The sequence below is a fragment of the Punica granatum genome, chromosome 2 (genome assembly GCF_007655135.1).
Source record: "Punica granatum isolate Tunisia-2019 chromosome 2, ASM765513v2, whole genome shotgun sequence".
Classification (NCBI taxonomy): Eukaryota; Viridiplantae; Streptophyta; class Magnoliopsida; order Myrtales; family Lythraceae; genus Punica; species Punica granatum.
Window position 1 is genome coordinate 23,849,237 of NC_045128.1, and position 72,089 is coordinate 23,921,325.

Genomic DNA, 72,089 nt, shown 5'->3' on the forward strand with positions numbered 1-72,089 from the left:
GGGCCCACCTTACATTTCTTACCATATATTTCACTGTATAATCACCTAATACATCATTTTCTTTGTCATCCTTCACAGGGGCACGCCGGCTACAAGCAAAGAGCGATACACGGGTTCACACCTCCACGAGAACTCCTATCGGGTCTCTCTCCCTATACTTCGATAGGAAAGAGGCTTGATGCAGAAGTACCCCACTTTTAACGAAGCCGAAGACCAAAACGATTGAGTGAGCCACATATTCTCAACCCAACCATCTCAATCGATGGCAAGCATGGCCCCCGAAGCAAAGCACGTACACCAACTTCAAGAGCACCTATCCTCCTAGGGGCACCATCCACAGAGCGACACGGTCAGGAACGGCGTCCAACGCAGACCACGAAGACCGGGGCATCCGCGTTCAACACTCATGCCGGGGCAACCTCGGTCACCTGCACCCCAGAGCAAATCTTGTTTTTCTTTTTAGGCAATAGGGGAAATCATTTGTAAAGTTTGCAAGGACAAGCAACATGAAGTTCGGCTTCCAAATATCCAGAAGCCAAATCTCCATGAAAGGCCGACCCTCACGAAATAGGGCAAGGCACACCAAAGCGACCACGCAATGCAAAGTCGAGGAGTTTCCAACAAATACACGGGGCACAAAACAAACCCCAGCTGCAAGAAAAAAAACAGAGCGAAAAGAAGCGAAAAAAAAAACCAAGGAAGAGAGAGAGAAAAGACGCAAGAAAAACCCGCCAATGAACAAAACAAGGCATCGCCGAGATATAAAACTCTAGCACCGCCAATGCGAAGAAGAAATCAACAAACCCCGACAAAAAGGGGAGCATCAGACGCAACTCCTCGACGGAGACAGAACACAACGCACTCGGAGGTCGAATCCTTCGAACCTTTCACCCTTGCAAACTCGAGAGACAAAAGAATCGAGCCTGCTAGGTCGAAAACCCCTCGGGGCGACCTAGGCAAAAGCTAGGGCAAGGAGAGGCACGACTGAAAATCCCGAGGCGGGCAGTCGTGGCAAAAGGAGAGCTAATCCCCATTAGGTTGAGTGGTACGGCCCCGAGGTGGGTAACCGTAGCAAAAGGAGAGTAAAACGAGAGATAAACAAAACAGTCACTCTAGGCTCTCGCACACTGCGCGGACCAGGGATCCCCAAGGAAAATGGCCAGGTTATCTACTCCAACATGATCCCCGATCGGCTCTCCTGCACGACTCAAGTGTCCAAGGCGGATTCTTGCTCAAGCACAGCGGGCGACCAAACACGCAATCCAAGCAGTTCAAGACAGCCAACACTAACCGAAGAACGGAAGAGAAATGGGGGTACATCTCACTGAAAGCGTGAATCCGTGTATCCTTTTAGCTTGGGACAACGTGCTCCCCATGCTTTGTCTTTTCTCTCGGCCCATAAATGACTCTAAATGGGTCATAGCCACCTTACAATCGGCTACCACAAAGTCAAAATCCTAGACACTCCTTTCCGGGAGTCAAGTCATAACACTTTGGAAATGAATAGACTGAGGTATAACCAAATTTGCACAGAAATCCCCATGCGGGTCACAAGCGCAGCCGCCCTACGGTACCCTAACGAGAAGGGTCCCAAGCCGACAGGCGCGTCGAATAATAGACAGAGCTGCTAGGGCATCATTGAGAATGTCTCGATATGCTCGTACATGGCCAACAGGAACCTTGGAGGCCTCACATTGAGGCCTTCGAAAATGGGATCTCATTTGTATCGCCAAAGCAAAAACTCTATACGGGTCGCCAGGCGACCCAAAACTGAAAAACATGCGTCGCGAATACATCCTTTTACCTGTGCTTGCAATTCGCTAGTAATCCCATGACTTGCTAATGATGTCAGGATCACATGTACAACAAACGCGGGAACTACGACGAACTCTGATTCCCCATCCCTCGGGGTACGTGGGCACTTCGTCTAGAACTCGAGTCCTTCATCGCAAGACTGGGGCATCCCCAGCAAACTACAATCGCCCCTGCAACAGAACCGGCATCCGGCAGAGCAACGAGCAACCGCCCTAGTGGCGAGGCCGGCGTTCAGCAGATCAGCACATTTGGGGTAGCATCAGCCCTGCACATTCAGCGTATACCACCGTTCACACGACTAATGAGGTGCCCATCTCTGCGGGAGAGCCACGTGCAATCCCCATTCTCCACCGAGACAAGATGCGTCTTGGTCCCGAGAGTTAGTCCAACCTACGGCACCGCTTCACTATGGCAACGTTCACAAGCAACAGCATCCCCGGTGAACACAGTGACCAGACCATCCCCGCCAAGCGCACGACACAAGTCATCCAGTATGCGCCCAATCGCGCGACAAATTGCAAGCCACACCCACCACTGCACCATCCCAACAAAGCCATGACCCAATGCCAAGCGCCCCGCTCCGGCGCCCCGTGCCATTCCCTAACACTTGTCGTTGCTTCTACATTCCATGCACTTTCGCACCATGTCAACATTTACTGCTTTTTGGACTCCGTGTCCATCTTTACTACTTTTCGGACTCTGTGTTCATCTTTACTGCTTTTCGGACTCCATGTCCATTTTTACTGCTTTTCGGACTTCATGTCCAGGACTTCGTGTCCATTTTTACTGCTTTTCGGACTCCGTGTCCATCTTTACTGCTTTTCGGACTTCGTGTCCATTTTTACTGCTTTTCGAACTTCGGGTCCACCTTTACTACTTTTCGGACTCTGTGTCCATCTTTACTGCTTTTCGGACTCTGTGTCCAGGACTTCGTGTCCATTTTTACTGCTTTTAGGACTCCGTGTCCACCTTTACTGCTTTCCGGACTTCGCGTCCAGGACTCCGTGTCCACCTTTACTGCTTTTCGGACTTCGCGTCCAGGACTCCGTGTCCACCTTTACTGCTTTCCGGACTTCGCGTTCATCTTTACTGCTTTTCGGACTTCGCGTCCACGACTTCGTGTCCATCTTTACTGCTTTCCGGACTTCGCGTCCAGGACTCCGTGTCCACCTTTACTACTTTTCGAACTTCGCGTCCAGGACTCTGTGTCCACCTTTACTGCTTTTCGGACTTCGCGTCCAGGACTTCGTGTCCAGGACTCCGTGTCCATCTTTACTGCTTTTCGGACTTCGCGTCCAGGACTTCGTGTCCATCTTTACTGCTTTCCGGACTTCGCGTCCAGGACTCCGTGTCCACCTTTACTGCTTTCCGGACTTTGCGTCCAGGACTCCGTGTCCACCTTTACTGCTTTCCGGACTTCGCATCCAAGACTTCGTGTCCATTTTTACTGCTTTTCGGACTTCGCGTCCAGGACTTCGCGTCCAGGACTTCGTGTCCATCTTTACTGCTTTCCAGACTTCGCGTCCAGGACTTCGTGTCCATCTTTACTGCTTTCCGGACTCCGCGTCCAGGACTTCGTGTCTATTTTCACTGCTTTTCGGACTCCATGTCCATCTTTACTTTTATGCTGGGCCGAGTCCCATCATCACTATTCTACAGGGCCGAGTCCCATAATTACCTTTCTGCAGTGCCGAGTCCCATCTTTACTATTCTGCAAAGCCGAGTCCCATCATCACTATTCTGCAAAGCCGAGTCCCATCATCACTATTCTGCAAAGCCGAGTCCCATCATCACTATTCTGCTGGGCCGAGTCCCATCTTTACTTTTATGCAGGGCCGAGTCCCATCATCACTATTCTGCAGGGCCGAGTCCCATCTTTATTTTTCTGCAGGGCCGAGTCCCGTCTTCACTTTTTGCGGGGCCGAGTCCCGTCTTCACTTTTTGCGGGGCCGAGTCCCGTCTTCACTTTCCTGCAGGGCCGAGTCCCTTCTTCACTTTTATGCAGGGCCGAGTCCCATCTTTACTTTTCTGCAGGGCCGATTCATCTTCACTTTTCTGGAGGGCCGAGTCCCGTCTTCACTTTTATGCGGGGCCGAGTCCCGTCTTCACTTTTTGCAGGGCCGAGTTCCGTCTTTACTTTTCTGCAGGGCCGAGTTCCGTCTTTACTTTTTTTGCAGGGTCGAGTCCCATCTTTAGTTTTATGCAGGGCCAAGTCCTACCATCACTATTCTGCAGGGCCGAGTCCCATCTTTAATACTCTGCAGGGCCGAGTCCCATCTTTATTCTTATGCAAGGCCGAGTCTCATCATTACTAGTATGCAGGGTCCATGCACTTGCACAATTCTCTCCCACACATCCGAAACAAGAGAACAAATGGCTACTAAGAGGGAATCAAGACCGTCGCCGGGACCCAACGGGGTGCTTCTCATAGTCTTTGGCTGCATCCTCTATCCGAGCATGCCACCAAAGAGGGGCAAGCTGTCAGCACCCAATTTTGGTCCACCGGCTCCAGAGGGGCAGAATCATCATTTTTGCCACCGTGAGGGAAGTATTTCTAATTAATTACTCGAGTATTCACGACTTTTTGAAAATAGCAAATTTTCCTAATTTTACACCAATTTTATGATTTTTTTTCAAAAATAATACTATTCGGGACGTTTTCGGATTTTGCATACATCGACGTCAATCTTCAAAATCCGGGACAAAATTCGAGATTGAAAATAATTTTATCGCATAATATCGACCGATGAATTTTTCTGAGCACGATGGCGGTCTCGAATTATTTTTCCGACGCCCGATCAAGAAAACGGGATTTTCAATTTGTACGCGCATCGAATTCGAAAAAAAAATAATTCAAAAGCCGGTCAGAAGTCAGACTGCTGACTTCTGACCATGGCTTTCCCTTTTTCCTCTTCATTTTTCCCCAGCCTTCGTCCTTCTTCTTCTTCTGACCACTTTCTTTTTTTCATTTTCATTTTTCCGTTGATGGCTGCTCCTCTGTAGCGCCGCTCCTCTGCCCGAGACCGACTCGTCCTGTCACTTCCCTCTCAGCTACGTTCTTCCTCTGCACACGCTAACTTCGGCTCGCACGGCAACGACCGAACCGGCTCGGCCCCTCCTCGAAAACCGGCCGCTTTCTCTCGCTCTGTCTCTCTCTCGATTCCAGAACAAAACCCGCAGCTCACAGAGTTCGGAGGGGGGCGGAAAAAAACTCTCAGAGCTCACAAACGAAAAATCCTTAGTTCACCGATTCTCTCCCTCAGCTCGTTCGGACGATCCGCCCTCGGCTCCCGGACTCGAACCCCTCAGCTCGGATCCTCTCTCTCTCTCGGCAGCTCGTTTTTTTAAAGAGAAAGAACGGTAGCTTACGGAAAAAAAAGGGAAACTCGAAGCTCGAACTTCCGGAACCCCCAGCTCATGCCCGAAACCACAGCTCGCCCACGGTCCAGTTCACTCTCACGCCCGGAAATTCCCAGCTCGTCCCTCAGCCCAGCGAACCCTTAGCTCGGCCGATTCGCCCATCTCCGGGCTCCCTCAGCTCGCCTCTCCCCCTCGGTTCCCATTCCGACATTAATCGGGTCGGTTTCTTTTTTGGATCGTACAGGGAACGCCCGTAACGACCAGGGCCGATCGCGCCGACCCAACCCAGCAGTCCGTACGGTCCAACAGTTCGACTCAGTCCAGCGACGGCCCAGCCCAATCATCCGGCCCGGCCCAGCGGTATCCATCCAGCCCGGCCCAGCAACAGCCAACTCCACTCGGCCCAGCCCAACTCCCAGCAGGCCCACTCGGCCCAATCTTCCCTCAGCAGCCCAATATCCGGCGAAATTTTTATTTTTCAATTTTTTTTATTTACAGAATCACCTCTCAACTTCCCGAACTAGGTAAATCTTCGACTTAGTGGCATGTTTAGGGCTCCATTTCTGAATTTTTATGCTTGCTTGGATGAATATGATGTGAAATGAGCGTTATTGGGTCGTGTGGGTGATCGGATTCGTCGAGAACTCGATTTTACAAACTTTTCATTTTGTCTCATTTCAGTCTAGAGGACGCATTTCTTTTTTTTTTTTCAGATCCGCCCCAAATTTTAAAATTATTTTCAGTCAAGTCTAGGCCATTTTAATATTCCCAGATCAGTCCTTGAAATCTCCAGAATTTTTCAAGCATCACAAGAAACTTTCCAAGTTGTTTCAATTTAGTCCCGGGGTCATTTTCGCCTTTTTCAGATCAGCCCTGAATTTTAAATTATTTCTGTTCAAGTCCCGGTCATTTTGATACTTCCATATCAGTCCTCGAAATTTCCAGAATTTTCTAAAATCGGTTCCGGAACTTTTCGTGTCGTTTCAATTCAGTCCTTGGGGCATTTTTATTTTTCAGATCAGCCCGGACTTTCAGATTCATTCCAAAGGAGTCCTGGGGATATTTTCAGTAATTCTTACACAGTCCCCAATTTTTCAGAATTTTCAAATCAGTCCCGAAACTTTATCTAAATTTTCAAATCAGTCCCTGTTCTTTTAAAATTATTCAAATCAGTCCCTGTACATTTTTAAGATATCCAGCCCTTTCCTACTTGGATCACCGACCGACAATGTATGTGCCCTGTTTAAATATTTTATTCCTGTAATTATATGTATACGGCATGACAACGTGTATGTTTTGCATGATTTTCCGCTTCCATGAATCGGTGTCGTTTTATCGATTTCGTTGATATTATGTTTATGCGTATGTTTGTATGTGTTTATCATGATCATGGCGGCACCGATTATGTAAATTTGTATGTATGTCGTGCTTGACGTGTTAATATGCTCTTGATCCGTGTTTAAATGCTTTATTTTCTCGTTTTAATCGAAAGCTCACATGAATCGGCTTAATCATGCAAACTCGACCTAAAATTAACTTTTAAATCCCAAGGTGGTCGGGAATTAGGATTCGCATCGACGGTCTGAAACCCGCATATTCAGAGCATTTGGCAAAAACATTAATTAATTTAATCAACAATTCCACTAATGGGTAATTAGGACGTTCACACGATTAATTAAATCACTTGGCCCTAATAATTTTGCACGAATTGGTAATAAATCGGTAACACGCGTCGATAGGTTGCAAACATGCGTTGGTGCCCTTCTCAAAACTTGCAAATTTTATAAAACTCGAGACACGTGGTTCGATGTGACATAAATGTCTAGGAAGGACTTGCGCATCTCGACTCGAGGCCTCACCTGATTTCAAGAAACTCAGGTCGGGACGTGGAAGTCTTTCTTAGATCACTTCCGGATAGATTAATCGATCTTTTGGCTCTTTTAGGGTTCTTGACAACCCTGGAAGGACCAGGAGATCGGTTAGCGCCGGTCACAGGCCGAGATGGCCCGTACCGCGTAATCTCTCTTTCCCGAAAATAATTTTTACCTTAAGGGCAAAATCGTCTATTTGCAACTTAGCGACACCCCTAAGGTTAGAATAAGAGAAACATTACGGTATCAGGGCAGGGATGGGCTACCTATCTAGGCGTAGGTTCATCTGCATAGCCCGCTCTATCCGACCGATGAGTTTTTCGTTATTCTAGTATAGTCTCGGGTAGTTAGTTCGGTGGATGGGCTCAAAATACAAATACCGTACTAATTGTGTACTTGGTTAAGACGAAAGCGGGTAATAGCGGGATAGGCACTAGGTTCTAGGATTTACGGGCGAAATCAATGCTCGGTAATAACTTGTAATAACCGTAGTGTCACAACATAGAACAATTCTAAAAGCAACCCACAAACACAAGACTTGACAACAGACGTCACGTACGTCAAATCCTCGGAAAATAATGCCAAATGCGAAATACCTTTCCGAGGCGATCTTTGATCGGTTCACACCTTGTACCCATTTTGTCTGTTTTAAGGTAGGATTTGTATGCCAAGATATCCCGATTAATAATCGGTTAATTCACATAAATTCGGTAATAACAAAACCCCATTGTTTGCTTATTTATGCCCGTTTTGTTACATTCTTGCACTTGTTTTGTTATGCGGATCGAGCTCGATCCTTTAGGATGCGATCCATAGGGGTCCAACGCCCCACCGTAGATCACGGGGTCTAACCCCCCTAACACTGAGCGCATCTTAATTTCAATTCCGGTCTTTTCAAACTACACGGTGAGTACGAGTGGAATAATAATCGAACGCGATTCGGCCGGGATTTAGTTGTTGTAATTTGTATTTTATTTATTTGAGAGGACAATGTATGGATTTATGTTGTACATTTATTTATGTAAGAATCCCGGTCGGAGAGTGGACGGTCGGAGTGTTCCTTCGAATTTACGGTGTCAAAACGTGTAAGATGAGCGGAACTTAATTAAGCGGTAATTGAATTAAAATGGCAAGCCTAGACAAGCTAGAGTACCGATAGGGCGTGCGAGATATAGACTCGCATGTAACAGAACCCCCGAATTCGGAAGCTCGGGTTTCGCAGACCACATGCCTTAGCAATTAGGTGTATCCCGTGCCCCTAGACCTGGGTAATTTGCCGGCCCTCGACCTTCGAGTAGTAAAATTGCAAGTGGCGACTCCTTCTCACGTGCGTCCATCGCGCACCCCCGGAAAGGTGGATTTTACTACTCACAAGCCGCGTTGCAAAGGCACGCGCACGCGTGCCCCGACGAGACGAAATTCGGGTGCGCACACCAGCAAGAACTTATCTCAACCTTAGTCAAGGGCGATCAAAATATCCCACCACATCACGGAAATCAAACAACACTGATTTAAGAACAAGAGCTCTTAACCAGATAAAACTCTCACTCAAAAGAACCACAACTCACTCAAGGTCAAACATATATACAAACACTAAGCACTATAATTATGACATTAATCAAATAAGTAACTCATGCATCAAATCTAAGGTTCGATATAAGCAAATTTGTTTCACCTCAAGAGTAAAGGAATATGTCATTAGATTACTAATAGTAAACACAATCAGTCCCAAGCTTATTTCTTTTAACCAAACACAAAGAAATTAATAACATCAACCTTTGAAAAATCTTACTAATATGTCAGTAAAATATTAAAAGTTTCTCATAATTAAATCAAGCAAATGAGGTCGAAACTAATCAAATAACTAACATAGCAACCAAATAAGGAAATTTCAATTAAAGCTCAACCACATCTGCTTAGGTCATTCTCCAAATTTCTTACTCCAATAAGGCTCCCAAACAATCAAAATAAACCACATAACCTGCACTTTCTATTTATGTATCTTTCAACGAACACACATAACCCATACTTATTCATTAACAAATCCAAAACATAAACGACTCAAATGTTTAACAAGCATGGAATTCAAAGGAAATCCTATCAAAATCTCCACAATTATCAAAAAAATTTCTCGAGAATCAAGCCTCAACTTAAGTTTATAGGTTCTCCTAACTTATGCTCTAATACCAAAATTGTCATGACTCGAAATTTCAACAAAGTTTCCCCTAAATTTATTGATATCAATTATCACATAACTATTCATATAACAACCTGCTTCCCATAAATTCCAAAATACATATAACCGATCAAGCAAACTCTAATATGTATATATACTTCTCAAGATATTACTTTTTCTCACCCGCATCAGTAATCCAGCTAAACAAAAGTTTCAGATCGTAACATATTCAAATGCATTCTATACAAAAATTACTTATCAAATAACTAAGATCGATAGCTAGTCCTCCGAGCTGATCCCCGATTTCCACAAAAGTTCTCTTGTGCTGCTAGTCTAGCTCATTGCTCATCTGAAAAATATATGCAGAGTATGAGCTGCATCTCAGTAAGTACTAAATTTCAAAGCAAAATGAATTATTGTTAAATAAATATTTAATTGCAAATAACCAAATATTCAAATAAATAATACAATCACATTCAATTCAACTATCAACTATCAACTCACCGCACGCATATTATATATATATATATATATATATAGATGCACCATATTAATAATTACATCCAATATAGTAATTAAATTTAAGTCCTACTAACTAATACACGCAACTCTTCAAATTTTTTTTCTAATATCCAATATCACATAATCATCAATTATTCATTCATTTAGCGTTCCATAGCAAATCACTACACAATCACTTGACAGATTGATCCATCTAAATCAATCCGAACAAATAATGCACAACATTAGTTAAACAATATAGCCACAGGGTCGCATTTCCTTACGACAAGTTAGGACGGTATTGTGACCCCGCACATCTCATTCAAGCCCCGTTTTCTATTCCGCAGGGTCCAGCGGCCATCCAGGTCCCATTTCTATTCTGTCGGATCCAGCGGCCGTTCGAGGCCTATTTTCTATTCCGCCGAATCCAGCGACCGTTCGGGCCCCATTTTCTATTACGTCGGGTCTAGCGGGCATTCGGAGCCCATAAATGAAAGGAAGAAAGAAATGGAAAAACAAAGAAGAAAAGAAAGAAAAGAGATGGAATGGATGGCGGTGGAAATGGGGGTAAACGTGGAGCCCATGCAACCACTTCATCTCTTTTTCGTTTTTTTCTTTTTTTTAATTAAAGCTCCAGCCATAATATATATATATATATATATATATAAAAGCATATGTAATTATATGTGTGAGCATGTTTAAAAAAAATGCCGGTTCTTACATATTTGCTAATTAATGATTCTGATATAGCATGATTACCATTGTAATTTCATTTTTATGGAACACTCGAATTTTATAAATCATTCTAACTAGTATTTTACCACCCTATCTTAAAATATATGTAGTACTTTTACTTCTTATTTTCAAGTTGGCATACGCTCATACATATGTAATATACGAAATACCGTTAGTAATTCTAGAAGATATTTAAACAACCCAAAGATAATATATGATCATGATAAAATTTCCATAATAAGATTAATTACTAATATCAAATATCTAAATAAATATAATCTATTCATATAATTACTCAAATAATGTTAAACTGAAGTTGTTATCCCAGCGCTTTGCGCGGGTTCTCTTTTCTTACTATGTATTATTTCCGGAAATATAAACATAAATATAAGTATAAATATAATGTCGAATTTATACAAAAATACATTCAACTATTTACATTAATTAGGAATGAATCAATAAACATTACTATAATCTATGAATTTGTAGTACCATTTCAAGGTTGATTTTCCATGCACCTATTAAACTCCAGATACATATATATATATATATATGTGCGTGTGTGTATGTATACTTTGGAAAAGATCTTCACATACCGCACGACCCGCGACATCCGACATGAAATAGACCATCCACCCTGAAAAATCAAAAGAAATTGAGAAACAGAAGCAAGTACGTGTCTTAGATGTTGTCTCTATCTCTACCGAGAATATACTCTCAATTCTCTCTACCGAGAAATATATGTTTCAACACACAAGACTTCTCCTCTGGTTCCTACCTGGTCTACCATAGGAAACCTATCCTTATAACCAACATCAACTAGGTCAAAATTTACTCAAGATTATCCTTACAAGCAACATCAACTAGGTAAAATTTTACTTAAGTATTTGTTTATTGCTTCGCTTATAAATTAAACCATAGACAAGTAATTTTCGTGGTATTATAATTAGGTATAAGACTAACAATATTTTTCAATGTTTTAAGACAAATGATACCGTACAACACAATATTTTAAACCTTTTACCACGTAACACGTATCGTAATATTTTCATCATACAGTACAAGATTTTGCAATTTTTACACCCCACAGCATCCTATCAATTTACCATAAAAAGACAAAAGAATTGATGGAAAGCTGATGCAATTTTGGTTGGACACAAACAATTAATAAGTAAAATACAAGAAAGAATTATCTTTTACCTCACGGTTCTTTGATTTTTTTCACGAGATAACACAATTTAATTTATTTCTATTACATAACATGAGATTTTTGAATTTTTCACAATATAGCACACCGTTAATTTTACATAAAAAAATTGGACAAAAAAGTTAACGTTGAACCCCAATCCTCAGAACATGTAATTTTGGTGTGACCTCACAAACAAGTTTACCAACGACCTCGCTCTTGTAATCATATTTTGTCTTATAATTTTATTATCATAGTAAATTTCAGTCACTAATCATATTGTAATTCTGTTATAATTACAAATTTTATAACCCCTAATTTTGAACTATATGACAAACTCTATCGTGTCATAATAATCTTCTTCTTATTAAAGATATATTATATACATACTTTCTTATATTTTCATATTTTAACGAATATCGGTTGAGTAAAGTGATCTATTGAAATAAAAATAATAATTTTCTAATTATTAAAATAATATTTGAACAAAGTAAAGATAGCTATTAACTTTTGTATCATGTAATATATATTAATCAATGTATATTTGTAATACTAACAATTAAGAATTCATGATTCTCATTCTGTACAATATATCGAGGTTATATATGTTATATCAAATATAGCGTGACTTACAATTACGATATTATTGATTCGACAATTTCAGACATGCAGTATTGCACTGGCTATCCAAGTTGGGAATCAAAAGTGATACCGTCTATTAGATGCTGACTCTTTACCGAAGAATTATTTTGATTTATAGATTTTTTTTTCTGTAATCAAGTACTTTAAGTTCAATAGACGTAGATTAATTCAAATTCAAATCGAGTCGGCTCAATAATGAGTAAAGGTTTCCAATCAAAAATTTTCTTTATTCACAAAGTTCAAGATCTTATTTAAGGAGAACGAATGTTGAATCACCTAAAAAAATCCGGATGATTTATGAACACACGAACTCCATCATCTTTTCTCCATCTTTGCTAATATGAAAATGATTCAACACACGAGACTTCTTACTCTGGTTCCTGGTCCACCTTTGAAGCTTATTCTTACTAGCAACATCAACTAGGTCAAAAGTTGCTTACTTTATTTTTTAGTTCCTGTATAACCATAATTTTCAATTGTTTAACCCCATAATATAAAGGATATCCAATTTATCCTTGCTCATGGTTTGTTACAAAACCGAATGTTGTCACCTACTCTCGCGCATGAGGTGGATGCGAATGTGTATATAGATGTTGCTTTAATGTCTTCGCCTAATTTCCTTTTTTTTTCTTTCTTTTTTTTGGTATTTCTTGGAGTAATAATCTGAAGATTATCAGAAACGGATTGTAAACAACGACCAATCCAAGTCAAGCACTATTATTTTTCTTTTGTTACAAAAAGGTTCAAGATCTAGTATAATGAAAATTTTTCCAAATAACTAATAAAGGTATATGGGCAGTCTTACTAGATATCGAACGTGCTACATTTATGTCAACAGAAAAGAACGCGCGCTACTACGTTGGACTCTTTTTTGATAAATCAAGTGCTTTCATCCTTTAAATAATAATATCCAGTCCAAAAGTATGCCAAACAGATGCAACATGCTATTTTTAAGTGCTAGGATATCTTGACTATTTTAAGGCAATTAGAAAACTATTATCCTTTTAAACGTGGAGCATACTATCTATGGATTGCAAATGAATTAATCACTCGTGAGCATTGCCATGTGATGTTTATAATATTGATTCTATTAGGCAAAAGATCGCTTTCATTAATGAATAGAAAAAGTAGTGATCATGTTGGAAGGTTCAATTAGAATTCAGTCTTGAGGTATGCAAATCACATTTTTCGCGTGTGTGAGAGAGAGATACCAAGTTTTTAATAAGGAAGCATCACATAATAACAAGAAACAGCATCGATGAAATGCATCATTAATTTTATTTAGAAAGACATACCACGTTTCCACCTTAGTACACGAACATTTAATTATGAGAAACATCGAACATTTCCATCTCATACAAACACATATCGAATATATTTTAACCAAGAACAGAGGAAACAAGCTCCGATGCCTTGGTTTTATTTGATGGATATAAACTGGGATTCGAGATAATCTATAGTTTTCTTGTCCACCTGGAAAGCCTTGGTCAAGACCTTCGGGTCAATCAGTGGCTTAGATCCGAACACGGCGTTAGCAATTGTTATGACACCAGGGTTCTGGCTACTCAAGCTTGAGATTGCGACTGCGGCGGTCTTCCCTATGTTGAGTTGGAAGTGAATCATCGCGAATGGGAAGACAAACACGTCTCCAGGCTTCAGGATTCGGGTGACGAGCCTGTTTCCAAGCTGGTTTGACAAGACGAACCCAACATAGAGCTCGCCCTGGACGCACATGATGACCTCAGTTGCACGAGGGTGGATGTGAGGTGGGTTCAGGCCAGAAGGGGCATAGTCGATGCGGGCTAAAGAGATCCCTAGAGTGTTAAGACCCGGGAGCTGGTCAACAGCAACCATAGTCACAATGGACCCGACACTGTTGTTGGTATCCCGGGGAATGTTGATTCCCCGGAAGAGGAAATCATCGGCGACCGTAAGGTTTGGATTCTTGCAGAATTTTCCATTTACAAATACTACATAAAAAGATGGCAATTAGAACATATATATGCAACGATATGTTTACAAAAGATGCATCCATGTGAATTGTTTCCCATGGGCAGCATCGAATAATTGGAAGGAAGCTTTGTTTAGTGTTTGCATGCCGATTAGCTGGGATGTACGTGCCGGAACGAGATATATAGATAATATATATATCACACAAATATAAACATAGATATAGCTAGTTATGTAAATACCAGCATTTTTGGGCTCATCTACAGCCACACAAATGTCCTGAAGTTGACTAGGATCAAATGCAAAGCTGCTCGAGATTGCCAACGCACTCACGAGTAAGGCTACAAAGAGCTTCATTGTATATATCAAAGTAGGACTTAGTTATATGGGAGAAAAGGTGATCGATAGTACCTTCGGCGTTTGAGGAACTGAGCACATATCACAAGCCTATTTATAGATAGGAGGCACAGACCTGATAGATTTTCGCTGCTACAGGTGCCTAAGGTGGATTTAAGGTCAATTGTTTAATTAATAACTGATAATCTGGACGAAACATTCTACAGCTACTACAAAACCAATTGATAAGCAAAAAAGATAATCCATATTATATGTAACGTGTGGATATATTTAATTTGGTCATTAGGTTGATTAAGTTCTTGATTAATCATTCCCTCCATGATCTCACCGAAGATTATACCTTTTTTTTTTGTGAACAAGGGAGGTTCATAGATCTCGTATAATTAAAATAAAGTGCTAAATAAATAGACACTGATAATACTACTAACGGAAATTGAACTTGGGAACTCTTGTTTCTTGGCGAGGGCTAGCACTGCAGTAGTATAGCTCCTTAAAAGAAAACTTATTTTATATGGCGAAATACATTTAAAAAAAATTCACGTTTTGTTATAGAAAAAATGCAAGGTGTATAGAGCCTGACTTTTCTTTTTCTAATGATCAAGTGAATTATATATATATATATACATACACTTTATATCCACCAAAAAATAAATTACATACCCTTAATTCGAAGAAGATTTAATTATATGAAACTTTTAAATAACATTCGAAGCTTCCGAGGTTGAAAACTCAACTCTTATTCCAATCTGAGAGAGAGAGAGAGAGAGAGAGAGAGAGAGAGAGAGAGAGAGAGAGAGAGAGAGAGAGAGAGATGAGTAGCTTTATCCAACTACTAAAGAAATCATAGGGAAGATATCACTCGCCCAATAGAAGAGGACAGAAACATAACACCGAGGGTTAAAAGAGTAATTAACATATTTTTCTTTATAAATAAAAAATAGTAGTTCTGATTGTTTAGTCGATTTATAAAGGACATCTTTGATTCCAAAACAAGAAAATAGAAACATGTACAGCATAACTAATTTCAATGATGAAAATCGACCTTAAAAACTTTTCATTGCCGGTGAGGACAATGGCACAAAATAAATGATATATATACCAATAGAAATCTTTACTAATGGAAGAGATAATGTTAATAAACGGAGTTATACCAAGAATTTCTTTAGTCATTAGTATGAAATTATCTATTTTCATGGGTGAGATTAAGCAATGACGAGTATTAGTTGTCCATTTGTATAGATTTCTGAACATTACCCTCAGTAAAAGTCCATTAGGTTTGTCCTACACCAATCCAACTATTGCCAACTAGTCTTGACTGAAGGTATAATGTAAATTAGCCTTTTATCAATGAATATTTCATTTTACCAACCGAAATTGTCTATTAGTAAATGTCATTTATTTTGTAGTACATGTTTTATTACACTGTGTCATTTTAATTGATTAAACAATCGATTGGCCACATGTATATATGAACAATTCAACCATGTACTCCAAATTAGATTCAATTACACTACCATTACAAGTGGCCGCAACATAATTTGCTAAATTTCACTTGATTAAGCCCAATTATATTCTAAGTCGTGAAATCAAATCTAATTAACATCTAACCAAGTCTGATCCCACTCGTCCATCCATCCATCCATCCATCATCATGAATTCACCATACATCAATTACGAAAGAAATTGGAGGAATTTATAATATTTACAAGCCACCTAGCCTATTCAAGCTTAAGCACTAATTTACTTAACCTAAGATTATCCTTAAAAGCAACATCAACCAGGTCAAAATTTACTTAATTATTTGTGTATTGCTTCGCTTAATTGTGAAACCATAGACAAGTATTGTCGTGGCAATATCATTAGGTATAAAACTAACCATATTTTTCAATGATATAACCCCATGGGAAAGGATCTAGAGATGGACATGAGAACTTTCAAGAAAAATGATACCGTACAACACAATATTTTAAATCTTTTTACCACGTAACACGTACCGTAATATTTTCATCATACAGTACAAGATTTTGCAATTTTTACACCCCACAGCATCCTATCAATTTTCCATAAAAAGAAAAAAAGAATTGATGGAAAGCTGATGCAATTTTGGTTGGACACAAACAATTAATAAAGTAAAATACAAGAAAGAAATATATTGTACATCACGGTTTTCTGATTTTTTTCACGAGATAACACAATTTAATTTATTTTTATTGCATAATACGAAAATTTTGAATTTTTTTCGACATAGCACACCGTTAACTTTCCATAAAAAAATTAGACAAAAAAAGCTAACGTTGAACCCCAATCTTAAGAACATGTAATTTTGGTGTGACCCCACAAACCTCGCTCTTGTAATCATGTTTTGTCTTATAATTTTATTATCATAGTAAATTTCAATCATTAATCATATTGTAATTCTGTTATAATTACAAATTTGATAACCCCTAATTTTGAATTATATGACAAACTCTATCGTGTCATAATGATCTTCTTCTTTTTAAAGATATATTATATACATACTTTCTTATATTTTCATATTTTACTGAATATCGGTTGAGTAAAGTGATCTATTGAAATAAAAATAATAATTTTCTAATTATTAAAAATAATATTTGAACAAAGTAAAGCTAGATATTAGCTTTTGTATCATGTAATATATAGTAATCAATGAACATTTGTAATACTAACAATTAAGAATTCATGATTCTCATTCTGTACAATATATCGAGGTGATATATGTTATATCAAATATAGCGTGACTTACAATTACGATATTATTGGTTCGAAAATTTCAGACATGCAGTATTGCACTGGCTATCAAAGTTGGGAATCAAAATTGATACCGTCTAGTAGATGCTGACTCTTTACCGAATAATTATTTTGATTTATAGATTTTTTTTTCTGTAATCAAGTACTTGAATAGATGTCGATTAATTCAAATTCAAATCGAGTTGGCTCAATAATGAGTAAGAGTTTCCAATCGTGAATTTTCTTTATTCACAAAGTTCAAGATCTTATTTAAGGAGAACAAATGTTGAATCACCTAAAAAAATCCGGATTGATTTATAAACACACGAACTCCATCATCTTTTCTCCATCTTTGCTAATATGAAAATGTTTCAACACACGAGACTTCTTACTCTGGTCCCTGGTCCACCTTTGAAGCTTATTCTTACTAGCAACATCAACTAGGTCAAAAGTTGCTTACTTTATTTTTTAGTTCGAGTATAACCATAATTTTCAATTGTTTAACCCCATAATATAAAGGATATCCAATTTATCCTTGCTCGTGGTTTGTTACAAAACCGCGCATGAGGTGGATGCGAATGTGTATATAGATGTTGCTTTATTGTCTTCACCTAATTTCCTTTTTTTTTTCTTTCTTTTTTTGGTATTTCTTGGAGTAATAATCTGAAGATTATCAGAAACGGATTGTAAACAACGGCCAATCCAAGTCAAGCACTATTATTTTTCTTTTATTATAAAGAGGTTCAAGATATAGTATAATGAAAAAATTTCTAAATAACTAATAAAGGTACATGGCAGTCTTACTAGATATCGAACGTGCTACATTTATGTCAACAAAAAAGAACGCGCACTATTACGCTGGACTCTCTTTTGATAGATCAAGTGCTTTCATCCTTTAACTAATAATATCCAGTCCGAAAGTATGCCAAACAGATGCAACATGCTATTTTTAAGTGCTAGGATATCTTGACTATTTTAAGGCAATTCCAAAACTATTATCATTTTAAACGTGGAGCATTCTATCTATGGATTGCAAATGAATTAATCACTCGTGAGCATTGCCATGTGATGTTTATAATATTGAATCTATTAGGCAAAAGATCGCTTTCATTAACGAATAGAAAGAGTAGTGATCATGTTGGAAAGTTCAATTAGAATTCAGTCTTGAGGTATCCAAATCACATTCTTCGCGTGTGTGAGAGAGAGATACTTAGTTTTTAATAAGGAAGCATCTCATAATAACAAGAAACAGCATCGATGAAATGCATCATTAATTTTATTTAGAAAGACATACAACCTTTCCACCTTAGTACACGAACATTTAATTATGAGAAACATCGAACATTTCCATCTCACACGAACACATATCGAATATATTTTAACCAAGAACAGAGGAAACAAGCTCCGATGCCTTGGTTTTATTTGAAGGATATAAACTACCCTCTTTCACTCCCTCTTTTGGTTTTAACTGTGGTTGTTGTACCAAAACTGGGATTCAAGATAATCTATAGTTTTCTTGTCCACCTGGAAAGCCTTGGTCAAAACCTTCGGGTCAATCAGTGGCTTAGATCCGAACACGGCGTTCGCAATTGTTATGACACCAGGGTTCTGGCTACTCAAGCTTGAGATTGCGACTGCGGCGGTCTTCCCTATGTTGAGTTGGAAGTGAATCATCGCGAATGGGAAGACAAACACGTCTCCAGCCTTCAGGATTTGGGTGACGAGCCTGTTTCCGAGCTGGTTTGACAAGACGAACCCAACATAGAGCTCGCCCTGGACGCACATGATGACCTCAGTTGCACGAGGGTGGATGTGAGGTGGGTTCAGGCCAGAAGGGGCATAGTCGATGCGGGCTAAAGAGATCCCTAGAGTGTTAAGACCTGGGAGCTGGTCAACAGCAACCATAGTCACAATGGACCCGACACTGTTGTTGGTATCCCGGGGAATGTTGATTCCCCGGAAGAGGAAATCATCGGCGACAGTAAGGTTTGGATTCTTGCAGAATTTTCCATTTACAAATACTGCATAAAAAGATGGCAATTAGAACATATATATGTAACGATATGTTTACAAAAGATGCATCCATGTGAATTGTTTCCCATGGGCAGCATCGAATAATTGGAAGGAAGCTTTGTTTAGTGTTTGCATGCCGATTAGCTGGGATGTACGTGCCGGAACGAAATATATAGATAATATATATATCACACAAATATAAACATAGATATAGCTAGTTATGTAAATACCAGCATTTTTGGGCTCATCTACAGCCACACAAATGTCCTGAAGTTGACTAGGATCAAATGCAAAGCTGCTCGAGATTGCCAACGCACTCACGAGTAAGGCTACAAAGAGCTTCATTGTATATATCAAAGTAGGACTTAGTTATATGGGAGAAAAGGTGATCGATAGTACCTTCGGCGTTTGAGGAACTGAGCACATATCACAAGCCTATTTATAGATAGGAGGCTTTGACCTGATAGATTTTCGCTGCTACAGGTCCCTAAGGTGGATTTAAGGTCAATTGTTTAATTAATAACTGATAATCTGGACGAAACATTCTCCAGCTACTACAAAACCAATTGATAAGCCAAAAAGATAATCCATATTATATGTAACGTGTGGATATATTTAATTTGGCCATTAGGTTGATTAAGTTCTTGATTAATCATTCCCTCCATGATCTCACCGAAGACTATACTTTTTTTTTGGTGAACAAGGGAGGTTCATAGATCTCACGTAATTAAAATAAAGTACTAAATAAATAGACACTGATAATACTACTAATGGAAATTGAACTTGGGAACTCTTGTTTCTTGGCGAGGGCTAGCACTGCAGTAGTATAGCTCCTTAAAAAAAACTTATTTTATATGGCGAAATACATTTTAAAAAAATCACGTGTTGTTATAGAAAAAATGCAAGGTGTATAGAGCCTGACTTTTCTTTTTCTATTGATCAAATGAATAATATATATATATATACATACACTTTATATCCACCAAAAAATAAATTACATACCCTTAATTCGACCAAGATTTAATTATATGAAACTTTTAAATAACATTCGAAGCTTCCGAGGTTGGAAACTCAACTCTTATTCCAATCTGAGAGAGAGAGAGAGAGAGAGAGAGAGATAAGTAGCTTTATTCAACTACTAAAGAACTCATAGGGAAGATATCACTCACCTAATAGAAGAGGACAGACACATAACACCAAGTTTTAAAAGAGTAATTAATATATTTTTCTTTATAAACATAAAATAGTAGTCATGATTATTTAGTCGGTTTATAAAGGAGATCTTGGAGTCCAAAACAAGAAAATAGAAACATGTACGACATATCTTATTTTAATAACAAAAATCGACCTTAAAAACTTTTCATTGCCGGTGAGGACAATGGCACAAAATAAAAGATACATATACCAATAGAAATCTTTACTAATGTAGAAGAGATAATGTTACTAAACGGAGTTATACCGACAATTTCTTTAGTCATTAGTATGAAATTATCTATTTTCATGGGTGAGATTAAGCTATGATTAGTATTAGTTGTCCATTTTTATAGATATCTGAACATTACCCTCAGCAAATGTCCATTAGGTTTGTCCTACACCAATCCAACTATTGCCAACTAGTCTTGACTGAAGGTATAATGTAAATTAGCCTTTTATCAATGAATATTTCATTTTACCAACCGAAATTGTCTATTAGTAAATGTCATTTATTTTGTAGTACATGTTTTATTGCACCGTGTCATTTTAATTGATTAAGCAATCGATTGGCCACATGTATATACGAACAATCCAACCTATGTACTCCAAATTAGATTCAATTAGACTACCATTACAAGTGACCACAACATAATTTGCTAATTTTCACTTGATTAAGCCCAATTATATTCTAAATCGTGAAATCAAACCTAATTAACATCTAACCAAGTCTGATCCCACTCGTCCATCCATTCATCCATCCATCATCATGAATTCACCATACATCAATTAGGAAAGAAATTGGAGGGATTTATAATATTTACAAGCCACCTAGCCTATTCAAGCTTAAGCACTAATTTACTTAACCTAAGATTATCCTTACAAGCAACATCAACCAGGTCAAAATTTACTTAATTATTTGTGTATTGCTTCGCTTAATTATGAAACCATAGAAAAGTATTGTCGTGGCATTATCATTAGGTATAAAACTAACCATATTTTTCAATGATTTAGCCCTATGGGAAAGGATCTAGAGATGGACATGAGAACTTTTAAGAAAAATGATACCATACAACATAATATTTTAAATCTTTTTTACCGGGATCACATATCGTAATATTGTCATCATAAAGTACAAGATTTTGCACTTTTTACACCCCACAGCATCCTATCAATTTTCCATAAAAAGAAGAAAGAATTGATGGAAAGCTGGTGTAATTTTGGTGGGACCCAAACAATTAATAAAGTAAAATACAAGAAAGAAATATATTGGACATCACGGTTTTTGATTTTTCCATGAGATAACACAATTTAATTCATTTTCATTACATAGCATGAAAATTTTAAAATTTTCACCACATATCACCTCGTTAGTTTTCCATAAAAAAATTGGACTAAAAAGCTAACGTTGAACACCAGCCCTAAGAACGTGTAATTTTGGTGTGACCCCACAAACGAGTTCACCGACGTCCACTTTTGTAATCATATTTTGCCTTATAATTTTCTTATCATAGTAAATTTCAGTCACTAGTCATATCGTAATTTTGTTATAATAACAAATTTTGTAACACCTAATTTTGAACTATATGACAAACTCTATCGTGCCATAATGGTGTTCTTCCTATTAAAGATATATTATATATGTACTTACTTCTATTTTCATATTTTAACGAATATCGATTAAGTAAAGTGATCAATTGAAATAAAAATAATAATTTTCTAATTATTAAAAATAATATTCGAACAAAGTAAAGATAGATATTAGCTTTTGCGTCATGTAATACATATTAATCAATGTTCATTTGTAGTACTAACAATTAAGAATTCAAGATTCTCATTCTATACAATATATCGCGGTTATACATGTTATATCAAACATAGCATGACTTATAATTGCGATATTATTGGCTCAAAAATTTCAGCCATGCAGCATCGCACTGGCTATCCAAGTTGGGAATCAAAAGCGATACCGTCTATTAGATGCTGACTCTTCACCGAAGAATTATTCTGATTTATAGATTGTTTTCTGTAATTGAGTACTTGAAGTTCAATAGAAGTCGATTAATTTAATTTCAAATCGAGTCGGCTCAATAATGAGTAAGAGTTTCCAATCGTGAATTTTCTTTATTCGTAAAGTTTAAGGTCTTATTTAAGGAGAACGAATGTTGAATTACCTAAAGACATCTGCATTGATTTATAACCACGGGAGCTCATCATCTATTCTCCACCTTTGCTAATATGAAAATGTTTCAATAGACGAGACTTCTTACTCTGGTTCCTGGTCCACCTTTGAAGCTTACTCTTACTAGCAACATCAACTAGGTCAAAAGTTGCTTACTTTATTTTTATTTCGTGTATAACCGTAATTTTCTATTGTTTAACCCCATAATATATAGGATCTCCAATTTATCCTTACTCATGGTTTGTTACAAAACCGAATGTCGTCACCTAATCTCGCGCATGATGTGGAAGCGAATGTGTATGTAGATGTTGCTTTAATGTCTTCACCTATTCTACTTTCTTTTTTTCCTTCTTTTTTTTTTGGCATTTCTTGGAGCAATAATCTGAAGATTATCAGAAACGGATTGTAAATAACGGCCAATCTAAATCAAGCACTATACCTATAAAAAAAAATCAAGCACTATTTTTTTTTTACGAAGTTGTCCAAAATATAGTACAATGAAAAAAAATCTCAAATAACTAATAAAGGGATATTGGTAGTCCTATTATATATCGAACGTGCAACATCTAGATCAACAGAAGATAATACACTCCACTATGTTGGACTCTCTTTTGATAAATCAAATGCTTTTATCCTTTAACTAATTATATCCTGTCCGAAAATATGCCAAACAGATGAAACATGCTATTGTTAAGTGCTAGGGTATCTTGACTATTTTTAAGGCAATTCGAAAACTATTATCATTTTAAACGTGAATCTATGGATTGCAAATGAATTAATCACTCGTCACCATTGCTATGTGATGTTTATAATATTGATTATATTAGGAAAAAGGTCGCTTTCATTAATGAATCGAAAGAGTAGTGATCACGTTGGAAAGTTCAACTAGAATTCAGTCTCGAGGTATGCAAATCACATTCTTCGAGTATGTGAGAGAGAGATACCTAGTTTTTAATAAGGAAACATCTCATAATAACAAGAAACAACATCGATGAAACACATCATTAATTTTATGTAGAAAGATATAGCATGTTTCCACCTTAGTACACGAACATTTAATTATAAGAAACATCGAACGTTTCCACCTCACACGAACACGTCAAATATATTTTAACCATGAAAAAAGGAAACAAGCTCCGATGCCTCGGTTTTATTTGATGGAATCTATCCTCTTGCACTCCCTCATTTGGTTTTAACTGTGGTTGTTGTACCAAAACTGGGATTGGAGATAATCTATAATTTTCTTGTCCACCTGAAAAGCCTTGGTCAAGACCTTCGAGTTAATCGGTGGCTTAGATCCAAACACGGCATTAGCAATTGTTATGACACCGGGGTTCTGGCTGCTCAAGCTCGAGATTGCGACTGCGGCAGTCTTCCCTATGTTGAGTTGGAAGTGAATCATCGCGAATGGGAAGACAAACACGTCTCCAGGCTTCAGGATTTGGGTGACGAGCCTGTTTCCGAGCTGGTTTGACAAGACGAACCCAACATAGAGCTCGCCCTGGACGCACATGATGACCTCAGTTGCACGAGGGTGGATGTGAGGTGGGTTCAGGCCAGAAGGGGCATAGTCAATGCGGGCCAAAGAAATCCCTAGAGTGTTAAGACCCGGGAGCTGGTCAACAGCAACCATAGTCACAATGGACCCGACACTGTTGTTAGTATTCCGGGGAATGTTGATTCCCCGGAAGAGGAAGTCATCGGCGACTGTAAGGTTTGGATTCTTGCAGAATTTTCCATTTACAAATACTGCATAAAAAGATGACAATTAGAACATATATATCTAATGATATACAAAAGATGCATCCATGTGAATTGTTTCCCATGGGCAGCATCGAATAATTGGAAGGAAGCTTTGTTTAGTGTTTGCATGCATATTAGCTAGGATGTACGTGACGGACTGAAATATATAGATAATACATATGACACAAATATAAATATAAACATAGATATATCTAGATATGTAAATACCAGCATTTTTGGGCTCATCTACGGCCACACAAATGTCCTGAAGTTGACTAGGATCAAATGCAAAGCTGCTCGAGATTGCCAACGCACTCACGAGTAAGGCTACAAAGAGCTTCATTGTATATATCAAAGTAGGACTTAGTTATATGGGAGAAAAGGTGATCGATAGTACCTTCGCAGCTATCACAAGCCTATTTATAGATAAGAGGCACTGACAAGGTACACACATTTCCGCAGCTGCGGGTGCCTCAGGTGGATTTAAGGTCAATTGTTTAATTGATAACTGATAATCAGGACGAAACATTCTACAACTACTACAAAAACAAATGATAAGCCAAAAAGATAATCCATATTATATGTAACGTGTGGATATATTTAATTTGCTCATTAGTTTGATTAAGTTCTTGATTAATTATTCCCTCCACGATCTCACCGAAGAATATACTCTCTTTTTTTAGGTGAACAGGGGAGGTCCATGGATCTCGTATAATTAAAATAAGGGATTTTTATCTAAAATGACATATAGTTTACCTGTTTTGTCAAATCTATCATATGCTTTTTTTTGTTAAATCTATCCCATGGTTTACTTTTTGCATCAAATTTATCACAGCGTTATCTTTTTCATCGACATCTAACGGTCGTGCTGACGTGGCACGTGGAGAGATAGTGGGCCACACTTGCCACGTGGGCGTCACGTTAGCATGGCCGTTAAATGTGGACAAAAAAGATAACGCCAGAATAGATTTGATGCAAAAAGTAAACCATATGATAGATTTGACAAAAAAAAACATATGATAGATTTGACAAAACGGGTAAACCATTGGTCATTTTAGGTAAATTCTCCTTAAAATAAAGAGCTAAATAAATAGACACTGATAATACTACTGACGAAACTTGAATTTAAGACCTCTTGATTCCTAATAAGGGTGAGCACCGCCACCCTACAATTCCTTAAAAGAAAAAACTTATTTTATATGGAGAAGTACATAAAAAAAAATTCACGTACAGTTATAGAAAAAATGCAAGGTGTATAGAGCCTAACTTTTCTTTTTCTTTTTCTAATGATCAAATGAACTATATATATATATATACATACACTTTATATCCACTAAAAAATAAATTACATATCCCTAATTCGACCAAGATTTAATAATATGAAAGTTTTAAATTACATTCGAAGCTTCCGAGGTTGAAAACTCAACTCTTATTCCAATCTACGAGAGAGAGAGAGAGAGAGAGAGAGAGAGAGAGAGAGAGAGAGAGATTAGTAGCTTTATTCAACTACTAAAGAAATCATAGGGAAGATATCATTCACCTAATGGAAGAGGACAGACACATAACACCAATGGATAAAAGAGTGATTAATATATATTTTTTTTTATAAAAAAAAGTAGTTATGATTGTTTTGTCGGTTTATAAAGGAGATCTATGAGTCCAAAAAAAGAAAATAGAAACATGTACGGCGTAACTAATTTCATTGATGAAAATCGACCTTAGAAACTTTTCATTTCTGGCGAGGACACTGCTACAAAATAAGTGATATATATATCAATAGATATCTTTACTAATGGAAGAGAAAATGTTAATAAACGGAGTTATAACAAGAAGTTCTTTAGTCATTAGTATGAAATTATCTATTTTCATGGGTGAGATTTAGCTATGATGAGTATTAGTTGTCCATTTGTATAGATTTCTGAATATTACCCTCAGCAAAAGTCCATTAGGTTTGTCCTACTCCAATCCAACTATTGCCAACTAGTCTTGACTGAAGGTATAATCTAAATTAGCCTTTTATCAATGAATATTTCATTTTACCACCGGAAATTGTCTATTAGTTAATGTCATTTATTTTGTAGTACATGCGTTATTGCACTGTGTTTTCTTTTCTCTCTTAGTTTTTAATTTACATTTTTCTTTCCACATCAGTTAACAATGTTTGCATTTAATAAATTCCAACTTTTTCTCTAAACCTATGCCCTAACGGCAGATTATTAAAAAAAAAAAGGGAACTGAATTTTCTAAAATTTAATTTTATCAGTACGTGCATGCATTTATTTTATTTTGAAATTGATACAATATTCATGGTAAGTTATGTAATTTATTCTATGCATTAAGAGCATAGGCTAGAAAAGTTATCTATATATATATATGTGTGTGTGTGTGTGTGTGTTACATAATTTAAAAGTAAAATTATCTTTTTGAGCATTCAAACGGTCGCACCCACCCATATAGATAATCGATAATACGTACATAAATAACGTATATCTTTTGACAAATTCTACGACATGTGTGTGCACATGGAACGGAGTAATCTACATGCATATGCAGGGATGGTGCGAGGGATCGAGGAATAGCAGTCAACTCCATGTTATAAAAAAATTATATATTGTTATTCAAATTTAATGAGATAATTTATGTTTGTTCCCGTAATTCGGAATACTTACAATCTTATTCCCCTCCCTATAATAGAATTATGCTTCTGTCCTGGGCATATGTATAGTATTATTTCCTAAAATATAAATATAAATATTTATATTGCTAAATTTTTACTGAATTTATAAGTAATTGGATTCATATCAATCCCATAAATTTGAGATACAACTTGGGCGAGAGGAGAAGGATTAATTCACTATGAGGTGAGCCTTTATTCCTCACTTGAACTTTGCTAACAACCACAATGCGGACTTCCCCTTCCGCTCTCAAAGTAAAGACCACGAGCTTCACATTTAAGCCAAACACAAGACACACTTTAATTACTCTCAATAATAGACCGCATCACTGGCAAAAACAAATAAATAAATAAACCATAATCAGTTTTTGATACCCTATTAAATTTTTATTGATTTTCTGAACGATTAGACACACAATCATTTTAAAAGCCGTAAAAGGATAATGAGTTCAATCATTTCTTAATTTTTTAAGTTGAGACTCTAACTCTATTATATTTTCATTGATACGAAAATAGATGCAAGTATTTGCACATGGAACGGAGTAATACACATTACTATAATCTATGATTTTGCATCAAAGTTAATTTTTCATGCACCTATTAAACTATATATATATATGTATATATACATATGTGTAGGCGGATGTAGGACCCTCAAACTAGTGGGTTTAAGGTACAATCTAGTTTTATTTAATAAAATATTTTATAATTTCATTATAATATTAATATTGCAAAGAAGAACATAAATAAAAATTCAATCACCTCAATCTATGAATATATTAAAACATCTCACAGTCGTACTAACTTTGTTTTTTTATCCATTTGTTTTAAATAGAGAACAATAATATTTGTAATTGCAATTATCCATAAATTATATAGTAGATTAAAAAATTAATCGGAAAAGAAATTGAACTTATCGAAGCACGAGAGGGATCGAAAAACGTACCGATTAACTTCAAGGAGAGAGAGAAAATTGTGTTTCAGGTGGTACTAGTTTTTTTTTGGGTAAATTGCACCAGTGGTCCAAAATGTTTTACAAATGTTTCATGATGGTCCAAAAAGATTTTTTTGCTACATGATGGTACAAAATGTTTCAAAGTTGTTTCATGATGGTACAAACCGTCAACTCGAGCTGACGCCGTTAACATTTTGCTGACGTGGCATGTCCTATGTGTCACTTTTGTTTCGTGGAACCAATCATAGTGCGCCACGTCATTTAAGACAAAATAAAATTTTAAAAAGTCCAAAAAAATACAAAAAATAATTTAAAAAATATAAAAAAAGAGTAAAAATTTGAAAAAAAAATATATATTTTTTAAAATTTTGAAATTTTAAAATTATTTTAAAAAATTTAAAATTTTTTAAATTTTTAAAAAAAATATAAAAAAATACAAAAAAAGAGTAAAAATTTAGAAAAAAAAATAAAAAAAAATTATTTTGAAATTTTGAAATTTTGAAAGTTTTAAAATTCTTTTTAAAAATTTAATTTTTTCCCTTTTTTTTTATTTTTCCCCTCCTTTTTAAATTTTCTCCCCCTTTCCCCTTTCCTCTTCCCCTTCTTTTCCCTTTCCTCTTCCCCTTCTTTTCCCTTTCCTCTTCCCCTTCTTTTCCCTTTTCCTTTTCCTTTTCCCTTTTCCCTTTTCCCTTCCCCGTTTCCCCTTCTTTTTCCCCGTTTTTCCCTTTTCCCCTTCTTTTTTTTTTTCCCCTTTTTTGCCTTCTTTCCCCTTTTTCGGCCACGTCAGCAAGGAGGTGACACGTAATAGTCACGTCAGCGTCGGCTTGACGGCGTCAAGCTCGAGTTGACGGTTTGTACCATCATAAAACAACTTTGAAACATTTTGTATCATCATGTAGCAAAAAAAACTTTTTGGACCATCATGAAACATTTGTAAAATATTTTGGACCACCGGTACAATTTACCCTTTTTTTTTCCGGTAGGGGTACTAGTTTTGATTTTCCGTCTAGTCAATCATGATAGCCATTTCCCTTTTCGCTGAAAAGGCTCTTTCTTTCTTTTTCTTTTTTTTTCTCAATCATAATGAATGCATATAAGTCTAGTATAAATATAAAAAATAAAAAAATAAATGATACATAAATTTCACTAGTAAAGATCGAAATCCTTCAACGGACCTCTTTCTTTATTCTGTGTCCTTCTGTAAAATATAGTATATATACTATTAGACAGAGAATTGGGAAGATGCTAAAATTGTAGTAGATGATGTAGAATAGAGAAATTTTTTATATTCTTTTAGGTGACCCATACTTTTACCTGTTTTCTTTTTTTCTTTTAGCTGTGAAAGAGAATTAAATAATAAAATGGGTTCATTTTTCACTTAACATCACAATTTCTTTGATAATTTTTCAATACTAACGGGACAAAAATAAAAAAAATTCTGTAATAATAAGTTCTTTAATGAGATTTGTCAAAGTTTAGTAGATCAGTTGAACCACTATCCAAAGGGTGGATCCACACACACATATATATATATATACACATATATATTTGTATGCTTTGAAAAAGATCATCACATACCTTACGACCTGCTACATATGACATAAAATAGACCATCGAACCCCCGAGAAAATCAAAAGAAAATGGGAAACGAAAGCAATATATGTCTTAGATGTTGTCTCTATCTATACCGAAGAAATATTCAGTTAATAAATTACCACCAAGCCTCTCAATTTTCCCCACTTGTGCTGAGACATATAAATATATGTTTAAAGAGTACTCTTCCCCCTGGTTCCTGCCCGGTGCACCTTAGAAACTTATGCTTACAAGCAACATATTCAACCGTAGAAACTTATGCTTACAAGCAACATATTCAACTAGCTTGGCCAAAATTTTAATTATGTATTTACTACTTTGTGTATATTTAATCTATAAAAAGGTAATCGTCGTGGCGTCATTAGGTATAAATCATATTCTTCAATTACTTAACCGCACAGAAAAGGATGTCTAGGTATAAATCATATTCTTTAATTATTTAACCCATAGAAAGGATCTCAAGATGGGCGTGAGAGGATCATATATAAATTTTTGTGACAAAGCCAAACGTACGTAATCACCTTCTTGCATATGAATATGATGTCAATACGCATATGTGCACATAGACGTCGCATTGGACCATGCTCTTGATCTTTCCGATCAATTCTTGGGTTGGGCCATAATTCAAGCCCTATCCTCTTCTATGTATAATTCACGTCGAGATGGACGTGAGGACCATGCATAAGTTTTGTTACAAAGCCGAGCATACTTATTCACCTTCTTGCATATGAATACGATGTGTGCGCACCCAAATTTTATCTCGTCGGGGCACGCATGCGCACGCCTATGCAACGCAGCTTGGGAGTGTCCACCTTCCCGGGGACGCGCGACGAACGCACGTGAGAAGGAGTCGCCACTTGCCATTTTACGACTCGAAGGTCGAGGGCCAACAAGTTATCCAAGTCTAGGGGTACGGGGTACACCTAATTGCTAAGGCATATGGTATGCGAAACTCGAGATTTCGAATTCGGGGGTTCTGTTACATGCGAGTCTATATCTCGCACGCCCTATTAGTACTCTACCTTGTCTAGACTTGCCATTTTAATTTAATTACCGCTTAATTAAGTTCCGCTCATCTTACGCGTTTTGACACCGTAAATTCGAAGAAAACACTCCGACCGTCCGCTCTCCGACCGAGATTCCTGCATGAATAAATGTACAACATAAACCCTTACATTGTTCTCTCAAATAAATAAAATACAAATTACAACAACTAAATCTCGATCGGTTTGCGTCCGGTTATTATTCCACTCGTACTCATCGTGTGGTTTAAAAAGATTGGAATTGAAATTAAGATATGCGCTCAGTGTTAGGGGATTGGACCCCGTGATCTACGATTGGGGCGTTGGACCCCGTATGGATCGTATCCTAAAGGATCGGGCTCGATCCGCTTAACAAACAAGTGCAAGAATGTAACAAGCGGGCACAAATAAACAAACAATAGGGTTTTGTTATTATCGAATTTACGTAAATTAACCGATTATTAACCGGGGTATCTTGGCATGCAAATCCTACCCTAAAGCAGACAAAGTGGGTACAGGGTGTGAATCGATCAAGGATCGCCTCGAAAAGGTATTCCGCATTTGGCACTATTTTCCGAGGACCTGACATACGTAATGTCTGTAGTCAAGTATTGTGTTTGTGAGTTGCTTTTAGGATTGTTCTATATTGTAACACTACGGTTGTTACAAGTTATTACCGAACATGGATTCCGCCCACAAGTCCTAGAACCTAGTGTCTATCCCGCTATTGCCCGTTTTTGTCTTAACCAAGTACACAATTAGTCCGGTATTTGTAATTTGAACCAATCCACCCGAACTAACTACCCGAGACTATGCTAGAATAACAAAAACTCATCGGTCGGATAGAGCGGGCTATGCAGATGAACCTGCGCCTAGACAGGTAGCCCATCCCTATCCTGATACCGTAATGTTTCTCTTATTCTAACCCTAGGGATGTCGCTAAGTTGCAAATAGACGATTTTGCCCTCGAGGTGAAAATTATTTTTGGAAAAGAGATATTACGCGGTGCGGGCCACCTCGGCCTGTGACCGGCGCTAACCGATCCCCTGGACCTTCCAGGGTTGTCAAGAACCCTAAAAAGCCAAAGGATCGGTTAATCTATCCGGAAGTGATTTAAAAAGAACTTCCACGCCCCGACCTGAGTTTCCTGAAATCAGGTGAGGCCTCGAGTTAAGACGCGCAAGTCCTCCCTAAACGTCCATATCACATCGAGCCACGTGTCTCGGATTTTATAAAATTTGCCATTTTTGAGAAGGGCACCAACGCATGTTTGCAACCTATCGATGCGTATTACCGGTTTATTACCAATTAGTGCAAAATTATTAGGGCTAAGTGAGTTAATTAATCGCATGAACGTCAATTACCTCATTAGTGAAATTATTGATTAAATTAATTAATGTTTTGCCAGATGCTCTAAATATGCGGTGCGAATCCTAATTCCCGACCGTCTTGAGATTTAAAAATTAACTTTAGGTCGAGTTTGCATGATTAAACCAATTCATGTGGGGTTTTCAATTAAAAAGAACGCGTCTAAACACGGAGCAATAATACATGATCATATCAAACACGATAAACATACATATTTTATATAGTCGGTGCCGTCATGATCACGAGAAAGCGCATACAAGCATACACGGATATAATATTAACGGAATCGATAAAACGATACCGACTCATGGAAGCGGGAAAACATAAAAAGAGCACGTATTATCATATTATATACACATAAAGAACGAGACAAAAGCATAATAAATGAGGACATGCACATCGTCGGCCGGAGATCCAAGTAGAAGGGATTGGACATTTTAGAAAATGTCCAAGGACTGAATTGAACAATTTCAAAAGAACCGGGCTGATTTGGAAATTCGGTCAAAGTTTCAGGGACTAAACTGAAACAAAACGAAAAGTTCTTTGGGATGATCGAAAAATTCCAAAAAATTCAGGGACTGCTTGGAAAAGGCTAAAATGGCCCAGGACTTGTTAAAAACGAATTTGGAAGTTGGGGGCTGATCTGAAAAGTGGAAAATGTTTCAGGGACTAAACTGAAACAGATTGAAAAGTTTCCTGGAATAATTGAAAAATTCTAGAAAATTCAGGGATTGATCGGAAAACGCTAAAAATGCCCCTGGACTTGTTTGAGACGAATTTGAAAATTGGGGGCTGATCTGAAAAGTGAAAAAAAGGTCGCAAGGACTGAACTGAGACAAACTGAAAAGTTTATAAAAATGAGTTTTAAAAATTATTCAGCTCATCGACACGATCCACGAATGTTCATTCCGCATTATCATCATCCAAGCAAGCATTAATGTTCGAAAATGGAGCCCTAAACATGCCACTAAGTCGAGTTTTCATACCTTTCCCGAGTTAATATCGGGGGGAACCGCGTAAACTTCGCAAACCCTTCAAAACTTCTACAAAACAGCACAAAAGAACCTTCAAAAGATAGAAATGGATAGCCATAGCAACAGGTAATGACGATCGAGAGTAAAAATGAACAAGAGTAAAAGAGAGGGGGAGACTTAGCTTCGGAGGCAAGCGTCAACTCGACGGCAATGAGCACCGGCATGAGAGCATGAATTTGGGCAGCAACGTGAAGCATCTCCAGGGGAGAGATTCGTGAGCTGAGGGAGCCGTTCATATGTGAGCTAAGGGTCGGTTTTTGTGAGCCGAAGGGAGTTTTTCGAGCTGAGCAGCAAAGAGAGAACTGAGGGCGTGGGATGTGAAAGGGAGTTGAGAGTGCTGTGATGGAATTGAGCTGAGGACTCCGGAGGTGAGCTGAGGGCGGCGTGAAGTGATGACCATGAGTCGAGAGCTGAAGATTGCAAGCGAGTTGAGGGTGAAGGGAGCCGAAGGGTGTGAGCTGAGGGAAAAGCCAGGACATCTGTTCTCTCTCTCTCTCTCTCTCACACACACACACACATATATATTTTACGGGCGTTCATTTTGGACAAAATTCAATTTCTCGACATATATTGACATTGTCGGAGCGAGTACTTCGAAAATGAGAAATTCGATGAATAATCGACTCAATGAAAGTTCCAATTTGAGTCGACGAAGGTTGAATCTCGATAAAAATTGATATCGGACCTTCGCAACATGTCGGTCGTGATTAATCGATTATTTTTTAATTTCTCATATTTTTAATCAGATATCCAAAAAATGTTTCAGGACCACTATTGTGTTCAGAAAAATTCAAGGATCGACATTATGCAGAAAAATATTTTTCAATCCAACGCATTGCCCCGAATTTTGAAAGATTGAAGTTGACGCAAGTAAGGCCTGAAATCCTCGTGTTTTCAATCGGATATCCAAAAAATAATTCAGGACCACCATTGTGTTCAGAAAAATTCATGGATCGATATTATGCATAACAAAATTATTTTGGTCTCGAGTTTTGTTTCGGATTTTGAAATTCGAATTTGACGGGCGTAAGGCTTGAGAACGTCCCGTGGAAAATTTTTTTAAAAAAATGCAAAAATTGGTGTTAAATTAAGAAAATGCTCTCATTTCCATAAGTCATGAATGCTGGAGCAATTAACCAAAAATACTTCCCTCACACGGGAGACAAAATGACGATTTTGCCCCTCTATAGCTGGTGGACCAAAATAGGGTGCTGACAAGATGTCAATGCGCATATGTGTATTTAGACATTGCATTGGACCATGCTCTTGGTCTTTCCGATCTCGGCTCCGTTAATTCTACAGTTGGGCCATAATTCAGGCCCCATCCTCTTCTATATACAGGGCCATCCTATATGTCCAAGCCTGCCCCGTTCAAGTCATACGTAGAAGGTAGGGGTGACCTATTAAACACTTATGCGATTGAATGATCCTATCTCGTACCTAATAACAGGTTCCCATCTTTCCAAAACGTCAAGAGATATAAGGATATTCAAGGGTTTCTATAAATATTTTGACCATTCCCAAACCTTAATGGATTGTTAAAGGTTTTGCCAGTTGGGTTGCGAAAATAGTTTTCGTTAAAACCCTGGAGGGTTTGGGAAGGGTACGGTATTTCGCATCAAACCCGTCCCAAACCCATAAGGTTAAAATTACAAAAATACCCCCATTTGATTGATTAATTTTACAAAATAACCTTTAATAAAATAAAAATTGCTAAAACACCCCATTAATTTGTACTGGAATTTGTGGTGTTTTTCTGCGTCAGAAGAAGATGTCGATTAAGATGTGGAACTTGTGGATGATTAAGAAGTCTTGTATCTTTGAATCAATTTAGTTCTTTAGATTGAGTGAATTATTCTAACTTGTTATGGATTGTGCTGGAGAAACTCGAAGTGATGAAATTCTTTCGAGAGTGATAATTCAATCGTTATTTTTATTTATGAAACTCGTGTGATTATTTGTTTGTTTTATTGTCGCTAGTTTCTTTATAATGGTTAAGAATGTATTATTGGGTAAAAGATGGTTTCCCGGTGAAAACCGATTAATTTAGTAGGAAGAAGGGTATGAGAATTTTCTCTAGATTCTTAGCGGATTTGGGAAGGATCTAGAGGCGGATCTGTCTAACAAATTTGGATTTGGGAAGGATCCAGTCGTCCCAAATCCTACCCATGAACATTCCTATCTCGAACTTGTTTTATTTATATATGGAGTCTACATGGGATCTATATGTTTATAGCATTCGAGCTACTAGATAGGGAATCCTTTCCCAATTGCATCACATACAACTCTTGGTTAGTTTGGTGAATAACTCCTTATTCCGATCTATCTTGTAGATCGATGCCCAACTTCTTGCCTCTAAACTCCTAATTCTATTAGCCTTGCACAGTTAAGTTCGACCCAAACGGTAAACACCATGCCTTACCATGATAGATGAGGGTATCCTACGAGGGCAAGGTCTACACACTCATCGATCTTTGTTTTGACGAGCGTTACATAGTGGAAGACTATGAACTTAATATTTTCTTTGAGGAATTTTATCAAAATTTAATCGATCTCACCATGCACTATTATGTAACAATTACATAATAGTCCATACGTATAACTATACACAATTAAGACCTAGTCCATTTCTAACAATCATACACCGCAAATGCCAAGCATAATCACACAAGCACCGAGCATAAAATTCTATTTCATGCGTCTATCTACTCAAATTCTAACTAACTAAGCTTTGTTACCAATTGCTAGTTTCACGGGGTCTACATAAAGATAGAAGGAGAAATTCAAAATTTCCTATCCGTGAAACTAACCTCAAGACCTACTAAAAGAATAGGAATAGATAAAGTGTACCTAAAACTTTATGAGTTGTCAATTAGCGGTGCCAGAGGCCGACCTCAAAGGAAACACCGATGCCTCACTCGACTAATAGACTAATGGACCTATTCGAATTGGAATTTCCGATCAGAATATTCATACGCATAAACACATGTGTACATATACGCATACACACACAAAGGCTCACATATATTTATCACTTGCATCATATGCATGGTTGTTAGAATTGCGATTCGAATCGTAGAATTTTACGATTTTACGATTCAAGGGGTAGCTAGCGATTCCGATTCTATGGCATGAATCGGGAAGGTAGAATCGTGGCTGATTCGCGATTCGAATCGCAGAATCGTAGAATCGGACCGATCCTACGATTCTGATTTCAACCCAAAGTCGTATGCCCCCCTCTCACTCCCTCCTCATCTCTCTCATTGTGCAACAGTATTGTTTATCGGTTCTCTTATTTTATGAAAAGTTTGAAACTTGCCTCTTGGCTGTAAGTGATAGGGACCTAGAAAGTTTTTGGAACTGATTTAAATTGGGTTCCGATAGCTTCTTGATTGCCATCTAGTTTGAAATGATTTAAGTTGGAATTTTTTTCAACTTTTTTTAGGTGCAAAGAAAGATGATTCCAAGAAGTGATAGACCAAAAAGAAGTTAGGGAGGAAAAACAGTTTTGCAGAACAAGTATCACGAGGAAGAGTCAGTCAATTCACTAGTTCCTTTGAAGAGAAATTCTCTCTCAAGGAATACTGCAGTTCAAGCGATAAACACTTTGCTCTCGATGAGATTATAAAAGTAGTATCCTCTAGCCTCTTTAAGATACCCTACAAACTTACTTTTATTTGATCTAAGGCTAAGCTTATCGGAAGACTGACTCTTCACATAAGCCTCACATCCCCAAATCCTCATAAAAGACACATGGGGACATATCCCAAACCTTATCTCATATGGCATCTTCTGAACTGATTTTGATAGAGCATGGTTCAATGTGAGAGCAGCTGTCTGAACAGGATATTCCCAAAAAGAATCAGGTAAGTTCGCACGACTCATCAAAGATCGAACCCTATGCAATAAAGTTCAATTTCTCATCTCAGCAACACCATTCCACGGTGGTGTCAGGGTGAAGTAAGTTAGGATAGAATCCCACGCTATTTAAGATAGTCAGTGAACTCATAACTCAAGTATTTACCTCCTCGATTCGATCAAAAAACTTTAATGCTCTTACCTAACTAGTTCTTCACTTCATTCTTAAATTATTTGAACTTTTTAAAGTATTCGGATTTGCATTTCATCAAATACACATATCCAAATCTATTGAAATCATCAGTAAATGTAATGAAGTAGAGATATCCACATCTAACAAGCTTGTTCATAGGTCCACGTACATCGATATGTATGAGAGCCAGAAGATCACTAGCTCGCTCACCCTTTCCAGTGAGCGAGGCCTTAGTCATCATCTCCATTAAGCAATGTTCGCATATCTCGATTGATTCTAAATCAAACGAGTTGAATAATCCATCCTTATAGAGTATGGAGATGCGACTCTCGCTAACATGACCTAAACGATAATGCCAGTGATAAGTTGGGGTCAAATTATTAGACTTGAGCCGTTTTGTTTCCCCATTATAAACGGGCGTATTTAATAGGATGTTTGCTAATCCGATAGGGATTTGCTAATCTGGGCTCCCCCCTCAGACTAGGAATTCTAATTTGCCTAAAATGCAGTTTTGGCCGAATTACCCCTCTCCTTATCACGCCTTTCTCGATCAGACAAATCCCTCTTCTCTCTCAGCAAATTGTTCTTCAAGAGGAACCCCAGCATTGCCTATTCGGTCTCTTAGAAAAAATTGCTCTACAAGATGAACCCTAGCATTTCATCTTGGATCTCTCAACATATCAGTCTTGATGATGAACCCTAGCATTCCCTCTTCGATAACTCAAACAAATCGTTGTACAAGATGAACCCTAGCATTCTCAAATGAAGCCAATCAATGTGGCAGAGCTGAATTCATCCCGACGGCCGTGTAAAAAGACAATTTACCCACCTCTTTCTCGTCAATTTTCAAACATAAATCGACGCTCCTTTGTTTTTTGTCTCTTCTTTTGTTCAGGTGAGCATCTGAATATCTGCTCCTATGCAATGTTTCTCTTGCAGGTTTGTTTTGCTCAGTGTAGGGCAGTTGCTGAGCATGTTGTGGTTTGTAGATTTCTTAACTTTTCATTTTTTGACATTGTTGATATATTTTATCTAAGAATTCGAATCACTATTCCCGTTCAGCTGCTTCTCTACGTGTTTTTCTTGTGGGTTTGCTCTGTTTTGTTGTGTTGGGAAGCTACTTAGCATGTTGTGGCTTACGGATTTCATATCTTCTCTTTTTTTTGACATTTTCTTGTTTTGATCATAACATTGATTCACGGAGGAAAGAGATTAATGAAGTTCTGATGCAATTATCCTTATATATATAGTTTAATGATGTGCCTTCAGTTCAATGTAAAACATGAATGGGTAGTGCTCCATTGCTATAGACATATAGACAAATATATAAGAATGCTTGAGTTAAAAGGCCAAGAGATTTGGATTGTTCATTAACTTTTAATTGTAAGTTCTTATTGCATTTGGGTTTCGATATTCGGCTTTTTTTCCTCTTTCATTTGTTGTAAATGCTACTTTAGAAGGAAAATCATTGTACTTTTCATTACTATCAAGAATTTGGTCAAGTTTATATACGAGTACTTCTTTTTGCAGTCATGGCTCGGCTGAATATAAGGAATAAGAGGAGTATGAAGAAAATGGTTATCTTGACATGGTGGATTCAAATTTGTGATTTTTTTACAGATTTGATCAACCTTCTCCTAAAAATAGCTATTCTTTATGATCCAAAGCCAACCATTAGATCTTATAAGTTGAACCTATTTGAGAATAGAGATTATATTAGAAGGCTTGTGCATGTTGATGATATTACCTGCACTGAACAACTGAGAATATATAGGAGAGCATTTTTCAGACTATGTCAAATGTTAAAGGATACAGTCAGAAACCAACAAGGAATGTTAATGTTGATGAGCATGTTATCATATTCTTGTATATTTTTGCTCATCATTGGAAAAATCGTGTTGTTAAACATAATTACATGAGGCCCGGTGAAACTGTTAGCAGATGTTTCCACAAAGTTCTAATTGCAACATTGCGTTTGCAAGCCCATTTGTGTAGGAAACCCCTACCCATTGCTGATGATTGCACAGATGATTGTTGGAAGTGGTTTCAGGTATTAATAATAATGATATCTTTTACTTGTTTGTTTAGGTTTTAGTAAATTATGAGATACTTACCTACTAATATATGATTTGCATGTAGAATTGTCTTGATGCTCTTGATGGGACTTATATCAAAATCAAAGTACCTTGGATTGATAAACCTAGGTACAAAACTTGTAAGGGTGAAATAGTAAGAAACGTGTTAGGAGTTTGTAAACCTGACATTCAATTTTCATATGTCCTTCCTGATTGGAAAGGATCGGCTGCTGACAGAAGGTACTTCGTGATGCTCTTTCTTGGGAACATAGACTTGGGGTGCCTAATGGTAAGACATAGTATTATCATATAAATTTTTTTGTTTATGTAATCCAAGTAAAAATAAGAAGTATATCGAATGACGTGATTTTTTTATTAAATATAAGTTGCTATTATCTAGTAGATGCTGGTTACACTAACTGCAAGGGATTTCTAGCGCCATTTAGAGGACAACGATATAATTTGAACAAGTGGCCTCAAGGTCATCAACCAAGAAATGAGGAAGAGCTTTTCAATCTAAAACATGCATTTGCACACAATGTCATCAAGAGATGTTTCGATTTGCTTAAAACACGATGGGCCATCCTTAGAAGTCCATCATTTTATCCTCTTAGAGTACATAATAGCATTATAATTGCTTGTTGTTTGCTCCACAATTGCATAGAAGGGAGACGGCTGTTGATCCTATGGAAGCCGAATTGGATGAAAACGGTTTTGTTACTACCTCTAATGATAGAGAAAATATCACTCAGGTTCAGACATCAAATGCATGGACTAATTGGAGGAAAGACTTAACAAATTAGATGTTTGATCATTGGAGGGCATCGTTTAATAGATAGTTGTACTTGTCGATGTTTCATATAACTTCCATGTTGTTTGTTGCTTTGTTGAGACAATGTTTATTGTATATTTTATGTATGGATCTTAGCAAATGATATTCAGCTTTCTTTTGAGATATTTTTCTTGAATATTATTCGGTGCATCAATATTATACATTTTGAACTTGATATATATTTTATCATCTTAGAATTATTTTTGTTTAGAAATGGCTGCAACCTCATTCTAAGTGAATATGCAAACCAGTAGACAATCTAAAAGGAAGTGGACCATGGCTGAGGATGTTGCTCTTATGTCATGTCATATTGATTTAAGAAATTTCAGTGCTCATAATGCTCATACTGGGTTTAAGTCTGGGTATTTAATTGAGCTAGAGAAAATGTTACAAAAGAAATTACCTAATAGTCGCATTAAGGTAAGGCCTCATATAGTATCTCGAATACAAACTCTAAAGAAGGATTGGAGTATTGTCATGACATGACAATGAATACTTCAGGGTGTGCTTGGGTCTCAACTCGGAAGATAGTCACAGTAGAGGATGATGCATGGGAAGCGTATGTGGCAATAAGTAACCGATGTTCTAACTTATTCTTCTAGTTGCAATCGTACTTTTCACTGAAGTTAAATTATATAATAAATAATAGGGAAAATTGAACCATATATCTCAACATTTACGTATTATCTTAATTTTATTCCAATATCGATTTTTGTTCCTAAGATATCATAACGTTAATGTTAGGTGTTAAATTTATCTTGCCGTAAATATTTGGTCAATTTTTAATGAAAATGCTGATGTGACATGTTAATTACTTGACGGTGGATGTGGAGAGTGTATGGGTCTCAATACATAGAAAAAATAATATTATGTATCCCAACCTTTTAATGTTTTCTCAATTTTTCCCAACTTTGTTGTTTTTTATCCCAACTTTTTTGTTTTTTCTCACTTTTATTCCAATCTTTTCATAATTTTTCAAATTTATCCCAATCCATTGGGATAATATTGAGAAAACAATAAAAGATTGAGACAGAACTAAGAAACTATCGAAATATTGGGATAAAATTGAGAAATCATCAAAAGGTTAGGATAAAATTGAGAAATAACAAAAATATTGGGATATATGGTGTAATTTTTCTCTTATATCGAGACCCACACGCTCTCCACGTTAGTTTCGTCAAGCAATCAATGGCCACGTCAGCATTTTTGTCAAAAATAGACGGAACTTTTACAGCGTGATAGATTTGCAATCAAATCATTAATGTTATGATACCTCATGAAAAAAATCAACGTAATTAAAATAACATGTAAAAGTTGGAATACATGACGTTATTTTTGATAATTAATAAATGTTCTCATCTTCTTTTTCGGAGTCATAAAGATGCTACTCCAATCAAACTTAAGAGCTTTCCACATTATGAAGAATCAAGTTTGATATTCGCAGAGGACTGAGCCATCGGCAAGGATGCACAAGAAGTAGAAGACATCCTCCAAGAGCTAGACTTGAATGAAAGAGGAAATGAAGTGCAACCAAACGAGAATAATCAAAGTGAGAGTGGCTTTAGTAACATGAGATGGGCCTACTCCCATGTCAGGAAAGCACTTCATCAGGTAAAAAAAGAAAAAAGATGGAACAATGATTTGGCTGAAGCTATGAACAATATCGCCATTACAATGAGGCAGCAAATGAGAGATGTTAGTGACCAGCTTTCTAGAAGCATGCAATCCGACATAGTTTAGGAGAACTTGCATGAACGTTCGGTCGCACTTCGTGCCATAGATGGTCTCATTGCACAAGATAGACGTCTTGCTATCTGAAAGTTTGCAAAGCACCCTAAAGTTTTTTTGTTTTTCAGCAGCAAACCAGAGGAACGCTTGGAATGAGTGAATGATTTCCTAGGATATAAGTGACGAAGTTTATCTGACATCTTGGAACAAGGGGTGGGCATGGGGCGGTTCAGCGCGGTTTTAGCATAAATTGTAACTGTCCCGAATTTTAGGTTCAGGAGTTTCAATAACCGTAACCGTATTAGAATGAAAGAAGCGTCCCGAAAAAATACCGCTTTTCCGGTTCGGTTAACAGTACCTTACCGATACTGAGAAAACTTTTTAAAAAATTATGTTATCAAGAAACACACTTCAACTTATTCATCAACGATTCAGTACATCATAAAAACTAAAAACAGAAGTGTTATATCCAACATTCATCCGCATAATTAAAGTTGTACAAATTACATCATTTGAAAATAAGCTACTAAAGTTTTAGATTCCATCTTCTGCTCCAACCTTGAAGAAACTGCACTCTGGTCTTTTCACCTTAATATTCTTCAAACTTCCAAAATCAAATTGAGAACCAAGACCATTAAATTATTAAGAAATTATATTAGAATGTTGGAGTACCTTGAGGCAAAAAAACACAACTTTTAATCATCTAAGCTAATGACAGTTGAAGCCTCCTTTTGAACTGCCATCTCTACAAAATGGAACATAAAGCTAAGAGAGCATGATTCTTCAACTGTCAATTCACATTTTCAAGACGATGATAATAATGAGGTTATAGAAAATAAATTACCTCTCTCAAATTTCTCAAGTTCCTCAAAGTCTTCATCAGTTAGCATCATGAAAGGGGTGGACTTTATCCAATCCTGGGTACAAATCAGTGCTCGACCATGGGCGGGGTCAAGGAACTATGATAGGGATTAATTACACGTCCACCGGTGCTAAAAGCACTCTCCGAAGCAACTGTGGGGACCGGCATGGAAAGCACATCCTGAGCTATACATCCGAGAATCGGAAGCCTCGAGGAGTTCACATTCCACTAATTTAATGTCTAGCTCAATGAGCGATTACTTCTCCAACTCTGATTTTTTTGTTCATATCTGACCAGTTGCTTCCAAATATGCTCCCATACCGTAAGGATCATCATCAATAACAGTAGATGACTCTGTTGTTGATTGTTTGGATGAAAGAGGTGTAGATCTTGTGCACTTATCCCCCTCACTAGGCATGTATTGCTCATATAAGGAATTTAGACAATCAAGCAACTTTTGGATCAATCTCAAAAAAGTGGTTAATGAACCAATCAATAGCAAGATATTAATAGAACTTATATTCCCGAAATACTTCTGATACTTCCTTTTCATCTTCCTAGCCATCTCCTTAATGCTTGGATCTTCAAGCTCAGAGTCAGAATACTCATTGATTTTTTTACCAATAGAGATTACTAGTGACATATAAAGATCCTGAGATACGAATTGTGGCATTGTAGACAATCTTCAAGAAAGGCAAAACTCACCTTGCATAGTCCTAATCTTCTTCTTGAGGCACTCCTTTCATTTTATCTTCAGAAAGCTCCTCAACAAACTTACTATCCTGCACCTCCAATAATTCAAATGCTTTTTAATATTTCAATGCTGACTCCAACATTAAACATGTCAAATTCCACCTAAATGTAATTTTTTCCTGCTCTACACAACTCTTGAATGTCTGAAGTCCAGCTGGAGAAGATCTAGCACATTTCACTGCAACACGAATTCTCACAATTGAATCATCCACCTCCTTTAGACCCTCGCTGACAATCAAACTCAGAATATGTGCCAAACAATGCATGTGGATGCATTCACTCCTTCAATAGTACACTATTCCAAGATAATAATCACTTTCCGAGGTATTAAATTCCATCATTGGAACTAGCATTATCAACAGTCACACTGAAAACCTTAGTCATATCCCAGCCAAGTAAAACATTTTTCAATACCCTTAGCAATTATCTCACCTAAATGACTCGAAATCTGACAGAAGTTCAAGATTCTTTTATGCAACTTCCAGTCATTATCAATAAAATGCACGGTGATGGACATATAACTCATAGTTTGACAAGACGTCCAAGTATCAGCAGTAAGACAAATTCTCTGACAATTTTTAACCATAAACTTCTTTAGCTTCTGTCTCTCAATATCAAACATTTCAAAGATATCCCGTGCAAGTGTACTGCGTGAAGGGACACTAACCATGGGTTGTAGAACACTAATGAATCTACGAAATGCCTCATTTTCAACAAATCTAAAAGGCAATTCAGCCGCAAGAAACATCCTAATAAGCCCATCTCGACAAGTCCCTCGATCAAATTTCCACGAATCAGGAAATAGTCGAACCACCACTTCCATCCTTACTTTCAGCTGTAAAAGGAATAATTTTTTGCCTCTTATCCGCCATTCTATCAGGATGATGCTGTTGTTGGCCCAGTAGGAGTGGGGGTACTAGACTCAGCCTGAGCTCCACTTGTCTCACCCAAGGATGACATCTATGATCAATAAGGGGTAAAATGATTTCAGTAGAGCTTCCAGCTTGAAAACCTTAAAAAAACCTAACCTTCGCCAAATCCTGTAGAACCACGAAATTGAAAACAATGAGTGGAAACTGACCTTGAGGAGAGAGCTTTATAAGATCTTTTGTCCTCGTCGGTCGTCACGACCCTTGCAGGAGGAAAATGCAACTGAGGGTCTGAGATGTAAAGGGGCTCGGTGAAGACTACGAGAGAGATCGGAGATGTCAGTTAAAGTTCAGGAAGAGGAGATAGAAGAGAGCGAAGAGGAAGAGTGGAAGACCGCCGCCTGCCGTAGGATAATCGATGGTCGGACCGAACAATCGTTGATGATGGGAGCAAAGAAGAGAGGAAGACGAAGCTTTTTAGTGCAAGAGTCGGAGACGAGACTCCGTCTCCATGTGAAAATGAAACTAGGGATTAGCTAATTAGGGGATTTAGATTATTATATTTGACTTTAATTGATTAATTAGTTATAATATTATTTTTATGTATGTAAAGATATGAAAATTTAGATACCAGGGAAATGGGAATCGTCGAATTGGATTGATGGCCTCAAAGTCATAGGCAAACATTATACTAACTTTTATATTATATTTAACATTAACAGTAAATAATAATAATAATAATAATATAAATTAATATATATATATATATATATATTTGAAACGGGATGGATAACCGTGGTTTCTAATTTTGAAACCGTAACCGTCCCGTAACTGGTTTTCCCTTTAAATTCTCGAATCATATTATTCCTGTAACCAATTAATCCGGTTTTTTTTATTTGGTTCGGGACTTTTTGCAAGACGGTTCGATTTTTAGGATTTTTTGCATGGCCCCTACTTGTAACCTTTTTGGATTTATGATGGCCATGTATATTGTTGGTGTAGCTACTGCTATGTTTTTTTTTTTAATAGCGGGATGAAAATGTAAGCTAGAATTATTAAAAACTTATAACATTTTTTGTTAGCCAAAGATGGTCATGGATGGTGTTTTAATGCTAAGTAGAGAGCTGTTATGGGTGATGATCATTTGAAATCTTGAAGCTGGTAATGGATGGTACCTAGCAAATATGGGTGATGGATCATCTTTTTGGATAATTATCAAAACCATAGTAGTAGATTTATCGTTGTCCCAATCCTCTGTTTATTAAATCATTGGTGGTAAATTACTCCTCTCTAGGCTTCCCTTATTCATCATTTTTTGTTCAGTTTTCTTTAAAGTATCATGTCCATTGAATTTTTTTTAATTACTATCTGAATGTGCTTCTTTTCCATAATTTCGCTTTTTTGTTATGTAAAATGAGAAGAAGCACAAGAAAGAACAGGTTAGGAGTTCAGATTCTCTTAGTTTGAATTTGTATATAAATCTAACTCACGTTAAAGTGCGAGCCTATATAAAAAAAAAACATGATGCTCTTGTTAAATAAATACAAAGATTTCATTTAAAGGAACATCACCATGTGATATAATCTCCCTTGACGACATAATGCAAGTGAAATATTTATACCTTATTATTCCGAGGGGATTATCACCATGTGATATAATCTCCCTTGACAACATAATGCAAATGAAATATTTGTACCCTATTATCAAAAGTGTCCTATTAATGTATACGTGGTCTAGATCAGTTTCATCATAATATTATGCATATTTCATTTCTCTCCATCAGTACATCGAGAAAAATGAAATAAATATGAAGTGAATGAGTGGGGACTACAACATAATATTTTGACTACCAATTAGAAAACTATGGAAACTCTCAGATTCAACAAGTTGTAAATCAAATGGCATAAAAACAGGTAAAGCAAAGCTTTGCTTGAAGCTTAAGAATGGAGGCAAGTTTGTCATTGGAATATATTATAATTCGATGAAAGACAACTTCAAGATATGAAACAATGGCCTTCAAAAGTGTCCTATTGATATATACGTGATCCATATCAACTTCATCATAATATTATGATATTATGGATATATACGTGGTTCAGATCAGCTTCATTATGATGACATCATAGGTCCAACCTTCATATTTGCTACGCTCAAGGACTCCATGATCCAACAAACTCGATATTTCTAACCAATTCAAACTCAAATATGGTAGAAATCTAATCTACATAGGTACTTTCTCATGTATTCAATATGAAACCAAACAAGCAACAGAACAGGAACTATGATTTACAAAGGATGCAGAAGTTGCAATTACTCATGCATCTGTTAGAAAGATTGAAAGAGTGTAACATCATATGACCACCAATTCGGATTTCACAAACTATCAAAACAATTACACCTTATTCTCGTGGAAGGAAGATCCTTTTCTTCTCGTGTAACAATGAAGAATAACGATACAAATCCTATGAATGTTGAAATCCTCTTAAAACCTGAAATTGCAAAAAATTTTCATTGAGTACAGTGAAAATTGGGCCAAATTCAGAAAATCACTCTGTTAAGTGAACACAAAGATTCTATCCTCTCTTCCCAAATCGAATATGATGAAATTCATTGTCATATCATCATCATCCTAAAAATGAAATATTCAAGAAATCTAAGAAAAAGCAGAGAATTTTTACCTGCAGTTCATGGCTAGAAAGAGCAGTAATCTTGTTCTTTGCAACAATGAGCTCCTAGGAGAGCTTCCTATTCTTGTACTTGAGTTATGAGTTCAAGCTCCGAGCCTTCTTCAGCTCCGCTCTCAATCCCGATTCACATTCCAAGTTCGTGATCAGGTTCTCACTCATCCCCTCTTTCTCCTTCAAGTTCCTCTTCCCCTACTCCTCTACCCTAATCAACCCTCCCCCGCCTCAACTGAGCGAACTCCTCCACTGTTGCGGTCGCCTCAGTCAAGCTCCTGAATGAACTCTCATGGGCTTAAGAGGTGGCAGCACGACCACCCTCTTGTTTCGAGAAATTTGTAGAGAGGTTGCCTTGTGCTCGCTTGGACAACTGTAGGCCTCCTCGACGATGCTGCTGCTAGCCCTAACATAGAGGGGCTAGCTTGACGTTTCTTAGTTTTTTTTTTATAATTTTAATACAATATAAGTAAGGGTATTTTGGTCCTATTGTTATTTCTCTTTATCATGTTCCCTTCTAATTCCAAGATCCAACCAAACAAAAAAAATGAACTATAATAATAATTCTACCCCATTTTAATTCTTATTCCCCTTTACTTCTTAAACCACCAACTAAACCTACCGTAAACTAGACAATACACTCACACTTTGCGCGGAATTATTATTTGTGACAGATTATGATATACTCTTCATTTAATTTGATTTTAAATTTTTAATTAATTTATGATTTATAGAAGGGTTAATTGCATCAAAAATCACAAGCGTTCACACGTGTCCAAATTTAGCATTAACTTTATTTTTTCCCGTAAAATTATTGTCAGTGTCAAGACTTGAAATTTCAGCAAAGTGTTCCTTATATTTCCCTCTTAGCTCATTTGAAAAATATATGCATTGTGTGAACTGCATCTCAATGAGTACTATATTCCAAAGCAAAATGAATTTAATATTAAATAAATATTTAATTGCAAACAACCAAATATTCAAATAAACAGTACAATCACATCCAATCCAACTATCAAATCACCTACACACATATACGATATATATACATACTATAATAATAATTATATCCAATATAGTAACTAAATTTAAGTCCTACTAACAAATACACACAACTCTTCCAACCATTTCTCTAATATCCAATATCGTATAAATATCAAATATCCATTCATTTAGCGTTTCATAATAAATCACTACATAATCACTTGACAGCTCAAACTTTAGCAACAATATGACTTTCACAGAACAACCTCAAATAATTTCAACAATCATCACATCTCTAGCAATCATACCAGATAAACAATATACAACACAACCAATCAATATAGCCATAGGGTCGCATTTTCTTGCGACAAGTTAAGACAGTACCATGTCCCCATACATCTCACTCATATCATCCTCAACTCCCAATATCCATATCTCATAAGCGGGGGCTGCCTATTAACCTCTGGCGGAAAGAGTTTACCTTAATTTATATTCCGCTGGACTTAGCGGCCACTCAGGCCCCTTTTACTATTCTGTCGGGTCCAACGGCCGTACGGGGCCCCTTTTTTATTCCGTCGAGTCCAGTGGTCCCATGGCCATTGTCAAACAATATTAGTATACACAAGCACAATCACAATCCCATTACAATGGTATCACGTTATCATCACGATACACAATCACACGGCATATCTCCAATTAAAATAAAACATAAAAGGGTAATATCTCTAAAGTCCTTTCACACAACATAGTAAGATTGATTCCTTAATTTAACTATCACAATATTCTTCTTAAATAATTTATATAACTATAATACATCATTTTACATGGGACTAGAGTACTCATCCATAACTCCTAAAAATAAATCGCCAAGTTCAAGTCTTCGAGATACATGACTTTGGTATACTTCATCCCTGATAGATATTAAATTTAATAAGAACCAATTTATAAGCATATATCACACCACCAAGTAAATAATCATATCATTTGATACTACGTTTATTCTCCTAAAAGTTATAGATTATATTGCAAGCTACTTCTCCATTTCAATATGACTTAGTGAAAAAGCAATCCAATACTAGTCTCCAGTATGCTTATCTAACAATAAAATAATGAAAGTAGCACCCCATTATCTCTTTATAATTTTATTTTAGATAAATCTACAAAATAATGTTTCATGGAATGATGCAAATTAATACCCAACCTTTCCTGTTACCCAATTCACCCTTTGATGTCCTCACAATTAATTCAAAAATATAAAAATATTCCCAATCAAAACCACTTAATCCCAATAACATTTTAAATAGTAAAATGAGCAAATTTATAACTAAAATATCAATAATCATTTTCACCGCTCACTTAATCTCCATTCAAAAATCCATTATCAAGTTCCTAGCACAGAAAAGTAAGTTTCCAGCATATTAACCGAGTCATTTCCCAATTTGGTACTTCAAGTAGTTCATTATCCTCGAATTCACAACAACGATTACCCAATCAAACACATTCTCATGAAAATTTGTTCTTACGCCGAGCAGCAAAGTTCAAGACTCAAATGGATATTTTGGTCAACCATTGCCAGAATGAAGCATGTGGATAATAATGTCATTTCTTCTAAGTTGTATCTAGAAAAAAAAAAACTCATGGCATTCTACAAAGGCAAACCAAGAAACCGAGTTTGGAACCTTGACCAAGAGCACTCGACTATCAATAAATTAATTCATACATATGTCAATCACAACTAACCATACAAATTCAATCGTCCATTGACCCAATAAAGCTCAAACATTCACCCCTAAACTGATTTCTTCTAGTAACTTGTCACGACTAAGCTCAACCTGTTTATCTCCAATATCAAGAACAATATTTAAGTATAAACATCCAAATCATTAACCAATCTTGCTAGTTTTCCCCAATCTATTAGAACATACTTCATTTAGTCATAAGAAAACCAATTCCGATCTGAGCAAGCCAGCAAATTACCAAATTTCATGGTATCCACTTGCATAAAACACATTTCTATCATCCAACCTCAACCTCAGCTGCAATGAACTCGAACCAACAATCCCCCACACGAAAACTTAGTAAATACCATTGTTCGAGCTATGGGAAACAACTTACAACAAAGCCCACACCATCAGTCAAAACGCTAACTAAACTAAAATGAAAAAAAACAAGGCCTAATCCGTGTCTAATCCTAGTCAATAAGAATGTCTTTGGTATGAGGATCACTTACTAATCAAAGCCCCAAACTCAGTCTTCTTCTTCCCCTTTGAATTTAATTCGGCTCAATCGTCTCCCTCGCTCTCCCTACTTACTGTGCTGCCTAGTTCAGCTCAAAAGGAAGAAGAACGAACAAAGCTGAAGCTACTCCCCGAAGCTTAGTACTCTTCTTCTTTGATATTGCTCTGCTCTGTCTCTCTCTCTGTTTCTTCTTCCCTCAAACCCACCAGAACAGAAAAGAAAGAAAAAGAAAACAATGAAAACTGATAAATGAGAGAGAGACGGTGGAAAACGAATGGGAAGGTTGATAGAGTGTATGCAAGTCTATAGTAACAAGTTACACATCCTCTCTCTCTTTTTTTTTTTTTTCAGCAACATAAAAGTCCAATATAATATAATATATATATATATATATATAAGTATATGTGTACGTATGTATGTTTGAAAAATATGCCAGGTCTCACAGTCAACACCTCATTTTGGTCCAATGACTCTAGGATAAGACATCGACAGTGATCCTAACTACGACCCTGGGATTATAGCAGAAGAATACCCGACAAACCTCGGGGTTACTATTCACGGTCGAGTCAATAGGGCCCACCAAGCGACCCTGGAGCATGACAGTGTAGAAGGCCCCAAGGTTCCCACATGGATCACAGAAAGGAATCGAAGAGACTAGACAACGGTTGATCCCTAGTGAGCAGAAGTCGGTTCACTACAACACTATTCATCGCTGGGTCTTCGGGCCATTAGAATGTATCCAATATAGGACTATAAAAATCCCTCATTATTCCAAATTGATGAATATCGCCTCCGAGCACATTTCGCAAATCATCTACTTGAGCTAGGGCTTTCCTAAGTAATCGCAAATGGCCCTTCTAACAGGGCTCTCGAGACACCGACTGAACAAGCTAATCGAGGACACCCGAGGATAGGTCTAGCATTTTTAAGGTTCTCAGGACCATGGAATAAGCTTCAAACTGTTCTCCGAAAGTCATTCAAGTCTCCTAAGTGACCCCGAATATAAGAAAGGGCCTCTTTCAGTAGGAATCTTGAACCGGAGTCTTGTTCAGTGAAACGTCAATACTAGAAATCAGGCTCGGCCAATCCCAAGGTCCTCAAGGACCAGCGAGTTCGTGTCAGATCCCAAGTGTCTCTTAGGCGAAAAAAAGGACTCATTTCAGGTGAATTCTTGAACTGGTGGTCTGTCAAGCGAAATGTTAATGCACAGGGTCAACACCATCCATTTCTAGCAACTTCAAGGGCTAAGGAGATCATTTTAGTTCGGACTGCACAAATCATCCAAGTTTCCATAGTGAATCTAGAATGGTCTCAAACGTCGCCAGACGAACCTTCGGGATCTATTTTCAATAAATGGAGAATACAACGAACTCCAAGCACATCGAGACACTCAAGAAACAATCAGAGAACTTTGAATGTAAATTCTCGGGACTTCTCTGGTTCCCCGATTTGTATCGGAGGCAGTGGTGTCAACCGTTCCGCCTGAACGACAAAGCATATCAAAATGACCGGTGCAAAATGAAAACACGTGAATGGTCGATAGAAACGATTAACTTTACTCCAATCACCCGAATTGAGCAAAATCGACTCCCGAGCCTCCGGGCACACAAGTCATTCCACTAAGCAACATATGTTAATATTGAGCTTGCTAGAATCCTCTCTTCGCACACATCGATAATGCATCATTCAATCGAGTCACAAAACTCGAAAGTGCAATCAATCGATACCCAAGCTTCCCTGACTCCCTAAGTTCATCATGGGACCCGCGACTCCCCTAGCCATGGCCGACCAAGACTTGGCCTTCTTTCCCTTTCTATTTATTCAATTTGGTACAAGTTTCCCCATATTCAAATATACAAGTACACAATCACATCCATCTTCTCTTCAACTTCCCTTGAAACATAGATCTTGCTTCCCCATTCCCATTAAACAATTTGGTCAGCCCCTTGCTAATCAAGACTGGCCACCCTTAATCATTCCATTAATCTTGCTTTGCATGCTTCTCGACACACATACATAAGCCTAAACTTGCAAGACAACTTCACTCTCTGGAACTCTCTCTCTCTAAGCCTCAAGCTCACTCGAATCCTCTCAAACTCTCTTTATTCTCTCTGGAATTTCTAGAATTCGTCCAGCCCAAGCCAAGGCCAAAACCGCCTCATTTTACCAAAAAACACTCGATTTTTCGACGACCACTTTCTGACTTGACCCGAACTTCGAACAAACTACATACCCCACACGTGAGGAAGAGTTTTGGTGATGTTGCAAGGATAATGCCTTCTAGAGGGCTCTCGGTTCTCCTTTGTGTGTGGACGACTATGGGGCTTTAACGGGTGAATGGTCACCCTGAATGGGTAGAAGAGGTAAAGAGGATGGCTGTGGTGACATTCATGGATAGAGAAGGTTGTCGAAGGTGGCCAAGAAGGGTCAAGCTTGGCCGTGGTGCAAGTAGAAAAGGGAAGGAGGGGTTGCCGGTTTCTCAATAGGGAAAGAAGGAAATGAAAACATCCATTTTGAAGTGTGGGCAAGAATTTCTAGAGCTCTGATGCAATGAGGCAGCTTTGGGGCTGAATGGGAGAAGTTTCCACTTAAATAACATGATCCAATGGTGATTAGAAGGGCAAAACACTTTGATCCAAGGTCTAGCAATGTTTCCTGATTAGGGCTAGAGGTTTTAGCGAATTTAAGGAAATGTCTAAGTTGCTCTCGCCCAAGATAGTCTTTTTATCTAAAAGTGTCATGTGTTAGACAAATACCATTCAAATTTCAGCTCATTTTCAACATCGGGAAGCGTGTCAAAAAATTCTTCCCTCGATATGGGTCATTTTCTAGACTAGTTCAGATTAATTGACGGTTTTGGGCAAAATTTTCTTCATAATACCCCAATTTATTTTCATAGCACGTAGTTCCAAGAGTTAGGAGTCTGTAGAAGGCAGCCTTGCCAGTAAATACAACTCCATCCATTTTAGAAGAAGTATTTCCCCTGACGTCCTGAGTCTATCTACTTTTCATCGCTATGCACATAATTAACTTTTAATTTTGTTCTCCTGGCCTCGAGAATTGTCCCATTTGGATCCAAATTGAGCCCAAAATGTGCTTTTATATATTAAAATGGATTGTCTCAAATCCACGTCCCTGACATCTCGACTTCTAAAAATTTTATCTCCCAACTCCAATAATCTTTTGGGGTGATTTTTGTACCCAAACATCACCGACTAGTTGAATTTCGAGGAAAAAATAGTTTTAGCACGAATTGCTTCCATTAAGCTAGCTAATTTCATAAATTCCCGAAATACAGAGAAGTAACATTTTTGGTCATTCCTTCCTTAATCGAGAATTTCGATAAGTCATATGTCGGGATCCGGGATGAGTTACGGATGCTGCGAAATTCCTGATTGAATCTCTCAACATGCTTTATCTGCGAGAAATTTTCAAGTCAATCTAAATCCTGATGAGTGATTTGCCTGATTAGCCTTGAAGTTGGACGGGGAGTGTTCTTTGTCCTGATTGTGGTCGTTCGAGGTTCAAGTTGCCTTCTTGTCAGTTATTTCCTGCAATAAGGAGAGGAAAAGCAATGAAGGAGCAAGAACTGTTCGTAATTTGAATGCAAGGACATAGAGGATCAAACTAGCCTGGTAGGTGTCGTTGTGCGAGTACCCCGATGGACATCCGCAAGGTGCGTTAAGGGTGCGTGCATGTGTAAGGTGGATGCATGCTCGCACGACGCGAAATGGCGCGCTCAGTTGGACGTGTTTGGTTGCACATAAAGGCGTGTGCTCAGTCAGGCGATGACGCGCTCAGTTGTGTTGGCTGAGTGGGGAGTTAGCTTCACTTGAGAAGGTGGATCGATCCTCGGGTCATGGCTCGCCTTGTAGTAGAGGAAGGGTGAAAACCGCAGGAGGTCTACCTTTGAAAGTGGACACAACTCACTTGTCATGCAGAAGTATTAGCTTTTGCGCATAAGAGTAAATGGATAAGATGCATGCGATGTGTGTATTTTCAAAAGCTAATATCGCCATTCACATTGACTTGAAAGATTTAAAGTACAATGCAAGTTTTGCAAAATAAAATCCTAAGCTGATCTTCCATCACACTCGGAATTTGAGTGAGCACAGCTTCAAAAAGTACCAGTTCTGGCGAGGGCCTTGTAGAGACATCTATCCTAGAATGCATATGTGGCCTCTACGAGCCCTCTTCCTAGACCTCTCCAAGGCGGCGTTCGCTCAAGCGAGCTCTTGATCGCGTCTCTGTAGTTTGGTGTTGGTCTAATCGAGCTCCCTCTGATGTTATGGTTGGCCGGCGAATTCTTCATCTCTTAGCAACCTCTCGGAGATCAATGCTAGCGTTTGAGGTCGACCATGGTAGCTGTGCTCGAAGAGAAGGGTGTCTTGGAAGATGTGCGGCCTGCATCCTATGGCGAGTCCGGGAAGTTCTCGTGGGTTGGTGGACTCTATTGAGGCGTGAGCAAAAGGCCGAGTAAGGCGTCTCTTACCAAGACGAAAGGAAAACTGACTTAGGACTCGTCCCTATAAATAACACCCTAATTTTGTAAAATAGATAATGTATGTGTGCGAAGGAAGTAAATGCCCATGGCTTAATGCAATTATAAGGTACATTGCTCTTGAAATAGAAAAGACTCAAATTGGCATGCAGGCCGACTTGATGGACTGTTGTTGGAGTTGGGTTGGAGGATGGCATGGAGGCCCAACACGATGCATGGTTTCGGTAATATAATGACCGTGCTATCTAGGGATGGGGGGCCCCAACTTAACAGTGTCAATTCCTTGAAATCGAGCGGGATTCTTTTAAAAGCCTAAGCGACATTCGAATTGCGTGCCGTACCCCTACTTCGAACCCCTATCTAACCTATGCTCCTATTACTAGTCGTAGGACGCGACTTATAAGTACCTAGAGCTATAGTGATATACAAGGTGAGTGCATAAATAAAAGTGCGTAAAGTAGCTAAGCGGGAAATTACGGAAAGCAATAAATAAACAAGCAAACAAAGCAAGCGAGACCGAGCGTGAACCCTCTAAGTATCCCCAATGGAGTCGCCAAACTGTGCGCACCCGAATTTTGTCTCGTCGGGGCATGCATGCGCGCGCCTATGCAACGCGGTTTGAGAGTGTCCACCTTCCCGGGGACGCACGATGGAACCACATGAGAAGGAGTCGCCACTACTTGTTTACGACCCGAAGGTTGAGGGTCGGTGAGTTGCCCGGGTCTAGGGGTACGGGGTACGCCTAAAATGCTAAGGTAATAGTCTGTATGGAACCGGAAATTCCTAGTTCGGGGGTTCTATTACGTGTAGGCCGATATCCTTCACATCATTTCGGTACTCTAACTTGCTAGGCTTGCCATTTTTATTTATTTACCACATGATTTATGGTTGCACTCGACTCGCCCGTTTTGACGCCATAAATTTGAATAAGCACTCAAATCGTCCACTCTCCGATCAAGAGTTTTACATAAATGTACAACATAAGCCCTTACATTGTTCCCTCAAATAAATAAAAATACAAATTACAATGACTGAATCCTGATCGGTTCGCGTTCAGTCATTATTCCATTCGTGCTCACCGTGTGGTTTGAAAAAGACTGAAAATTAAATTAAGATGCGCACTCGATGTTTGGGGGCATTGGACCCCATGATCGATGGTTAGGGGCGTCGAACCCGTGTAAATCGTATCCTAAGGATCGGGCTCGATCCGCATAACAAACAAGTGCAAGAATGTAACAAGTAAGCACAAATAAACAAACAATGTGGTTCTGTTATTGCCGAATTTACGTGAATTAACTGATTATTAACCGGGATATCTTGGCATTCAAATCCTATCCTAAAACAAACAAGCGGGGTGATAGAGAGGACATGTAGCATTCAGCGTCATTTTTAGTGGATCCGACAAACACAATGTCTGTAATCAAGTCTCGAATGTGTAGGTTGTTTTTAAATTATTATGTATCGTGACAATGTGACTTTTACAAATTAATCTAATTAGTATTTCAGCCTTAGGAATCGGAATCTAATTGAGTCTAATTGAATGTCTCTAGGCTTGATTAGTGTAAATAATCAATTTTGTGTATATGGTTGAATGTATATGTGAGTAATTAGTCAAAATCTGTCGAACCATGAAATTGGTATATTAATCTGTAATCATTATGTAAACTTGACCTAACCACGTGGGGTTGAGGGTAATTAGATACTAATTAGTGTGTCATAAACCCTTAGGAAGGTCTTTGTGACCTTGAGGGTGTGTCATTAACTCTCATAAAACTTTTCTCATCCTTATTCATTTCTCCTTTCTTCTTATATATTTTTTCTCTTAACTAATTAATTGCTTAATTTTTGAGCGCTTAATGTATTCAACACCACCTTAATTTTGAGATTAATTGAAAAAAAAATCCAAATTGGTGTGTAAAATGATTAAAAATGGTTGATCATGTATATTAACATGAATCGTGGAGATTAAGGATAATAAACCTACTAATCGAGTCTTAGGATCCAAATTGAAGGTCAAATTGGCATTGAGGGTATTAGGATCAATCATTAAAATTAATGAAAATTTTAAAATTTTACTAAGAATGTATAATATTAGGAAATGAAATCTATGAAAAAAGACTATATTAGACACTTGCAATATTAATAGAAGGGGAAATTATGCCTTATAACCCGTGATTATATTTTGTCAAATCTATCATATATATTTTTTTATCAGATATATCTCATGGTTTACATTTTGCTCGAAATTTATCATAGCGTTATCTTGTTTGTTAATAAAATGTTAGTAGGCTCCAAATCCATCTCATGGTTTTAATTTTTTTCTCAAATCTATCATATGGTTTTAATGATTTCCTCAAAAGTATCCCATGATTTTAATTTTTTTTTCAATTCTATCCTGGATAAAATGGGTCATAGTAGCAAAACCATTAAATATTGACGGAGATATAACGGTGGGATAAATTTGAAGTAAAATGTAAACCATGTGATATATCTGACAAAAGAAAAGTATATGATAGATTTGACAAAACGCGTAAATTATGGACTATATAGCGTAAAAATTCCTTAATAGAATAATATTTGCATTTTGTATACAAAATCAATGATCATGTTAGAATGTTGAAATTGATAATATATATATCTTATTACATTTAACATCATAAATGCTTAAATACTATACGAAATACATATATAATTAATTAAAATAAGCATGTGTAATGCACATGATTATTAATTGTAAATTATTGAGGAATCATAAAACTTACACTAATTGTACTTAAAATTACACTAACTTTTACACAAAAAGTTGGGTTGCGTTTGATTAGCCAAATTAAGCGTTAAAATTAAACTTTCATCACTTAATTGGGCTAAAATCAATCCTGTTAGTGAATGGAGGTGGTGGCCGGAATCGGCGTTGTCTACTTGGTTGAAACTTATTGTTTCAAATTTGCATTTGATAGAAAAGATATTATTATTCTAAATAAGAAAATTGATTTTCACTGAAAAAAAGAAAGAAAATTGTTCATTCTATATGTGATGGATCTTTCGGGTCTAGTCAGACCATTACATTAAATTGACAACTTCAAAAAGCTGTTCATACTACACAAGAGCATAGTATAATACGAGGGTAGTTGGACAGGTATGTCCTCCATCATCTAGTGATTCAAGACATCTCTTTCAAGGAGGCAATGGGGATTTAACTTTCCGTCGAAATAATTAAATTAACATAATAATTCATATATAAAAATTAACTCGTGCATCCACTAATCCTGTCAAAATCCAATATCCTCCATCAATCCAGACTCAAGTTGAGTCTCCCACTAGATACCATTGAATTTTCTCCGAGACTCGAATATAATATATGGTACCTTTGCTCTAGGTAGGTTCGAGATATTTTTTTCCCTTAGATCTCTCTTTGGGATTTGTCCATTTCGGACACGTGTCAGGCCGTGAGAGCGTCAGCCTCCCGAGATATTCATTTCGTTTCATCAACTCTAAAAAAAGCTCCAAGAATCATCAGTGACTGAAGCAAAGCTCCATTCTCTCTCTTCTTCTTCTTCTTCTTCTTCTTCTTCTTCTTGTCTCCGTACTATCTGACAGATGAGTTCTCTACGGGGCTTGAATTGCTCTGCCGATTTCACGCAGAACCTCAGGGAACGGAGGCTCGACTTCCTCTCTTCAACCTCTGCCAAAGTTCCGCTGCTCGAGCCGAGGATTTGTTTTCCCGCGCGCGATCCTTTGCGTCTCAATCGTCAGAATAGCAGCTTAAGGAAGCCGCGCACTGTAGTTGAAGCTGTTTCCTCCACTGACATTAGGTAGCTGCTGCTGTTCTGTGATGAATTTCAATCTTAATGCGTGTTCTGCGTTGATGCTTGCGAGGTTTCAATCTCTCAGGCCCCCCACTCCCCTCCCCTCCCCTCCATTTCTCATTTGAACTATGCGTGGCCGATATGTATAGCTTGAATGCCGACTAGAAACGATTTCCGTGTTGCAGTTAGTTGATATGGCGGGGTCTAGTTCTGAGTTGATTTGCCGAATTAGACATTCAATCGCTTCGGTTGTTTGTGTCATTATAGTCGAAAGATCTAATATTGGGTATGGTACATTGGACACCCTGCGGAATGACATTACTTTAATTGAGAATAATGAAGGCCAGCCAGCAGGAGTCATTTTCGGTCAAAGGGTTGTCTTATGGTTGATCAATTGTTTTGAGGGTTACGGAAATATCTTTCATTGCCATTCGTTGGCTGAGCAAATGAAATAGCACCTGTTCGTTACCCTCTCTGGAAGTTGAAGGTTGCCCGATTTTGACTCCTCCAATGGGGTCAATGCACTTTCACAACTTATCCGGGGAATTTATGTTAACGGTGTGAAAAATTATAAGCTGATTTTCTTCTTTCTTTTCAGAGAAAAAGATAAGAGAGAGAAGAAAATGAAGTCAAAGTCTGGACATGACAAGGTGCAACTCAGCATTAGGTTGGATCATCAAGTTGAATTCGGGGAAAATGTGGCTATCTTGGGGTCCACAAAGGAATTGGGATCATGGAAGAAGAACGTGCGGATGAACTGGACGGAGAATGGATGGGTTTGTGACTTGGAACTAAAAGGGGGTGAAACTGCAGAGTATAAGTTTATAATTATAAGGAAGGACAAGAGCCTTGCATGGGAATTGGGTGACAATCGGGTTGTGAAGCTGCCCAAAAGAGGACATTATGCCATGGTCTGTAACTGGGATCAGACTAGAGAAGCTGTGGAGCTGATACCTTTGGACCTCAAAGAGGATGAGGATCTGGTACTAGATGAAGGGGAGAATGGTGCTTCTGCCCCTGAAAATGGTGCTGGTCTTGCAGAGGTGGAGACCAGTCCTTTTGTTGAACAGTGGCAAGGAAAGGCTGCCTCCTTTATGCGCTCTAATGAGCATGGTAATAAGGGATCGCATATCAAATGGGACACCTCAGGTCTTGAAGGATTGGCTTTGAAGTTGGTTGAAGGTGATCGCAGTGGAAGAAACTGGTGGCGTAAGGTAAAGATATGCAGTGAAATTGTTAGTGGTTTTTAGTTTGAGATGGTTTCGCATAACCCCAGATATTTCACATACTGTCAATCAAATTATTTCGATTGTGTTGTTAAATCTTCAGTAGTCCAGGCCAACAAATTTAGCAGCAAACTGCTAAGTTTACGCAATTTGACAATAATTAAAACATTAAAATTCAGGGAGATTTTTACTGAAGTTATTGAGATGGTTGCGGGGAATAGACTAATGGAGGATGTTGCAAACTCGAGAAGAATGACTAATCTTTATAAGAAAGTTTTGGAGCACGAGCTTAACCGATGTCTTTTTCATCCTTGCTTGTGTCTGTCTTATTTGTTTAATTGATAGTCCTTCACGCGTGCAACATGGTCTATCAGAGAGTTCCTACTCTGTTCTTGTGGTCCATCTCCTCTAAGCATATCATATTGCCTAGTTTAGTCTTGTGGTCCTTTGGTTCACAATTCTGTAACTGAACCACAATTAGATATGAGTAGGACACTATAGTATTCAATTTTTGACTTATATACTCAGAATTTGTTTGGTCTTGTCAAAGCTTGAAATTGTTCGTGAGCTAATTGTTGAAAGTCCTGAAAGTGGAGATCGTTTGGAGGCTCTCGTCTATTCATCCATCTATCTAAAGGTTAACTATCCAACTATTTCCAAATTGGTCCATGAAGTAGTTTCGATATTATTTTCTTAGACCTTCTTCTTATGCAGTGGATAAACACAGGACAAATACCTTGTTTTGAAGATGGTGGTCACAGGCGACCTAACAGGCATGCAGAGATTTCCAGGCTTATCTTTCGTGAGCTGGAGAGAATCGCCTGTAGAAAAGATGCTTCACCTAAGGTACTGCATGATTTTATGGCTTTTCTATATCATCACGTGGAACTTTACTATTTAACTTCACGTTAAGCTTTCAATAAGATAGTTCCATGTGGACAAGATCTTTTTTCAATTTCCATGGATCTAATGTTGATGAAAGTATGTTCTGTACTGTATCTTATGAGCTATACCCAACATAAACTTTACTCTCAAAAAGTACCTGACAAGGTACTGGATAGGAATGTGGCAGAAGTCAAAGTGAATATACAGTTAGAAAATTTGTTGTCTTTCCTCCTCGTTGTAGCTATTGGAGCTAGACTGGCTAGCTGTTTGCCTCAATCTTCGTATTGTCAAAGTTTTTAACCCTTCTATCACTGCTTCCGATTCAGTTGTTGGAAGATGTCTTATTTTAACGATGTAAAGTTCATTTGATCTTGGCAAGCTCTTGTTAGTCATCTTTTCGTTGGTCCTCAGATGACTTGCCTACATAATTGTGCATGAACATTGTGGTTAAAAATGAGCAAATGTTCAGTCTCTCCAAATTTACTCACACTTTTGGAATGTAAAATTAAAAGTCATCTAGGTCAATATTAGGATTTGCAATGTTTAGATGATATGATCAATCTCTGTAGGATATATAACTCTAGTTACATAATCTCTCTCTCTATCTGCACTCTCTCACTTATCATTTTTCCAGTTGATCTAAAAGAGTAGCTTTAAAGTATGCTGGCAACTTAATCAGAAACTCTTTAGAAGTTCACTCTTAATCAACTATGTTCACCCAATGGAAAAAATTCAGCTATTCCTTTTCTTTCATGACTTCCAAATAGTAGAGGCAATTCATGAACATAATGTGGTGCTGTATTATTTGTTACGTAGAAGCGAAGTGTTTAGTCTAACTTATGGAGTCGCCCCTTCTAATATTATGCTGTGCAGGAAATACTCGTCATCCGCAGAATCCATCCATGCTTGCCATCCTTCAAAACAGAATTCACTGCATCTGTTCCTCTAACTCGCATAAGAGACATTGCTCATCGGAATGATATCCCTCATGACCTCAAGGTTATGCTTCATAAAGGGTTTGGTGTGTGATTCTCTAGATTTCCAATATAAAAATATATCAATTATCTGTACATTGTCAACTGATGTAGCTTGTTTATTCCAATGCAGCAAGAGATCAAGCATACAATCCAAAACAAGCTTCATCGGAATGCTGGCCCCGAAGATTTGGTTGCCACTGAAGCAATGCTCGCAAGAATTACCAAGAACCCTGGAGAATATAGTGAAGCATTTGTTGAACAATTCAAGATATTTCATTATGAACTCAAAGACTTCTTCAATGCTGGAAGGTCTGATTCGTTGAATTTTTAGACTTAGATCATCTAATTGGAAAGATGCTTTTGCAGTTCATAGTCTGTGTTTTGTTGCCGAAATCATGTTCTTCATGACTTCGCTTTTCGGATGTCTCTCCACCCTTGGTTTTCCTTCTTTATTTTTCCTAATTTTCTTTAAGTAGTTTGATTCTTTAATTTTTTTTTTTAAAAAAATGCTGCATAGGTTAGTTATCTTCAAAATGAGTTAGCCAATAAAATTTTCCCATAATTGTTTGTTCTTGCTTTTACAATAGAATATGCACATATTTATTAATATTCAGCTGATTTGTCCTGTTGCAGCCTTGCTGATTTCTCCTTTTTTTTTATTTTTTTCGGCTTTTCTCCCTGGTTTGGTGCAGCCTTGCTGAGCAGCTTGAATCAATCAAAGAATCCTTAGACGAGCGTGCATTATCAGCTCTTGCACTGTTTCTGGAAAGCAAGGAGGTAGACAGGCAGTTCTTATATGCTTGACGTTCATTTATAGACACGATTTTTCCTCTTTGCCGTGGACACTCGCACAAAGCATTCCTATGAGTTGGAGTTCATCTACATAGTGCCTTTATTTCAGTCACGAAGGATAATTTCATTGATATAAGTGCCAAGAGCAAGGCTGTCAAGATCATCATATAATTTTACGGGCCTCTTATTCGTGCTGCATCATCTTGGCAATGCAACAGACTCTTCAACTCATTATATAAACATATAAATCAATTCGGTGGAATTACGTGTCACATGACGATCCCACTTGCTGACCCTCGTGACCGAAATTTTGTGCTTGCACAAGAGGAGCCCCTCAAATAGAGGTTAACTGCTTACCATATAAGATGTATGTAGAGGGGCAGGAATGCTGCCTAGAGCTTCTCCGTCTTCTTGTTTTTTCACAAAAGTGATATGGGAGAAAGGTAGTATTGCCTGATTTGTTGAAGCCCCTTCAAAAGTTCGGGGTACTTTCTTATTTTGTCTTCCTGTTCTGAAGTGGCCATTATGCATCATCGTACTTCTGATTGCAATAATTGATTTTAATATCTCATAGATTAGCAGAAAATTTTAAGAATTGATACACGTAGATAAACAAATATAAAGAATTGTGCATACATTTTCTTTTGGCTAGACAAAGTGAAGATTAACTAAAATAATTACATATAATCCAAATTTTACATATAAAGAATGGAATACTTCGCTGAAATTAGACTTGTTTTTAACTTAGTTATTTGTGATATAATTTGCAGTATATGTTGTTGATGATGGTTGACACGTGTTTATCATAAAGACTACATATTTACTTGGCTGCCTGCTGTGCATGGTTCGTAGACCTTTTGATTTTGAAATTTGGTTTTGTGGACCCTCTACTGTGTCTCTCTAGAAAGTTGCTTTGACAGCCTTGACTAGGAGGTGCTAACAATGATTATAAAAATTGGATCTTATCAGGGATTCAATATGATTCCTGCATGTACATATTGTTAACTTGATATTAGTTTTATCTCTTTTTGTGGCACATATTTATTCTACATTGAGGATACGCTCTGTTTTTTCCGATTGATCCTAGAGTTTGGATTCAAGTGGGTCACAAGATATTTCAGAAAGCAAGGGCATCAACCTCTTGATCCGAACCATGCATGCTTTGAATGCTCTGAGGGAAATGATCACAAAAGGTCTTGAAAGCGGTCTTCGAAATGATGCCCCTGATGCTGCAATTGCAATGCGCCAAAAGGTTAGTTTATTAACATGCCTTGATTATCATAGGAGAATATAGGAAAAAAGAGGAGGTGGAATATCTCCTTTGGGTTTTTCTGTAATTTGAGATATGCTTTTAAGCTCTATCGTCTGGCCTTATCTTGTTACAGTGGCGTCTCTGTGAGATTGGTCTTGAGGACTATTCCTTTGTTCTCCTAAGCAGGTATCTAAATCTTTTTCTGGCTATTATATGGTTCTCTGGTCTTTAAGACTTTGTAAAGGACATCTTTGTACATACTATCAAGTAACTATACATGACCTTTTGTTGTTTCCTTTATGGTCACCTTGCATCAAATGGGTACCGTCACGACTTTTCGCACTTGGTTAGGATTGGGAAGTATGATTCAGTAAAGCCATGATGGGAGCCAGAATTATCATTTTGGACAGACAAACATGTTCTTATTTCATGACATTTATTTAACTAAGCTTGACTATGAAGAAGTTGGAGAAGAAAGAAGGGCTGAGTGTACAACAACAATGAGGAGGCAAATACTTCTCAATTGGCTTCAGCTTTTTGTGTCTATTCGGGAACTAAGAAGAAAAATGAACTGTGTCTGCATTATCTAATTTTCCATACCTTGAAGATGATGTAGAGAACACGGAGTTCTAACAATTGTGAAACCCACTGCTACAGTTTATTTTAGAGAGTTGGCAGACTAATGTTTATTCCAAGGTTCAAAAATAGATATCATTTTGTTGTCTGAATTTTAAGATGAATATGTTTTTGAATTTCTCATCTTCTTAACCTAAGGTTTAAATGTTGTGTTATATAATTGTCTTATTTTATGATTCTTTTAAACTGTTAACATGAGCTTATAAAAGCTGGATGCAAAAATTAGATTTGAATCCTCCATCAATATACACACTTCCAATATATATATCTTCATATATGTAACAAAATATTTATGTTCATGCATCTCCATAGATATCTTAATGCGCTTGAGGCAATGGGAGGGGCCCATTGGCTTGCTGAGACTGTAGAATCAGAAAAGATAAGCTCTTGGAACAATCCGCTTGATGCCCTTGTGGTTGGCATTCGCCAATTAGGATTATCAGGTTGGCAACCTGAAGAATGTGATGCTATTGCTAATGAGCTTGCTGTTTGGAAGAACAAGGGACTTTCTGAGAAGGAAGGTAACCTTTTTCCTTTTTTTCTTTTTTCCTTTTAATTCTGGAATCTTTCTAGAAATTTTGAACAACTGAAAGTTGTATTTCTATGCTTGCCAAGGTGGTGAAGATGGCAAGATGATCTGGGGATTGAGGATTAAAGCTACCCTTGATAGAGCTAGGAGGCTTACTGAGGAGTATTCTGAGGCACTTCTTCAAATATTTCCTGAGAAAGTTCAGGTATAGTTTTGGGTTCATCTTTGCAATCTTGGGAGCAGATCATTGTGAAGGACATTAGACTAATATGAGCCTCACTTAATGTATGGCACAAAAAGGTACCCTAAGTTCCCATTTAGATTGGATCATGGTTGAAGGTGATTCGTGGTTAACCTTGAAGTTTCTACATAATTTCTAAGGATTTAGGATTTCCATCGTGAAGATCTAGTAAATGGGTTGATCCAAAAGGAGAATGGGATGAGCTTCGTTGAACATTAGTCTTCAAAAATTACAAAATTTTGAATATCCAGCTTGAAAAACTTTTTTTTAGGATCTCGCTTGTAAATACAGTCTCCAGCTAAACCATTGGATTTGAAAGACTTCACAGCTTGATGGTGATGGGTTTTTCATGATGTAGACAACTGTTTTCTCTTAAATATTTTTGAATGCTGCTCTTGCTCTTTCCTCCTCGCACAATTCCCCTCCTCCAATGGTGCCCTTCCCTCTTTAACTTCTTATGTTTGCATCCAATCAATAAATACTCTTCCCTACCTTAAACTTTTTCTTCATTCGTTTTGTTCTCTTACTAATAAAGAGACATGAAATGCAAGTTCTTGGGTTGGCAGATAGCTCCATACGTGAATGATTCAATTATAGTGACCCGTGGATTTGCAACTCTGCTCAAGAATTCTTACTTGGGTTATGAATGACTCTTGGGCTTTGCAGTTGCTTGGAAAAGCTTTCGGGATTCCTGAGAACAGCATAAGGACATATGCAGAAGCTGAGATTCGTGCTGGGTAATCTTCAGAAGCCCCTTATCATTGAAATCTTTTGTGGGGCACCTTCATGTTTGATGCCATGCCTGATAAATAATCTGGTGTGACTGCTTCCTTGTAGTTTACCAGTTTTTTTACCAATTAAATAACCTACCAAATGGTGTATGCAGTGTTGTCTTTCAGGTTTCCAAACTTTGCACCCTTCTCTTGAAAGCTGTTAGAAGCACCATAAATTCTCAAGGTTGGGATGTTCTTGTTCCAGGGGCTGCTGGGGGAACACTGGTTCAGGTTAGTCTCAACTAATAAAAGCAGCAATATTTTTCTGAGTGACTGTTTATTTAAAATGCTATTATTACTAAAATCTCAATGTAGGTCGAGACGATTGCACCTGGGTCAATTTCATCATCTGTAGATGGGCCTCTTATTCTCATGGTCAAGAGAGCTGATGGAGATGAAGAGGTTGTAATTTCATTTCAGTTCACTACTTCTATGGCTTGTTTTCACAACATGCTATATGGTTTATTTTTTCCAACTTCACTAAAAATTTCAACTTTATCACTTGGCACTGATTTCTATCATGACCAATGACACGACTGATTAATGTAAGTCACATGCTTAACTATGAGAATGTGTTCACAACTGCCAAATGACACTGATTTCGTCAAAATTTATTCACTTTAATGCACAATAAACAGCTTAACTATGTTTGTCATGTTAGCGCATGACACACGACAACCCAAACAGAATGATATTTTATGGATTAGAATTTCTGAGACAGTAATGGACCGTACTAGAAAATTAACATGTAGAGACCATACTTGAAAGAGAGGAAGATTTTAGGGAGTAGTTATGCATTTTTCCACACTATTATACACACTGGAGAAATGGCCTAGAATAAATATGAAAATCCTCTGTTTGATGTATATCTCAGGTAACAGCTGCAGGGAAAAACATAGCGGGAGTCGTACTCCTGCAAGAGCTCCCTCACTTGTCTCATCTTGGAGTCAGGGCCCGTCAAGTGAGTCTTTCTTCTCCAAGTAACCTTTTCTTCTATATGGCATTGGCAGATGAGAAAAAGCCATGTTCAGAAAAGGATTAGAAAGTAAAGAACCCAAAGAAATTGTGGAGTCAGTCAGCAATATTCAATACTCAACTTATGATGATGTGGCAGGAGAGAGTTGTCTTTGTGACCTGTGAAGCTGATGATATGATTGATGACATACAGAAGCTCGTTGGAAAATTTGTGAGGTCATTTAATTCAAAATCACTTAAGTTTGATCCGAAGTCTGTCATTTGTAATTTGATTATGTGATATAATTTGTCTTCTCCTTTCTTGGGTTTTCAGGCTCGAAGCATCCTCAACAGGTGTTCAAATATTTCCTTCATTGCCTGAAAGCCATAATACTGGTAGAGAGGACCTTCTGGGTAATGGTGCGTCGCCAGCTGGAGCAAGTGGACCATATGATCCTTCTTTGCCTCCTACCAGGAAGCCTGGCTTGATTAAGGTTAATAATGCTTAATTAGTAATCTTATGTTCTTGAGCAGCTGAAGAAAATTGCTTCAAATAGAGAGAGATTTCAGGGAGTATAAAAATATAAGATATAGGGACCACACTTGAGTAGCTAAAGAAAAATGCTACTGGGACTTCACAGTGACTCATGGTTTTGCAAAAACATTCTGTTGGAAGATTCATGGGTCCCACTTCTCCAAAGCATTTTTTTTCCCCATTCGTAATTCTATTTCCAACTACTCTTTGAAAATGGTTGCATAAGTAATGCTGCCAAACTACCTGAGTCATGTAGAAACAGCTACTTATTTTACTGCAAACTTTCACATGGATGAAGAAAATAATTGGATTTCAGGATACATCTAGTGGGGGAGTTCTAATGCTTGCAGAGGCAGAGACACAAACATCTGGTGCTAAAGCTGCTGCATGTGGTCGTTTAGCATCTTTGGCTGCTGCTTCTGATAAAGGTGAGTGATATTGTCGCTGCTCAACACGATCAATTTCCTGACAGTAGAAGACGCCATGGTCCACTAAGCTTGGAATTAACTGATGCATTGTCTTTTAGACTTTATATACCCAAGTATTTCAGTATTTCGATGCACCAGTGCAAGGCGCAGAACTCGTACAACAGGAAAAGCTAAAAAACCAAATGGATATTAGAGAATTATATATATGTTAGAAATATAACTTAATTAGGTTTCAAACGATTATAACCAAATAATTTTTCGAAAAATGAATGGATTAATATTGATACGTTACAAATTTTACAAGGAAGAATAGGAAAAAGAAAAACAAATCTCAAATTAGCTGAGCAGAGACTTGAAATAAGTGATGAGGAGAAAGTGGAGAAAAAATAGGGATGAATGAGAGAATGAAAGAGATGTCAGTGGGTAGCTCATGTTTTCATTTTTTTAGCTGAAGAAGTAATTTATTATTGTGTAGTCACTATTATGAAATTCACCATTATATCGTCAATTTAGTGGTCCTGTAAGTTTATAGGATGAGCAATTAGGGAAAGGAAAAGTGAGATGAAAGGCATCCTTTGGCCTTTATAAGTTTATAATAGTAGAGAAGTACAGATATATATTTAGATTTGATAACAGGTAATTTGTTACGTCCATATGGGATATCTAAAGCGTGAAACTAAAATATGAACACTTAAACTAACACGGGTTGGTTCAAGCGGTGCGGCGCTTGTTCCCCTTAAATAAGGTCTCGGGCTCGACTCTTATGAATGGGAAAATTCATGCTAAGATAGCTTTACCCTCTTAGTGGGCCAATTTAGCTCGAATTGGATTAGTCGAGGTCCACTGGGCTTGTGGGGTTGTACGAAAAAAAAAAAGTAAAAACTAAATCAATACCAGAAAATGTAAACACTTACTGTGTTTAGTTTTAGAGTTGGGTGGAGTTGAGTTTTGATTTTGATTGATTTGTAATGATTGTGATGATGAATTATGAGAAAAAGGGAAAAAGTATTGAATTGTTAAAAAACAGTAATGATTGTATTGTGAAAAAAATAATGAATAGTTGAAAGAATTTATTATTAAAAATTTAATTGAATGATTAATTGAAGAAAAATGAAAAAGTAATAATTGTGTTGTTGACTTTTGTTATGTAGTAAGTAGAGTTAGAGTTAAAATCTTAAAATCAGATTGTAAAATCAAACGGGCCTCTCCCAATACTTGCTGGATTTTCTGCTTTCTCATCCCTTTCTAAGATTAAATCTCTATTTTCTGCAATAGTTTACTCATAGGTGATTTGCCTTCCCGTTGTATTTTTATGGAAAAAGTACAAAATTTCCTTTTGTGGTTTGAGATTGTGACAAATTGCACCCTGTGCTTTTATTAGGGATAATTAGCCCCCCTGGAGTACTCTGTTAGACATATGGGATTATGGCATTAGTTCTTTTTTTTTTTCATTTTCAGTCCTCAATCTTTAGCATTTTAATCATTTTGGTTCTAAATTTTTTTCTTTTATCATTTCTACCCTTAACTTTTCATTTTGTTTCATTTTAGTCCTACAAAAAAAATCGAAAGGGAATGAGGGGTCGGGGCCGCCGATCCCGAATCGATTGGGGACCTTCGACTCGAAGTCCCCAATCAATTTGGGGTTGGGGCCTCCAATCGGCGACCCCGACCTCTCCATCGAGGTCGCCGGTGTCCTTCGTGGAATTGGCAGCCCTGATCCCTCCTTCTCTTTCGATTTTCTTTGTAGGACTAAAATGAAACAAAATGGAAAGTTGAGGGTAGGAATGATAAAAGAAAAGATTTAGAACCAAAATGATCATGAGGCTAAAGATTGAGGACTGAAAATGGAAAAAAACTAACGCCGTAACCCCCCTCTGTCTAACGGAATACACCACAGGGGGCTAATCCTAACAAAAACACAGGGTTCAATTTGTCCCGACTCCAAACTACAAGTGGGGTTTTTGTACTTTTCCCTATTTTTATAGTTGTACCCACCATTCTTTGTTACGAGTTTGTTGATCTGCTTCATGATGAGTTGCTACAACTTATGTTTTCTCCCTTGTGCAGTCTATAGTGAGGAAGGAGTGCCTGCTTCTTTTAAGGTACCATCAGGTGCAGTGATACCTTTTGGCTCCATGGAATTGGCTTTAGAGCGGAGCAGCTCAATGCACACATTCCTCTCCCTTTTGGATGAGCTAGAAAATGCCAAACTCGAGGATGGACAACTGGACGCTCTCTGTCTTCGACTTCAAGAACTTATAAGTGCCCTGAATTCCCCAAAAGAAATCATCGAAAGCATCAGCAGAATATTTCCGGGAAATGCCCGACTAATTGTTCGCTCGAGTGCAAACGTCGAGGACTTGGCAGGGATGTCTGCAGCAGGACTGTACGAGTCAATCCCCAATGTGGGGCCCTCCAACCCTGCAGTCCTTGGGAATTCAATCAGTAGGGTGTGGGCCTCCCTCTACACGAGGAGGGCAGTCTTGAGCCGACGGTCTGCTAGGGTGCCTCAGAAGGAGGCTCACATGGCAATTCTGGTCCAAGAGATGCTCTCGCCGGACCTATCATTCGTCCTCCACACGCTTAGCCCAACTGATCATGATCCCAAGAAGGTTGAGGCCGAGATCGCCCCAGGACTCGGGGAAACTCTGGCCTCTGGCACCCGGGGCACGCCGTGGCGCCTATCATCCGGGAAGTTCGACGGACTCGTGAAGACACTAGCATTTGCGAACTTCAGTGAGGAGATGCTAGTGCTCGGGGCAGGCCCTGCCGATGGCGAGGTTATCCACCTGACCGTGGACTACAGCAAGAAGCCACTGACGGTTGACCCTGTGTTCAGGAGGCAGCTGGGGCAGAGGCTGGGTGCTGTCGGGTTCTTCTTGGAGAGGAAATTTGGGGGACCGCAGGATGTGGAAGGTTGTGTGGTCGGGAACGATATTTTCATTGTTCAAAGCCGGCCACAGCCCCACTGAGTAGTCTTCGACAATGGATGGGAGCCTGTTTTCTGTGTCCAGGAGTTGAGTCCAGTGCACGAAGGTTGTATTATTCGGCCTCGATAAGTTCAAGTGGAGAGCTTCATAGCACATCGGGTTTGAAGGTACATAAGTAATCAGTCATGACGATGTCGTCTTACTTCGCTGCTTAAATAAAATTATGCTCTGCCCATGTTATGTTTCCTTTGAATAAATACTTAAGACAAACATCTACCGTGTGGGCAGAATTATTCGGTAAATAATGTATATCAACAAAAAAACAAAAGGGTTTTTACGAAGAAAATAATCAAAATCATTCTAAATTAGAACTATTTAATCTTGTTTTGAGAAAAATGTTACTTCCAAACTAGAAAATGTTTGAAGAGCAAAATACATTTGCCTACTAATTGATGTGGTGCATGACACTTATTTATTTTTTTTGTTTTTGATGGCCACATAAGTGAAAAATGCCAGGACCTCACCGAGTTAACATTAACGATTTGACTCGATCAGAAAAAAAAAATCTAAAAAAATTGTAATTTTAATTAAGGAAAATGTGAAACATGATGATTTCATGAACTATTATTATTATCATACTTATCAAAAGAATTATTATTATTATTATTATTTTTCGAACTTGAGATGATATAACGATTAGAAAGAAAATATTTATTGAAGAAAAAGACTTGAAACTGGGGGGATTGTAGGGCTTTACCCCTCCGGTGCGAGGGGGCAAAGCCCAGGCCGGAGAGGGGGTTTGGAAATAGTTTTCAACCAGCAATCGACGCACCTCAGTCGGATCTTCCCCGACGGCGTCATTGCCCCAAGCGCCAAGATGCATTCGACCCTCCAAACGCCCTGTGCTTTTATAATGACCACAGCTACCCTTATGTTTTTTAAAATTTATAGTGATATGCCTAAAGTTTTTCGTAATTACAAATTGGTCCAATTTTCCGATTTTCGCTCGGAGGCCACAGAGACTCATAACGATTGTGTTGGAGGTGGATTCCTAGCTAGTTCGTGGCCTAGTTCCAAAGCCAAGCACTGGTTCTCCAGCTAGCTAATAGTAGATTACCGTTCGATTTTCAAGAGCACGCTTCTCTCATGTGACTGAGATGTTGAGGTGACTCACACATCATGAGGGATTGAGTTTATGTTTGGCGGGTGATTTTGGAATCAGTAGGTCACTGTGTTCTTGATCCGTCTAACAACTTACATAATATGCTATTAGAATATATTGCCAGGACTTCTCTACGGCTTCATCTTTGGCGGGCGATTCTAGAATTAATCGGTCAACATGTTCTTCATACCCCTAACAGCTTAGGTCATCTCTTGTTAGACAAACTGCTTGGACTATCTCGTCCTTGTATTGCTTCATTTATGTTTTCTTTTTATT

The 72,089-nt window shown here is 37.7% G+C and overlaps 4 protein-coding genes and 1 non-coding gene across 5 annotated transcripts; 1 reads left to right on the plus strand and 4 right to left on the minus strand.

Annotated features, from left to right (window-relative positions):
- Positions 1-13,541: 13,541 nt before the first annotated feature.
- On the minus strand, positions 13,542-14,652 carry LOC116194432 (germin-like protein subfamily 1 member 13). The gene is made up of 2 exons (XM_031523241.1): positions 14,479-14,652; positions 13,542-14,256 (listed from the first exon to the last, which is right to left on the minus strand). Exons 1-2 carry the CDS (start codon positions 14,591-14,593, stop codon positions 13,706-13,708), a joined length of 666 nt encoding a protein of 221 aa, XP_031379101.1. The 5' UTR covers positions 14,594-14,652; the 3' UTR covers positions 13,542-13,705.
- A 3,943-nt stretch (positions 14,653-18,595) lies between these two features.
- Positions 18,596-19,758, minus strand: LOC116194433 (germin-like protein subfamily 1 member 13). The gene is made up of 2 exons (XM_031523242.1): positions 19,585-19,758; positions 18,596-19,362 (listed from the first exon to the last, which is right to left on the minus strand). The coding sequence occupies exons 1-2, from the start codon at positions 19,697-19,699 to the stop codon at positions 18,806-18,808; spliced, it is 672 nt and encodes a 223-aa protein (XP_031379102.1). The 5' UTR covers positions 19,700-19,758; the 3' UTR covers positions 18,596-18,805.
- A 3,957-nt stretch (positions 19,759-23,715) lies between these two features.
- Positions 23,716-24,884, minus strand: LOC116194434 (germin-like protein subfamily 1 member 13). Its single transcript, XM_031523243.1, has 2 exons — positions 24,699-24,884; positions 23,716-24,476 (listed from the first exon to the last, which is right to left on the minus strand). The coding sequence occupies exons 1-2, from the start codon at positions 24,811-24,813 to the stop codon at positions 23,920-23,922; spliced, it is 672 nt and encodes a 223-aa protein (XP_031379103.1). The 5' UTR covers positions 24,814-24,884; the 3' UTR covers positions 23,716-23,919.
- A 33,300-nt stretch (positions 24,885-58,184) lies between these two features.
- Positions 58,185-71,009, plus strand: LOC116194435 (phosphoglucan, water dikinase, chloroplastic). Its single transcript, XM_031523244.1, has 19 exons — positions 58,185-58,499; positions 59,092-59,707; positions 60,270-60,356; positions 60,434-60,565; positions 61,478-61,603; positions 61,712-61,890; positions 62,274-62,358; positions 63,461-63,625; positions 63,759-63,811; positions 64,574-64,782; positions 64,877-64,995; positions 65,698-65,768; positions 65,918-66,035; positions 66,120-66,206; positions 66,679-66,765; positions 66,919-66,995; positions 67,093-67,252; positions 67,610-67,721; positions 69,789-71,009. Exons 1-19 carry the CDS (start codon positions 58,285-58,287, stop codon positions 70,691-70,693), a joined length of 3,603 nt encoding a protein of 1,200 aa, XP_031379104.1. The 5' UTR covers positions 58,185-58,284; the 3' UTR covers positions 70,694-71,009.
- Positions 71,010-71,407: 398 nt separating this feature from the next.
- Positions 71,408-71,530, minus strand: LOC116198279. Its single transcript, XR_004155220.1, has one exon. It is a non-coding gene; the product is annotated as a U4 spliceosomal RNA (small nuclear RNA).
- Positions 71,531-72,089: the final 559 nt, after the last annotated feature.

Coding starts and splice junctions, on each gene's coding strand:
- LOC116194432 (XM_031523241.1), bottom strand. CDS start 14,593: ATGAAGCTCTTTGTAGCCTTACTCGTGAGTGCGTTGGCAATCTCGAGC. Junction 14,257..14,478: donor AGATGAGCCCAAAAATGCTG/GTATTTACATAA, acceptor CTTTTTATGTAG/TATTTGTAAATGGAAAATTC.
- LOC116194433 (XM_031523242.1), bottom strand. CDS start 19,699: ATGAAGCTCTTTGTAGCCTTACTCGTGAGTGCGTTGGCAATCTCGAGC. Junction 19,363..19,584: donor AGATGAGCCCAAAAATGCTG/GTATTTACATAA, acceptor CTTTTTATGCAG/TATTTGTAAATGGAAAATTC.
- LOC116194434 (XM_031523243.1), bottom strand. CDS start 24,813: ATGAAGCTCTTTGTAGCCTTACTCGTGAGTGCGTTGGCAATCTCGAGC. Junction 24,477..24,698: donor AGATGAGCCCAAAAATGCTG/GTATTTACATAT, acceptor CTTTTTATGCAG/TATTTGTAAATGGAAAATTC.
- LOC116194435 (XM_031523244.1), top strand. CDS start 58,285: ATGAGTTCTCTACGGGGCTTGAATTGCTCTGCCGATTTCACGCAGAAC. Junction 61,604..61,711: donor ATATCCCTCATGACCTCAAG/GTTATGCTTCAT, acceptor ATTCCAATGCAG/CAAGAGATCAAGCATACAAT. Junction 65,769..65,917: donor GAAGCTGAGATTCGTGCTGG/GTAATCTTCAGA, acceptor TGGTGTATGCAG/TGTTGTCTTTCAGGTTTCCA.